Below are 72,089 nucleotides of genomic sequence, written 5' to 3' on the forward strand. Positions count from 1 at the left end.
CTGTCAGTACTTCTTCGATGGAAAAGGCAACGTTAATTGGATAGTACAGTCTATCCTGTGATCTTAAATTTAGCCCCCCTTCTATGACTACCTGAGGGTCTTCTTGATAAAGCTCCCGAAAATAAGTCACCCAGGTCTCTTCAGTGATGGCTATTTCGATAGAATCTGATTCGTTATTAGTAAAGAAAGGAGCATTCACCGCTTTCCAAAAAGCAGTGTTATTTTTAGATTGGCAGGCTTCCCGAAGGGTATGCCAAGCATCCTGTTTAATTTGTTTCTTCCTTTTTTTGACTGCCTGTTGATAGGCGAATCTAGCCGATCTTACTTCCACCATTACTCTGGGATCTCGCTTTAATTGGGTCATTAAATGGGCGTGGGTCCTGCTACACTCTCTATCAAACCACCTCTGGTTTTTATTAGCCCCAGGATGCAGGGATTTTGTAAGTAAATTTCCAATTTCCTCAGTAATACTAAGGAAAGCATCGATAACTTTTGGGGAATCAACGCTCTCAGTTAGACAGGTATTAAATTCCACTTCCCTGTAGCGAATTAAAGTGCCAAGGAAGGCCGCTGGTTCTACTTTGTCCCATTTTAAGGTGTAACCATTCTTCCTGGCAAGCCGTAATCTATGGTTGTATAGGTTCTGGACCGTAGAATCAATGTTACTTTTGCCCTTCGGAACGGCGAGGGACATACTAAGGGGTAGGTGATCACTCATTGCTACCTCGCATAATTCGAACGTGCAAATATAGTGGGAGTAACGTTTGGATATAAGCAGGAAGTCAATGACTGATTTGCAGCCTCTACCTATAAAAGTGGGGCTAAATGGGACTAGTGGGGAGCAGAGTTCATTTGCAAAGCCCATATCCAGAGAGAAGAGTATGTCATTTAAGTATTTTCCCAGAAGAGTATGAGAAAAATGTGCAGAAGGGGCGCCCTCCCTCTCCCCTAGATCACATATATTTTGGTCGCTAAATGGACATAAGGTGTGATTGAAATCGCCAAGCCAAATGACACAAGTATCAGAGGAATCCTTATCGTCCATATATTTTAAGGATTCAATTAGTTCTTTGAGTGTCTGGGCCCATAAGTCTTTTGGGATAGTATTATAAAAGTTAATCAGATCTATATGTAACTTGCTCCCAAGCGTTAAATGCAAAATTTGATAAAAAGCAGAAACCGGTGAAAAGGAGATTTTTATGTCTTTTAGACAGTTGGAAACATAGATGCATAAACCCCCTTTGTTTCTCCCTCTAGTGGAGTATATTGCAGGCGTATGATAGGTACGGTAGCCCATCATGTGAATGGGATCAACTGTCCAACATTCCTGGAGACAGATTAACGAAAACTTTTTTAAAAAAGGGATACAATTCGTGTCTCCTAGTCTAGAGGACAGGCCTGCAATGTTCCAAGACAAGAAGGTAAGGGCAGAACATGTGTCAGCCTCTAGCAGAGAAGAAGGAATAGTAATTTCACGGGAAACAACGTTGTCAAGCGTACCGCTGTTTAGACTTATGGGATGGTTTGATGTCTCTACCATCGTGATGTTAATGATGGTAGTTTCAGGATTATCCCTGGGGGAGGCTATCAGTTGTGCTGGCTGTTGGTCGGACAATAATATTGACACATCCTCATTTACAACCTTCCCTGCAGATTCAGAAGCGGGGGAATTTTTTGGGGGTAGTCAGTCAACCGAGTCTAGGCAACTATACCTATTTGCACTTGAGAAGGACTCCAGCCAACCCTGATCAGTTGTAGCCATCCCACCTCTTACGGAGTTACTATTAGTTTTACCTCGCCCTACCTGAACCCACATATTATTGTTAACTTGGGAAGGGTAAAAATAAGCAAGTGGTAATGGGGTAATGCTAGTGAAATGTAGAGAGGGTCGTGTCTGTTGGACGTATTTTACCGCCTGTGTGTTGCTAAAATTAACCACAATACAGTCCCCTGATATATCTTTGTTTCTTCTACCTACCCAACTGACTCTCCGCACAAACAAGATCTTGGCGTGTGTACCAGGAGGGAGTGGTCGGTTGTTGTTGAGCCAGTGCATTGTTTTGTTCTTTAGCTCATAATATGACTCAGTGATATTTACTCCAATACAAGGTACACCCGTCAATACAATAGCATATGGTGCGGATTCTGGTGGAAGATCTAGTGTGGGTAAGTTATGTGCATTTTCATTGGGCAAGGCCCTTCTATTCACTTTCGCATTTGTATTCTGTACCGTGTCATTTATTACTGTTATATTGACATCTGGAGATTTCTGCTGAGGCATTTCTCCTGTAAGTTGGTCTTTGATGGCACTAATGCTAATAGAGTTTTCAATGCAAGCAGTGTCCTCCCCATTACTCCGGCATGTACCCAATGGCCGGGCCAAGTGAGGGATAGACAAGAGAGGGGAGGTTTTCTCTTTAGAATTACTTGCAGTATTAGCAGGTACAAGAAGTTTACAGTGTTCTCTGTGTAAATCTATCTTCATCAGTTGTTTAAATTCAAGATTTGTTAGAGCAGTTTGTTCTAATTTTTTAAGACGCTCTTCTATCTTGATAAGCCTATCCAGAATCGGTCAGGTTGAATGTTCAAAAACTTCACTTATTTTTAAGAAGAAACCCTCGTCTATTTGCGTGGATTTATTTGGAGTTGCTTCAAGCAAAGGTTGATCGTCAGTCCCCAGAATTTGATTGGATGGGAGTTTATCAGTTTTAGATTTGTTCGATGTTGATTTATTCCCCTTTTTACCACGCGGGGCAGCCTTCTGTTTTGGTTTAGCCCCTGGAGTTAAGGCAGGATAGGGGGAAATAACATCGGAAATGACATGTGATTGAGCTCTGGTGGATACACCATCAGATTGGGTGGTCACAGCATCGGACAGGATGATGTCAGACCTGTTAGTATTTCTAACGATGTTGACCCTTTTCCTTTCCAGACTTGAGGCCATAGTTAAATCAGTACTTTCCCCCTCACTGATCGTACCATTATTTGTGATAGAGTTAATATTATTAGGCGCAGGTGAAACAGCTGAGGCAATAGTCCCTAAGGAAGAACGTTTAGCAGTAAGCGGGTCCAACGAGAGACGACGCTCTGTTAAGTCAATTTCACGTTCTAAAAGGTTGGCAGCTCTTACGATAAAATTGTCCAGAGTTCCAGCCAGGGTGGTACTAGCAGCGGTACCCTTGGCCCTGGGCATTCTTCCTGCAATTTCAAAGATGGTTATCTCTCTCAGTGATGAGGTCGAATTGCAAGGGGGGGTGGCCCAGCCCAGTGTCTCCAGTCTCAAACGGCCTCAAACGGCCTGCTCTTTGCCCGGTCTTAGCCCCGTGCTGAGACCCGCGCGCGTCCCGCTAGCACGTGCAGGCAAAGAAATGTTTATAAGGTGAAGGGAAGCGGTGTTGGGGGAGGAGTCGGGAAGAGGACCAGGTGCGGCTGTTCAGCTTCACGCGCAGCCCCCTGGTCCTCGCAGTCCCGAGTACGCCGGGCGCTCACAGCAATACGAGCATCCAGCAACGTCCCCTCACCAGACTGAGGCACAACGCAGCGGAGCTGACAGCGTGGAGTCAGGGCACCAACAATGCTCCAGGCAGCAAGCAACAGAGTCCCGGTCCCTCGAGCGGCTCCCGCGAAGCGGGGGCCGCGAGGCGTGATGGAAGTTCAAGGAACTGAGGTAAGGATCCAGGCAGTCCCGGCAATGACAAACAGCAGAAACCAGTTTCTCGAACGGAGCCCGTGATGCGGGGGCTGCACCGCCTGATGAAGGTATTGGGGGAGGAGTCGGGAAGAGGACCAGGTGCGGCTGTTCAGCTTCACGCGCATCACCCTGGTCCTCGCAGTCCCGAGTATGCCGGGCGCTCACAGCAATACGAGCATCCAGCAACGTCCCCTCACCAGACTGAGGCACAACGCAGCGGAGCTGACAGCGTGGAGTCAGGGCACCAACAATGCTCAAGGCAGCAAGCAACAGAGTCCCGGTCCCTCGAGCGGCTCCCGCGAAGCGGGGGCCGCGAGGCACGATGGAAGTTCAAGGAACTGAGGTAAGGATCCAGGCAGTCCCGGCAATGACAAACAGCAGAAACCAGTTTCTCGAACGGAGGCTATACTTAAGTATGATGCACTCCTACATTATCTCAGATATTATTGAGACTCCACTTCTTCACAGAATTGTCCTACACCTGCTTAGCAGGCTTCTGTACAGTGTCCCCCTACATATTTATATGGCATGAGTGCTAGTGTACTGGACTATGTTCTTACACATAAATTAGGGCTGGAAGTCGTCATTTTCATTTGTCTCTGACTGCCATATCGAGGTCGCATGTGAAAGGCAGAGTAGTGTCTGTTAACATGAGCAGCCTCGCCCTGTACAGCCATGTTGTTTTGAGGAGCCTATGAATACTAAAGCTGAGGGTGCATGCCTGCAGCTTCTGCATGTATGAAGTGTGGGCCATTAATGACAGCTCCACGCTTGTGCTGTCAGCCTAGCCCTCATATGCACGCAGGTTTGTTTGAAAATCGTTAACTGCATGCAGGAATAAAGCACTTGCAAGAAACAGTGCGCTACGCACAAATATGGAGCAGCACCTCTGTGAATGGGTATTTGCTAAATTTCTCAATACTGGCCTTGAATTCAAGATCTGTGACTGGAGAGGACACTCAGTAGCATCCACCATATACGTGTTCGGAAATAAACTCCCTGACTAGTCAGTGTAACCATCTTGTTTATGTGTTAGTTGGCACGCCAAAGTGGGTGCTGCATTCGGTGTAGAAGAGGCCTTTCTCTCTAGTCCTGGGGTGAACATATATATATCGTCTCCATATATTTTGCCAAGTGCAATAAAGCATCCTAGTTAAAAAAGATGCATGCAATAAAATAATTTGCTTTTCCACCTTCTCTATGTATTCTGATGGAGATATTTGTGCTCTGAAAATGGTATGTCCTATGTGTCTGTTAAATCATTGCATTCTCCATTATAGCACAGCTTGCTCTGAAATTTGAACCTTGGCAATAACACTCATAGATTACCCAGTAAAGGCCATTTAACTAGACATATTGAATTGTAAACTCATTCCCTGCTCCCCTCTCCACCACCTGTTATATTGGTCCTCTGAAGCAGGACCTAAACTTTTCCATGAACAGCATTTCAACAACGTGTCAGTTTGAGGATTTTATCAGGAGGAACATCACCAACAGTTTACTCCTAACTACATCTCCCTCTTAGTGGAAGGTAGTGCTAATCCTTTGTTTTGTCCATGCCAGTGAGGAGGTTGTAGCATCTGAGATAAACTAGTTTCCTTCTGCAACCTCATATCTGCAAGAGACGTCTTATTTGGGGTGCATGGTATCACATTAAGAATGCACTGTTTTATTGTGATGAAAGCAGGGCTTGATGCATGTCCCAATGTCCGTGCAGGCACTATGGGGGGGCGGGTGTCCAAGTTATTGCAATCATATTTAATTTTAAAAGCTGCTGCAGGTAGCGCATACCTTCGTTAGGTCTAGTGTGTCTGTAAATCTGACTTTTAATGGGTTTTATCGCAGCCTGAGTCTTCCAGCGCATGACCCCCCCACCTAGATTTCAGAGATGTTTTTGTGAAGCCCCACACAAAGTGAGTTGAAATAATCTAATCTAGGTAAAAGGAGGTACTACTAACTCCACCTGCTAACTAGACCATAGCCAAATTATCGTCTAATAGCAATCCCGCATGCCTCACTTAAATGCCTATCTCATTAACCCTATCCAGAATTGTAAGTCAGTTGAGTGATGCCATATGTCCAAGACCATGAATTGGTCTTGGAGAAACGACAAGTAAGGTTTTTCCTCTGTTTCATTGGGTGTCATCTGCTTTTGAAGTGTCATACGTCAGAATTTAATATCTCCTTTTCAAACCCCTACTTCTCTGACTCCAAAAGGAGCTTTGTCACCCAAGTGTGTTTGGTAATTCACATCAAACCCACATGCAGCATCACCTAGCCATTTCCTAAAACCATTAAAGAAGAGTCAAGATAAGAAAGTGTTCTGACGCAAACTGGAGGTGACTTGTGAGAAGAAGGCAGAACATCTGTTTTGAATGTGCAGTTCCATCCAGTCTCTGCCAGAGACCAAAGTGTTCCTGGATACATCCTAGCAGAATAAACTTATCAAGGCAGCAATCACTTCCAACAGGAGGCCAGTACTTAAACTTAGCTCAGGTTTAACCCTCAATACTAGAGCAATTGGGTTAACATCGTTTACAATTATGTTGATACATTGCATGCTATTACAACACGGTCATTACAACGACGCGTTGTTACATCACACACCAAGTCGTTACACCGATTTTAAATCCAACACCTTCCCTACTGTTGCACAGACTAGAGTTGGTATAATAAATTATACTATTTCAAAATCCTGCAACCCCCTACAGCAAGTTGTTGTAATGACTTGCGTTGTAGTGGTATGCGGCATAACAACGCAGTTGTTGGAATGGCATGCGTTGTAAATGCATGCATTGTAACATGACCTATTCAAGCAATTGATAGAAATAGATGAGGTTGAAGACCTAACTAGGTACTTATAACTGCAATAACCTGGTGGTAATTTCAATCTGAACATGGTTAACGCCCTGGTGAGGCACCTATCTAATTAGAAGTTTTGTTGTATTGTGTTAACTCAGAATCGGCATTACTATTGTTGTGTATTTGCACTCTTTTTAAAATATAATGCTGCAAAATACACATCAAGTGGCAAACGATGGTATAGGATCTGAATGACGAGCATGGAGAGTTTCAAGTAGTATCGATCCTGAGATGTCATTTGGAGAAGTTATTAAACCGTGTACATTAAGGTTTGTTGTTTTTGAGGTCAGCACAGACCAGAGGTCCTGATGCAAATTGACAATTGGAGTTTATTCGAGGCTGAGAAATCATTGTAAGTCATACAGTACATCATTAATAACATTGTTGATCAGTCACCTTATAGTATACCAATATTTGACTTTCTCTGCCAATAGTTACATTGCAGTGTTTCTTTGACACAAAGTGCTAGAGTCAGTCGGAGCTGCGCTGTTGACTAGTGATGTGTAAGCTGAGCTGTTGCCATTTTTACACAATCTGGCACATGCATCAACAATGCCAATTGCGATTCTTTATTAGCGAAAAATAAGGATTCGCTAATAAGGAATAGCAAAAGGCTATGCATGTAGAAATCGCTTAAAAAATAGCGATTTCTAAACATTTCTTAATTGCGACTCGCAAATTGCGAGTCGCAATTAAGGAATACCTCCCCATTCATTCCTATGGGCCTAGAGGCCCATAGGAATGAATGGGAAGACATTCTCAATTTGCGATTCTCAATTAGAGAATCGCCAACTGAGAATGCAATTTCAAGGGTGCCAGGGTGTCAAAAGGACACCCTGTTGCACCCCTGAAGTCTGCATATGAGTACATCTTGCACACACACATGCCCAAGGGCATGTGTGTGTGTGTAAAATGGAACTTTGAAAAATGCACTTTAGTGCATTTTTCAAAGTTTTTGCAAATTACCATGAAGTTCAAATTCATGGTAATTTGCTCCCCCTATTAGCGAAATCGCTAATTTTTTTACTTAAATGCATTGCATTTAAGGAATCTCAATTTGAGATTCCTTAAATTAAATCGCAATTTAAGTAATCGCAATTCAGAGATTACTTAAATTGCGATTTTTGCATTTGGGATGATGCATCCCAAATGCAAAAATAATGGTCGCAAAGGGGCAGATTCTGAGAATCTGCCCGTTTGCGACCGGTTTTTGCTTTAATGCACGTGGGCCTAAATGCAGATTTGAGCATTTTTCCTGGAGACACCCTTGTAATTTTATAAATATTGTCATTCAGAAAGCATCCTTGCACCTAATGATAGGGAAAGGAGACAAGAATTAGAAGCAGATGAAGGAATATGCAGCATCTTTTAGAAGCATCCCTTGAGGCCTGCACAACATTCCACGATGGCCGAGTTCCCCTTCACAAGAGTTTGCAAGAGAGTAATCTATTGTATCTAGGATACTGGCCAATCTGAGTGATTGAAGGGGAATTATTAGGGAGACTGCGTCAAAGGTGAACTTTCTAAGTGCATTTCTTCGGATTGAAAAGTGCCCCAGAGAGAAAAGAAGAGCAGAAGAGGAGACGACAATTATGTCTGCATTTACGGGGGTTGCTGAGACAACAGATTATGGTCATATGGAGCGGCTCGAAGGAAATTCAGGTTACAAAGCTCTTTAGCTGTTCAGTTTTCTGATAAGCTAGTTATTAAAAGGCACACATATCCGCAGTCCATAGCGAGTACCAAGCACTTGTCAATTGCAGCCAAATTTCTTAATTATCGGGACACATTGTGCTGGAGGCTAGCCTGGAGAAATGCATTTTTTATCATGACTTCAGGTGCCAGTGCTGATGGTGAGAAAGATGTCAAGGAAGCATTTAGAGCTGTACACATCAGGTGTGCAAAATGTGTTCTCACCCGTTTATACTCCCCTCTATTTTTAATTTGGACTACATGGTAATAATAATACTTGGATTTCTATAGCGCAGCTAATCACCCGGGAGGGTTTCTAGGTGCTCTCCATAGGCACAGGGAGATTATGAGCCTTATTACGAGTATGGTGGTTCACAGGACTGATGTACTCACAGTTGGGGTCCGACCACTGCCACCATTTCGGGCCCATCTGCAGTATTCAGAGTGTGGCGGTCGGACAACCACAGTACCGCCGCCTCCCCTGGGAGCCAGAATCCTGTGACAGTGGCGCAGCAGTCAGGAGCAGTATTATGCTGGAGGTGCTGCTACAGCACTACCGAGCATATTATGAGTTGCCTGTCGACCGCCCATTTCATGGTGGTGAGCCCGCCATGAAAAGGGTGACAGACAGACAACTAAGGCCCCCTGCTGCTCCTGGGCCTGGGCGGGGTGCATGCAGGGGGACACATGTTGTGCCTCCCTGGAATTACACCCTTGTTCTTGCACCGTGTGGCATGCATGATATGGTGCATGCCACACCGTGCAGGAACGTGAAGTTGGAGCTCTCACGGTGGCGGTCTGCATGTTAGACTCTCCCATGAGCCTAACAGACCCCACCGTCAGACCATCGCAGCACCGCCCGCCACCATGAATTACATTCGTAATCAGCGGGTGGACTAAGGGCTTGCCAGTCCTCCTGTTGGCGCGGCAGTGGTGAGCCAACAGGTGGATTGCCAAACTCATAATAAGGACCTAAGTAATTAGCCCAAAGTCACAGGATGTTGAGCTGAGACTCGAGCCTGGACCTCCAGCTCCGAAGACAGCAGCTCTGGCTGTTACACCACACTATCTCTTCCTCCTAAAGCTGCTGAGTTTCATTAAATGAGTCTCACTCACTTGCTGTGAGCGTCTGTAAAGTAAATATGAATTCTACCCATAGGGTCCACATTTTAAAGGAAAAACTGCTGCACATAGCATGCATGTGCAGGGTGAGGGGTGGAGCTACTGCCTACCTCAGCCCGGTATCTGCGCTTATGTAGCCTGTTGCAGAGGGAAAACCTTTAATACAATAATTGTGGCCTGTCCAGGCCTGATAATTTAATCAGGTGTCAAAGAAAAATATTATCATGTCTTTTTTACTATATAATGTGCATCTCTAGGGCTTTACTCTAAGTTTGTAGTGCTTTACTATAATCATGCTGCAAATGGAAGCTGAGCCTAAACATTAATCTTTTTTCTCTGTTGAGCCAATGAGAAGTTAATGTCTCCATTTTATTAAAAAGCTCTGGAGTGCAAACAAAATACCTTGCCATTTCTTCAGTCCTTCAAATACTTTGGATGTTGCAGAATTTTCTTGAGTCAGCTGGTAATGAGATTTGGGCTTCGAAACTCCCACGTGCCTGCGGAAGGAAGAGGATGAGGGAGAAATAGGCACTGGCTAATTAATTTGCACTTAATGAAAGCTTAGGCACGACTTTTCTAACAGAAAAAAGGAGGATAGCCAAGGCTCTAGCACCACTCACAGGAAGAGTCCATTACAAATGCTGGAGGGAACGCCACTGTTTGGTGTGTGATTTAGGGTAGGAGCTACAGCCTCTTAGAGTGCTTTGACTGGCCAAAGCAAATTCACAATCTTGAGAAATACGAGGATACTGGGCAGTGGGATGGATCGTGGGGTGGATGGATAATGTGACACCTTTAGATTGGGGAGAATGTACACCTTCTAGAATCTGCACCGCTGAATTTAGGCCCTGGGACAAGGTAGAGACTTGGAGAAACACTGGGAACTACAAATGAAAGACTGATGGACCAGTTAACAGATGAATTCCAACTGGAGAAGACTCCAGGCTTGCACTTCTAAGGATGTAGGGCCTCATGTAAAAGGCCCCTGCGCTGCAGGAACGTGACTTTTATCACATTGCAGGGCATTATCTACAAGGCCACGTAAAGCCACCCTGCTTGTCTTTTAACGGCCTTGCTGATATTGACTGAGGCAACTCAGGGCAAGTCTCTACGTTATAGGGAGGCATGGCATTGGCATTACGAGTGGGTGTTTCCACGTAACACCTATGGCCTTTGACACATTCCGAGATTTATTATACCTGGGAATTTGTCAAAAGCAGTGGCGGCTGGTGACATTTGAAAGTGGTGAGGCGTAAAAGTTCATGATGAGTGCCCTGTGGCAAGCAAGCGTAGTGAGTGAGCCAGACTGTCATAACAAGGGTTCCGGGGATTCTCCCCCGGGAAAATTTAGTAAAAGGTGTTGGCAAATGGTGCATTTTCAAGCTAATTTTAGAAAGCAGGAAGGGCCATAAAGCAATTGTGAAACTGTAGTTATGACATCAATACAAATATTTCATATGATAATGTCGCTGGTAACTGCTTATTCTGTATAATCAGCGAACTGCTAAGCTAACTCACAGGCCTGTTCACGGGAACACAGTGCATGCTTTCTTTTTCAAATTGCCACTAGTGAGGCACAGGGTTGGAAAGCACTGGAGAGGGAAGGTTAGCCCTCTGGAGGCCAAGGTCCATTTTACCATCGAGTTTCGAGCCTCACTAAACATAAACAGCACAAAACAACAACACAATCCTGCCTAGGTCAGTACTTGGTACAGTGCACACATTAATAAACTGAAAACCGAACATTCACACAAAAAGATAGACAAAAGCATAATTGACTTGCTTGCTGCTCAACCGTGTTGTCATAATCATGTGCACATTTTCTTTTCCTGACCTGAGGTTTGCTCCAAATAAATTAAATGAGCGATTGTCATTAAATTAGAACTCCGAAATGGTGAGCATACCCAGGAGGTAGAACTGGCCAGTACCTGCCTTCAGGGTGCCCGATTCTGCCCGAGTACCTGCCTTTATACGTGACCCATCCCGCCCTGTCTACGGAGACGCAGGCTTCCGGCAGAAGTTCCCTTTGCTGACGGCGGTCACACTATTTGCAGCTGAGTTGATGATCTATTACAGCCTATAAATCAGGAAGGGGCATATTAACAAGCCAGGCAGAAAATTGCAGCTAAAACGGCGATAATGGGCTTGATATTATGCTCTATGGAATTCCAATTGAAACCCATGTTAGATGTGAAGGACATCTAACATGGGCTTCAATTGGAATTCCATAGAGCATATTATCAAGCCCATTATCGCCGTTTTAGCGGCAGTTTTCTGCCGCTAAGGCTACGATAATTGTATCGCCTGGCTTGTTAATATGCCCCTAAGTATCAGCAATAAATAGATGGGGTTTTACTTTGGGGGCTGGGGGCTATAGATAAGCAATGATTAGTTAAGGCCACAGGGTGCTGGGGATATGAGTCTGCCCAGGACGGTGACACCGCCTACCGTGAGCCATTGTGTGATGCACAAAATCAATAAATAAACCAAATAGCCCTCCTTTGAAGTAGGAAACGTGTTTACGGGCAGCATTTCATTTTGAAATAAAGAGGTGTGGTTATGCCAGTCTCCCCCTGTGCGGATGATTGCCTTGGATCGCATTGCTTTGCTTTCCTCTTCGAAAAACATCTTGTGCCCCACATACTCTTCCGGCTTCTGGGCGGCGCGAACCCATTCAGACTACCTCTCATGGGGCAGCACTAGGCCTGCTGTGCAAAACACTGAACCAAGTGCCGCTGGTAAATACCGCAAGACGCTGCTGCTGTCTCAAGCCATGAACCGCTACTGTCCAACAAACTGAGCAAAGCGCTGTCGTCCACCACGAACCAAAGACTTCTGTCCAACACCATTTGCTATACACTGGTGTCCGACTCCAAAACCATAAACCAGGCGCTGCTCTCCAACATCATGAACGAATTCTGTCCAACACCATGAGCTATGCACTGGGTTCCAAAAAACCACAAACCGCTAACACCATGAATAAGGTGACCATAATTTGAGAACCAAAAACAGTGAAGTAGACATAGAAGTAGGGTTAACTGTTAGTGAGATTCTACACATACCAGAAGCCCGCTCAGAGGTTTTGCTGCAGAGATCAGAGGAGAAAGCAGTAAAGTACACCGGATCAAATCGCTACACACACATGTAATACATACTGTCTTACAGTAAATGTTGCAGAGAGTATTTATACTTTAAAATGTCAGTCAGACTGAACTTTCTTTGTGTAGGTTATATATTGTTCTAACGCAAATTACCTACCGAATCTGGTGCTTTATGGGACATCATATTATTCATGATGTTTGTGCACAGGAGAACACAACAGAGAAGGTGTCAGGGCAGACATTGGTATCAGTTCGTGTTATATAATTACTCAGTTCCACAGTGACGGTTCCAGCCCAGAAGAAAAAACGCTGCTCTTTGAGGCACGATCAGTGCGACGCTGCTGGGTGGGGTTAGTGATTCCACACCACACGTTATCGGAGAGGGTGGTTGTGTGACTTCCCTGATTGACATGCAGCCTTGGAACTTCAGGGATGAAGCCTGAAATGCCCAGGGCTGACTTTAGGAGCGGCGTCATTTGGGGAGGCCCTTCACCACTGAAACTCAGGGCTTTGATGAGCTGATGTCCTCACAGGCCCCAGGGCTGGGGGATCATCAGACCAGCAAAGTGTAGCTGAAGAGGCTGGCGCAAGCGCACTGGTAATTCGAATTTGCCTGGCTGACACTGAGCTGTGACTGCTGCCTGACCCACACTCCGTGTGAGGATCCTTTTAATAGATACCCAGCAGGCAATCTAGTATCGGCATCTGTTTTATAGGTACTAGTACCTACAATCAAAATAGCAGAGGCAGAAAACACAGAGGGCGCAGTCCCTACGCCCTAAAGAAAGAACCGCCACTGGTCAAAAGCCTACGTCTCCCAGGAGTGGCATAGGGGAAGTACAACAAAGAGAAATAACATTATTTCTCCTCATGTTTTCCTCTTTCTATTTGTGCAATATTCTGCAGCTCACAGAAAGAAGAAATCAGCTCCATTGATTGTTTTTGTGCAAGGTCCTGCAGAAAAACAATCACCTCTAAAACACAAACACCCTTGCACCATGGCCTAAGGGTGTCTGCTCTGGCGCATGGCAGCCATTTTTGCGTCAGCGCAGGAGAAAAGCACAGGAATGCGCCGCCATATCTGATAGATACGGTCCATTCCTGCCCTTTTCATTTCACATAGGGCAACACAGCAAGAAGGCGTGTGGCACTACCCTATATCAAAAGATTGTAAATGAGGCCCTTAGTTATGGTCTTGTCTTCAGGGCCAGTGGCACTGGGCTCACCACTTCATTTGAGAGGGAGTAGAGGTTGGAATTACAGGGAACCCTAAAAGACAGATTCCCCGGAACTTCTGTGGAGGGTACTCCTGGATAGGGCCCGAAGACTCCTGCTGGACACACTTGTGCCCTGCAAGTACTGAGGACTCCATGGAGACTGGAGCTTGCAGACAAGATTTGTATCCTGCTTTGAGTGTCTAGGAATGCTGCTGAAAGAAGACCCGGGGCAAAGAAGATCACTGGGAGTGCAGCATAGAGAGCAGGCATCATCTGCTTTAAGGAGGCATCTGGTGCTGGAGCTGTTATATATAAAAAATAAATAAATATATATATATTCACTGAAAAAACCATAGGTTTCAGGCCTGATATAGTAAGGAATTAGCATTTAAAAAACCTTAGAAATTCACTGAAAAAACAATAGGTTTTAGGGGTGTTATAGTTAGCTGGACATTTCACTCGAACAAAACCATTGAAATTCCTCCGATATAGTTAGTTGTACTAACTACATCTCGCGCGCCCGCAATCCACTGCTGATGATGTCACATATTACATCATTCATGACATGGTCAGTGACATCACTGATGACATCTCAAATGACATCACTGATGATATCACTGATGACATCATCCAGTGAATGTGGTTTGGTTCGGTATTTAAATATGTATTATATATATATAGCAATTTGCATTGAAGAATGAGTGGATATATAAATATAAATATCTGGATGGAGGATTTGGTAGCAGTGTGATTTGACTGTTTACTTGACTAATTTATAGTGTCTCACTAAATATATTGGATAGTGACTAAACTGTGTGAATATCTGTATCACTTTGTAAGTTGTTGTATAAACTGCTGCACCAGTTGGTTACTAGCTACGTGAAAGTCTATATTATTGATTGATTAGTTAACTGAGTATTTGTATGGGAGAGTGAATGTGTGTGCGGTTCGGTAGGGTGTGTGTGACTGCCCAAAGATGTGTGAATAGTTGATTCAGTAGGTATATGAAGTTAAAACTACATGTTATAACAGTTGTTTGGGTGAGTGAATATCTTTATGGGTGTGGGGATGATCCAATACATGTCTCAATGGTACATGTCCAACAAACTAGGAAAATAAAAGCCAGTGTATGTGTCAGTTGTTGTATATAAATAAGTATATATATGACTTAGTGATTGTATGAGTGACTATATGGATAACTGTATACTTGTAATAGTGTTTTTATAACACACTAAGTATGATTTATTATCTATATGAATAGATGAAGTGGTGTTTTTATAAGTGTATAGGTAAGTAAAAGTAAGTATGATCCCTTGTTTGCATAAGTGAGTAGGATGACTTCATAAGTGATTAGGATGTGTGCTGGTGTGTAATGTCGATATAGGTGTATAAGTGATAGTGTTCTATCGATCATTGACAGCATGTATGAGTGAATCTATAGGTAAGTGATTAGATGTGTGTATAGATCTAGGAATCACTGAGTGGGTGTTTAGAAACTTGTAATGGTGTGTCAATGGTTTTAAATCTGGCACTCTGTGATGAAAGGTTATACTAGTGTATGATGAGGTGTATCTGATTGTCACGTGGATGATGCCATCAGTGATGTCATCAGTGATGTCATTTGAGATGTCATCAGTGATGTCACTGACCATGTCATGAATGATGTAATATGTGACATCATCAGCAGTGGATTGCGGGCACGCGAGATGTAGTTAGTACAACTAACTATATTGGAGGAATTTCAATGGTTTTGTTCGAGTGAAATGTCCAGCTAACTATAACACCCCTAAAACCTATTGTTTTTTCAGTGAATTTCTAAGGGTTTTTAAATGCTAATTCCTAACTATATCAGGCCTGAAACCTATGTTTTTTTCAGTGAATTTCAAAGGTTTTTTAAATGCTAATACCTAACTATATCAGGCCTGAAACCTATGGTTTTTTCAGTGAATTTCAAAGGTTTTGTAAATGACATATTTTAATGTATTAATTGTTATACTGATTTTTTTGATAGTGATTTACTACATTTTTTAAACTATTTATTTTTAGATATATTTTTTTTAATTACATTATAATTACATTATACATTACAATACAAAATATACTTTCTCAGAATGAATTACTTTAGTTTAAATACTTGGCAAATAGGCAACAGACTTTTAAGTACAGTAGTAACAGTTGTTGCAATGGGCAACACAATTTCAAACACAAAGCAACATTGAGCTCAATGTGAATTTCTAGTTAAATGCAATTAGTTACTTTATGAATTACTTTTCTAACCAAAGGACTGGATCCTAGATTCAGTCCTTGGACATCTCCTGTATAAACAGCTGAGTAAAAGCGTTTTGTTTACAGTAGTAACTTTTAAGGAATATTATTGTATTTTAAAAGTTGACACTTCGAAAAAATTTCACATAGAATCACCAATGTTATCCTATGGCAGAAAAATCACTTAGCAGGTAAGTAGTGTTATCGTTACTTTTTCTTACTCAGTGGTGGATCCAGCACTGGCCAACCTCCTGTAAACAGTTGAAAGAATGGGTTTAAGTCATACAGACAATTTTTTAGGAATCTTTTTAGTTTGTGAAAATAGACAGAACATTTTCTGCTGAAAACCACACAATGGATTCCTATGGAAGGAAATACAAGTAGGGCTCCCGGTTTTATGGTATTTATTTTTTTGCCATTTCCGTCTGTATTTATCCATATTTATTTTTTGGGCATTTTTTCTGTATTTATCCACATTTATTTTTGCCACAAGTAAAAGACGACGCTACAGCTAGTATTTTTCCACATTTATTTAAATTGACAATGCACATATGCGATCACTTAAACTAGCGATTTGTTGTGGCTTTAGCAGTGCTTTAAATAGTCCGGTACTGAGTAATTTGAAAAGGAGAGTACCTGTGCTTCTAAGTTCTGCTATAAAAACACTTTAGGATAGAGTACAAACACTTATCAGGAGCAAACATGTGCCAGCGCTTCTGTATTTCCATCTAAAGCCAGCTAGAAATCTGCCTTCAAATGTCTATGGTTTTCACACAGAGTACGCAAGGTTACCTATATTGGTGGTGGTGTGTTTGTGTGTAGATAGACAAACAGATAGATAGATCCCATCTACACGCCACGCCCTTTTGATACATATTATATATGTATATGTTACAATTAAGGACGTGGCAAATAGCTTGGGAGCTCTCTTCTGCCAAAAGATGTTTTCAATACCCCGGGTGGGGAGCGTCGGCTCCTTCTCTGCTCATAGCTGCCAAGGTTTCACATTGCTATGTGTGACATTTTCATAATTTCAGTGTAATTATGAGTGACATTTCAACAACTATGAGTGACACATTTTCACAAGCAAAATCAAGCAATGAAGATTAGAGGAACATATAAATATCAGAAATTACTATATCCAGATATATAACACAATACCTAACATACATTAAACAAGACAAGACCTGTTGGTGTAACTAATGCTTGTTAGCAGTATCAGATGAATGAGTAATTAATAATGTTTTTTGTTGTGAATTAGAGTTTAAAATCATGCAATTCTGGAAATATTAGACTGTGAATTAAGTATTACTAAGGTATGTGGAAGGAAAGCAGTCTTTAGAGTGCTTGAATCTATCACGTTTTTCCATTCATAATGTCCTTTGCATTTTTTCACTCTTTATACACTTTCATTCTTTCTCTTCCAACATCTCTCTGAAATTGTCCATAAGCACGTCATGTCAGTGTTGTTAAAATCTACAACACAGTTAGTAAAAGGAAATAGTATTCGGGAATGCAATATGGAATAAAACGTGTGAAATGTGAAGAGGGTGTTTCTTTATTCTTCAGCAATTGTTTAGTACTCCTTGAGAACTTTGACTTCTTGCCAGTCTGCTCTTCTGGTTTTGCTGCAGAGGAGACTGGCCTCGGTGGACAACGATCCGCTCTCTGAATCAGACCGGCTGCCTGGGACCAACATTATGTTTGGGGGGAGAAGGGGCTCCACTAACTGCCAGATGACCCTTCGGTAATTGCAACACAGGGGGAAAAACATCCTGCCAATACCACTTAAGTTTAGAGGCAGGGACAGCCTAGAGCAGCTCAGTTTAAAATAACCAAAGGCAGTTACCGCCTGGAATCTCTGGACTCCTAGTGCATAGAAGTGACTGTCTAGGGTGCCTTGCCGGCATTTAAAACAGAAAGCGAGGCACTATCAGATCTGTGTGACGCTGCAGCCAGTGCCCCGTTCAGATACTGATCGCCGGATCATGTTGTTTTCTTTCATATGTTGAAGGGCACACGAGGAAAGCCTGTGGGGCGGTCAGCCCGACGGGGGGCTTGATTAATCACAAGTTTTGATCTAATCTTTGGATTAGATTGATTTTCCACTTTCATTCACGGCAGTTTCTGAACCACGCTTTGTCGTGCACTCATGTTCAATGTTAGATTAGGTAAGCCGCAGACCCCCTTCTCGCTCTCTCTCTACACTTCTAATGCATGTTACGTTATTAAGACTTTTTTCACATTTATTGTTACTCCACTTACAGAACACTTGTTAACTGCTCTCGGCCTCGCGGAACCTTGATGCATTCAGTGGCATTTACCTTTCCCGTTCATTCACATCTTGTATTACCGCGACTAGAAGATTGGTGAGCCTTATATTGTATTATTTATTGGATTTAATCACCCTACCACCCACTCGTATTCCCATTCACCGTTTCAGTTATACTCACGTATCACTTGTCACTAGAAAGTTCATTTGGTGAAACACTCCGTGAACACATCATTTTTAGTTTTACACTTGTATGTAACCACCTCGAATGGGCGCATCCTCTTCCAAAGCCGTACTGTTTAGTTTTTACACTATGGGTTAACCCACTCTCCTTTAGAGGCTTGTTCACGTCGCGCACTATTTCACTGGTGTTAGTATTTTTCTTGTTCTTTTCCCACCATCCTTATAATTGGTGACACATGCAAATCCTACCCTTGATTCACACACCCCAGCCTCGGTTCTGGGATGAAATCTCCCAATCAAGGCCTCAGGGCATGCCGATTGTCACAGTGGAAAATATTCCTTTTTCTCCTGCTGCAGCACTGTGAATTGAAGTGCTTAAAACGTGCACTGTATGGGGCCTGGGACAGGAGGAGTCAGGGGCGTTGAGGGAGGCTACGGCTTGAGGTGAAAACAATAAAGCCTTGTTAACAAGTAAATGGTCTTTCAAAAGACCTGTGAAGTACTCGGGTGCGGCTGTGTGCATGCCCGGGAAGGAATTTCAAGCAGCAGGAAGGGGGCGTGGCTGGATTTGAGCACGGCAGCGTGGCAACATTTTCTAGTATTTTTCTGTTTCTAAATATAAATACAGACAAAGGAAATATAGATTTCCGTCTGTATTTATATGTAAAAATCCGTAAAAACGGAAAACCGGGAGCCCTAAATACAAGTTACTGGTAAGTACGCTTAGGATTACTTTTCAGGGTCAGCGCTGGGCTAAAAGATGCAGCACTGGGTTCTCTCCTGATTACAGGTGAGTAAATCGGAATTCGTAGTTCGGCTGATCTTAGAGGAATATTTGTACGTTTCAAAATTGGACACTTAGAAACTTTTCTGGTCAAAACCACACAATGGATTCCTATGGAAGGAAATACAAGTTACTGGTAAGTACGCTTAGAATTACTTTTCAGAGTCAGTGGTGGGCTAAAAGATGCAGCCCTGGGTTCTCTCCTGATAACAGGTGAGTAAATCGGAATTCGTAGTTCGGCTGATTTTAGAGTTATATCTGTACGTTTCAAAAATGGACACTTCGAAAATGTTCTGCTGAAAACCACACAATGGATTCCTATGGAAGGAAATACAAGTTACTGGTAAGTACGCTTAGAATTACTTTTCAGGGTTAGTGCTGGGCTAAAAGATGCAGCACTGGGTTCTCTCCTGATTACAGGTGAGTAAATCGGAATTCGGAGTTCGGCTGATTTTAGAGGAATATTTGTACGTTTCAAAATTGGACACTTAGAAACTTTTCTGGTGAAAACCACACAATGGATTTCTATGGAAGGGAATACAAGTTACTGGTAAGTACGCTTAGAATTACTTTTCAGAGTCATTGCTCGGCTAAAAGATGCAGCCCTGGGTTCTCTCCTGATAACAGGTGAGTAAATCGGAATTCGTAGTTCGGCTGATTTTAGAGGAATAATTGTACAATGGTGAAGGAAGGGGCGGGGCCTGAGGTGACATGTGCAAACGCGCCCCCTGGCACGTTTTAAGTTGGGAGATTAAGTCCCCTTGAATCCTGAGGTCCCCTGGCAGCCAACTAGCCCACCAGTTACCTCCAGTAAGCGCCACAGAGCTGCAACGCAGACCCCTGGTGCATACTGGAGGTTCCTGGTGGGCTAGTTGGCCCCCAGGGACCCCGAGTATTCAAGGGGAATTAGATCCCCCTCTGCAAACGTGCCAGAGGGGTGTAAGGAGGGGGCGTGGCTAACATACTGCCTCCCATGTGGAAAAGCAATCTGCTTTGCTTCATTGAAGCGAGAGCAGGTTTCCCTGCTCTTGCTTCAATGAAGCAAAGCAGTTTGCAATGGCAGGGTGGGAGCCGAGAGGCTCCCGCCCTGCCATTGCAAACAGCAGTGTCCCGGGTGTGGGCGCCTGGGACACTGCAGGAGCTGGTCATGGGGGGTGGCGGTCCCCAGGGCCAAAACTGGCTCCAGGGGGGGGCGCGCGGACCCCTCCCACATAATTTAAAGTCCCGGGGGGCTTGGGGGTCCTTAACGGACCCCCTATTTTAAATAATTAGTGCCCCGGGGAGGTGGCGGTCCCCTATCTATAACTCGCGCGACCGCAATCCACTGCTGATGACGTCACATATTGCATCACTGTATTCACTAAGATACTGTTAATAAGTCAGTTATACAATTAATTTTACCCAAAAAAACATCCATTTAGACACTTATTTACCCATTTATTCTTCCATTAACCTTTAGATATACATATATAAAAAATATTTATTTTTCAGAAAGACACATATTCACTGGATGATGTCATCAGTGATGTCATTTGAGATGTCATCAGTGATGTCATGAGTGATGTCACTGACCATGTCATGAGTGATGTAATATGTGACGTCATCAGCAGTGGATTTTGGTTGCGTGAGTTATAGTTAGCTGAACTAACTATAACGGGGGAATTTCAATGGTTTTTTACGAGTGAAATGTCCAGCTAACTATAACATGTGTGAAACCTATGTTTTTTCAGTGAATTTGCAAGGTTTTTTAAATGCTAATTCCTAACTATAACGTGTGTGAAACCTATGGTTTTTTAAGTGAATTTGCAAGGTTTTTTAAATGCTAATTTATGTATGTATTATTATATTTTTTATATAGTTATTTTACAATAAGCTACCTATGTATATAATTATAGATTGACTGTATCCTGTAATATGGAATGGCTCAGCTCTTTTTTTTCTAATTTGGATAAAGTTGAACAGCATAGTTAATATCTTCTATAAACTTATAAACAGTTTAAAAAAAAAAAATTCCGTTTCTTTAAGGGGTTTTCACCGTGCGCGCACCGCAATTTTTTGAAAAAAATAAAATGTTTTTTTCACCCTTCGGGGTCCTTCAGGGACCCCCTGACAAAGGCTAGGGGGTCAGGAACTCTCTACCCTGCCCCCTTTTCACGTTCTCCACCTTACTTTTTCACTGCCACACACAAAATGGCGTCCAACACTTCCTGATTTCGACTGCTTCGAATGTTGACTGACATCTAACCACCAATCAGAATTACACTCGCGGACATTTGGTGCGTGGTGTGCGCACGGTGCATATAGATATTTATGTACTTTTAACTGCAATTTTCTCAGGAACTACTGAACAGATTGACATCATATATGCAAAAGGCACATGCCTGACCTGAGGACTACTTCTTTACCAAATTTCTAGTAATTCTGTTCAGCCGTTCGGGCTGTACCTTCGACTAAAGGTCCTATGGGAAAATGCATGGGGAAAACGCATTTTGCGACCGCCAGTAGATAATATATATATATATACATATACATATATTCAAATCAAGCGAAAGAGCTAAAGATGCAAGAGAGTAGGTCCTGAACCTTCCTTTATGGAGGGAAAGCAGTTCTATAAAAAGCTTCCCAAAAGGCTAGCAAATTTAGTGGCCTAAACGCCCCAAATCAGCACTCCTGTTGTCTGGAGCACTCCAGCAGGAGCAAAGCATTTAAACCGGGGCCAACATCATCCCAACAAGATATATGATGTCAGCCTTTGTTTCCAATGCTTAAAGGCGCCTTGCAGGTCTACTTGTCCTCATGGCCAGGCAATCCTTCCGCATCTCTTCACGATTTCACTAATAAGCTCAACTTGGAGAGACCAACCTACAAGAGTTCACATGTGGCACTTCCCTCTTGAATCTGTGATTCACACCTGACATGCAGAATTGGTCAGCAGATCATAAAGTATTTACTCTGATGGAACAGCAGCTCCCAGTTGGGATCAGTCAGCTCATGGCCTGGCATGTGGCCTGTGAGATGGGGTATTCTCTGGGCCAGGTCTGCAGAAGTTATCTCCCTTGCACAGTCAGATCTGAGAGAAATGTAACCGTGAGGGAAATTCACTAGTTGCTTTTACAAAATTAAGCAAAATGTTAGGAAAAATTATGTAAAATTATCACGTGAAATACAAATCGGCATTTGGTGCTGTATTTTACCCTGAAATGTGTCCTTTAATTTATTCCGGACACAAGGATGAATTTGGTGGTTTAAAAAAGTGCAAAAACACAAGCACCGCACAAAGCAATTGCCTCTGTTCTGGTCGTTCGCGCTGATCCCCTGAGCTAAGGTTTTGCAGTGAATGGCGTACAATTAGGCATTGTGGGGGTAATAGTGTACATTGAGGAATCAACCCGAAATTTCAAGCGAATACAGCAGCGTAACAGAAATATCACCCACACCTACAGAAAAGCACACTAAACTAGAAGGTACAGCAGCCACTTGAATGTGCATATTTTCTCAAGGGGCATCAAAAAAGCAGGAGTACTGATCAGTGAATGAGTTTGCTTTAGGGTGGCCATGTAGGAGCAGCAGTGGGACCCCCAAAACTATAAGGAGCCCCAAATTATAAGTTATTTTGCCAATGTAAATCTCAAGGTGAATGAAAAGAGAGACCCCAGGAATGTTATTGTCTGTTTTGAAGCACTTTTGAAGCTTAGACGTTTGTGTAACGGCTATAGGGTGTATGGATCTCTATTGCTTTGGTCCTGTGGGCGTATTACAGCTAAATTAAAGTCAGAAGAAAACCTCTCCAACTGCTTTATGTGCACCATTGTAAAATTCATTGCCATGTACATTGTTGACTGCAAATCATACCATGTATGATTTTATGTTATTGAAAGGTAGTATCACCCCTCAATGTTTCAGCATTGATTTCCATTGTCTTTGAGTCTATACCATGCTTTTGATGATTATTATGGGGCTCCCAGATAAAGTCAGTAGGCCCAACTTGTAATTGGCATACCTCTCACGCTGCAATAAGCTCTGCTAGAAGAGGGGTTTTAGTAGCACTTTTAAGGCTTTGTGCTTTCTGTTGTGCAGACCATTCAAGGATCCTGTGAACCAGACCGGGTACATTGATCTTTATTCCTATGTTTCTTGTATGTATTTATTAGTTTGTGTGCAGTATTTTGTAGTGTGTGTAATAAAATATTTTATCCTTTTTGTAAGAAAAAGTATTGACTGCATTTATTGAGTGTAGTTTGTTTTAGTTCTGTGTCTCTAGCCCATGGCACCTCTCCTGAGGAAGCCTTGGACTGCTTTGTCCCAATACCTTGTGAGTCAAATGTTAAAAAAAAGTGCTTGGTTTTCAGTTGGGGATTCTGGAGAACTGAGGCTCAGGGGCACCAGTGACAAAAGACCGGAGTTGATCACTTTGAGGCCCATTATTTACTTTCTTCCCTGGCACCCTGAGATCCAGATTCCTTACCTAAAGCTTCACATTCTAGGTGAAAGATCATGGTGGATGATGAACCTCATTTCATTACTTATCTTAAGGGTCCAATTGAATTTGTAAGTCGCACGTTTCTCCTTCTAGTACCTGTCGAGGTGCTCCTTCTTGACTGAACAGCCATTGTATATTGTAATTGCATTTATATAGCACTTACTACCTCTGACGAGGCGTCAAAGCGCTTCATGCCGAGCAGCACGCTGCTCCGGAACCCAAGGTTAATGGTTAGTTCAGTGTTATTGGTTACTGTTAGTTATTAGGATTAGTCCTGTGCGCTCAAATCAAACCATTCCATGCAGTCATTTCAGCTTTTTTATGCTGGATTAAAGTAATAGTGGTTGGCTGCAATTATTAGTGGGGTGGAGGAGAGCTCAAGCACATGGTTGGCATTATTACAGGAGTTAGAGGAGATTAGGTATTGTCAGGTTGCATAGGTACAACTTTCAGCAGAAGGAAGAGAGATTGTGATCTAGTAAATGAGTTGTGGGAAATTTTCTGAAATAGAGAATAGTCAAACATGCATATGTCAGAGTAGGTTGTGCTTAGAGAGGAGGCATGCAGAGGATGGAAGGGAAGAAAAGGGACATTTGAAGAGAGAAGAAAAAGAAGAAGAGGCAACAAACAGTTTATTGATTTTTCAAAGAAGTGAAAAAGAAATGAAGGCAAACAGTACAGCATTGTAGGCAGCATCATAACATGTGGATTTCAGCACACAGTACAGGTACAGCAAAGTACAGTATAATTACTCTCCCCCAAGGGGCATAGCAATCTAGACCCACAGACCTAGGGGTGACGCTCAGTCTAGCATACCCAGCCATTTGCCCAGATTCTTCGGTGTCTGACAGGGCAACCTCTGGCTTTGTACAGCAAGAGTTCCTGTGTGGCGCACCAGTCCACTCCCCGGCGCCATTTACCTATAGTGGGCGGGTTGGGATTCTTCCACGCAGCAGCGATGTCGCGCTTGGCTACCACTAGAGCAGCTCCCCAGAATGTCTTGTCTGCCCTGGACCCATGCAATCCGTCAGGGATGCCCAGTAATATGTTCAGGGGGTTGTGTGGAACTTCCCATCCTAATATCTCAGTGAGCTCCAATTCTAAGGCTACCCAGTAGGGGGCAATGTGCAGGCATGTCCATACTATGTTAAAGAAAGCCGCAGGCTCTGAACCGCACCTCAGACATGTCAGGTTTGGAATAAGGCCTGTCCATGTAGGCGACTGGGGAAGAGGTAGGAGGTGTGCAGGTAGTAGAGCTGGCCGAATCAGTGATAGTTCTAGGCGCCGTCAGTGCATCCCTCCAGTCCTCGTTCTCTAATGGACCCAACCACGCCTCCCACCTAAGTTTCAGCTGGTCAAGAGATGTGGGACTGTTGTTTGTTAGTGAACGATATATGTGGGAGCCTCCGCCTCTTCCGAGGTTGCCCATCATGACCTGAGCCTCAAGGGGACTGTGTTCTGGCAGTGAAGTGACAGGTTTTATATGCGTGTTTGACAGCTGCAAACTTTAAAACAGGAAAGTAAACTTAATTTGCAACTGAAGTGATTTATTTTGGGGTGGGATAAAATAAATAAATAGTTTCCAGGGGAAGATCAAACCATATACTAAAACAGTGGAATGCGAAATACAACCGAAGTCGAGACCGGACCCAAAAGACTAAGAAGAGCTGGGGACCCAAGGAACCACCCAAGGTAAGTACCCAGGAACCCCACGGAGGCTGTGTGCAGATTAGAAACACGGCCATGTACCGAATACAAGTCAATGGGGAAGTCGCGGTTGCAGTTTTCAAGAAGAAGAACTCTTACCAGAGGACCCTGAAGAAACCCAATGGAAGATGGAAGGTTGGAGAGTCACTCCACACGTGGATACCCCAGGAACCAGGATACCTACACCATGGAAGCCGGGCGCATAGGTGTGACGTGACATCGGAAACCGCCGAAGACTCCAATGGAGCACTTCAATGAAGAGGCCGCTGGCATAGAAGGTAAAAGAGTCGGATTGAATCCAAGGGTGGATTCTTGAAGAAGAGTACCTACAAGCAGAGGTGACAGAGTCTATGCCACTTGGGAGTGACCAGGAGGCACGGAAGACAATGATCACTGACAACGGAAGATGCAGGAGAATTGATGGTGACATTATTGCTGCAGCTGTGATGACCAGGCGATGCTATGGAAGACCAGGAGCCGGTCAGAATCTGTGCCACGTCGGGAGTTGAGAACCAGGGGATCGGTGTCTGGCGGGAGCACCAACAAGCCTTGACAGTAGCAACAGACAAGGAAAACAAAGAAGGTGCAGTGTCGGGACCAGCAAGGTTCAAGGGACTCACCAAGTGCAGGAGAGTCAAAGCAGGCCCCAAGCAAGCAGGGGTGCCCACTGCAACCAAAGAAAACCCTCAAGAGGACCCACAGGCCAAAGCCACAAGAGTCGCAAGAGGACCTCAAGCAGCTCACCAAGGATGCAGGCCCGTGTTGCAGAAGATGTGGTGACGACAAAGATCTTGGTAGCAAGAGTTGCTGGAGGCTGGAGCTTCTTGGAGCCCAAATATCTCTGGAGAGGAGACTCAACAAGCCTTGTCAATGGCAAGTCGACGCGGTACACAGGGGTACTGCTCAAGCGGTTTCATGAAGGGATACCGGCTTCAACCTTGCTAGAGACAGTACAGGCCTAGAGAAAGTTGCAGAACCTGAAGAAACTATGGTACATAGGGAACAACAGAATTCCCCAGTGCCATAAGGGCCGAGAGGAAACCCTTTAATGGGAGTACATCCTCCCGTGTTTTAACTCCAAACCACAAATAGTACCCCACGAGTGTGTGAACAGGGTCCACGAGTGTCTAACATTAACCCTGGTAAGTTAGATATGGGAAGATCCTATGTGAAGTTATGCATCGGTACCCACTTGGGAGTGGGGAAGGAAACAGTTCCTTTTGTTTATATTATCCTCACACACCCTAGTGGTGGCATGCTTCATCATCGGGTCACCTTGACCCCTAAAAGTCAGGATGGGCTCGACCGTGTTCCCAAGAGTCAGGCATTAAATGTCAACACATGACATTTTTACCAAACACCTGCAGCATATTCAGAGTCACCTCTTATCTAATCTGCACGTCTTAACAGTCATACGTGCTTCTAAAGCGCTGGTGGCGTCTCTATTAGCCTGATGAATGCCGGAGGGAGAACAGCCGTACATTCTCAATTGTACTTAGAATAACAACAATAGTACGGGTGGGCACCAGAAACATCATCAAACCGCCGGGACCTGCAAAATATTTCGCAACTCTGGTGCAGAGAAAGTGTGGGACCGCCTTACCTCAATCTCAATTGCTTGCCTCTTTCGTGTAAAGGCCGAAGGGGGAAAAGTGATCACAGCCCCTCGGTTATGAATGTTCCATGACACTGGGAATCGCGTAGCTACCCGGAAGTAGTCAATTTCATATCTGCTTCCAGTGTTCATGGGAAATGTAGTCCAGACTCTGGAATACACTCGAGGGAACACTATAAAGCCACCATATGTATTCGAATGTTGGATATACAAAAACGAAGTATTATGCAGGATAGTTCTAATATTGGCTTTTTCTATTGGTTTAAATTAAGGAGGCTGATCTAATCTGCCAACAGATTCTACAGGATAAGCTCATTCAATCGGTTAGCATTAAGGAGGCTGATCTGATATAGGTATTAGTAACAATGGACAGGAAAAGCACAATTGTATAGTATAATCTTAATTTACACTTGAACTCGGAAAATAAGTGTATTACCCCGTAGTAACAGGGGTCAGGCAAGACGCAATAGTGTAGTAAAGTGTTAATTACACTAGAACTTGGAAATTAAGTGTGTTGCCCCTTTGTGGATTCCATAGCCATGATCCGCATGGTAATAGAATCTAAGCGTGGTAATACAGTGTCCATAATCATGGCTACTAATTCAGATGTTATAATACTTATGTTAGAACGAGCACCATGGAATGTCTTCATTGAGTCCTGTAATGTGACTCTTGGTCCGAAACACCCATCGCTGTTCCCGTCAAAGGAGGACTCTTTTTAAAGGTCCCATGTTTACATCATATTTGGGTTTATGTATTGGACTTCTTACATCTAAATGCACTTCGATGTTCGACAATTCTATGTTTTACTTTCCGTGTGGTCATCCCAATATACTTAAATGAACATGGACATATAATCATGTAGATCAGCCCACTAGTGTTGCAATTGGTATGGTTGTTAAGTCACCACGGTGTTTCAAGGGACATATCAATCTGTGTAATGTGTCGAGTAAATGGACACACAGAGCAGGAACTGCAAGGGAAATGCTCTATCACTGGGGATGCTCCCCATAATGTTGGTTGTCTAAGTTGTGTCTGTCTTACTCTCGGTCTAGTATGTACCAACAAATCATGAAGACTGTTGCTGCACTTTAGAGCAAATAATGGCCTCTTCATGGTGAGTGTACCTGTATTTAGAATATGCCAGTTTTTATTGATGGCCTTCTTGATGTTGTCCGTCAGATTACTAAAGGTCGTGACACACACCATTCTGTCACTTTTTGTTTTCTCATGTGACTCAAGCACCGCCTCCCTGTTATTATTTCGCGCTCTCTCAGCTACTCCATGTACAAGACGGTCTGGGAATTGTCTGGCCACTAGTTCGTCACACAGATATTTTGCATGTTTTTTATACTTGGCTAGCTCAGTACAATTCCTAAGCAACCTCAGGAATTGCCCCACCGGGAGATTGGTAAGTAAAGCTGTAGGTTTTTGGAATAATTCTGTATAAATCCTGCCATCTTTAGGATACAGTAGGAGATCTAGAAACGAAACAGCACTAGTACTTGCTTCCGCAGTGAATTTCAAATTCATGTCACATGAATTGAGCAAATTGGAAAAGATGTTGAGGGACATCTGGTCGACTAGATGACCAAGATGTCGTCTATATATCGTCTCCAAAGCTTCAATTTGTGTTGAAAGGGGTTGGTGACGGAATATATATATTTCATTTCAAACCCGTGCATACACAAATTTGCCATGCTCTGGGCACAGGTGCTGCCCATTGAAGTTCCTGTGGTTTGCCAATACAGATTCCCTTCAAACCTGAAAATGTTTTCTTTTAATGCCATCCTGGCACAACGCATAACAAAGGAATTAGGCATTTGATCTTCACGAAGGCAACGATCCAGGAGTTGCTGTATGCGATCCAATGTGTTGTCTTGAGGGATTTTCGCATATAACGATTCAACATCGTATGTCACCATCATGTTGAGCTGAGGATCAAACGGAACAGTTTCTAGGAGAGAGAGGACATGTTTTGTGTCCTGCAGATACGAGGGCATATCTGCCACTATAGGTCGAAGAAAATGGTCCACGAATTGAGAGAGTGGTTCTAAAATCGACCCAATACTTGACACGATTGGCCTGCCAGGCGGGGGTCTCTGATCTTTGTGGATTTTAGGTGGGATGTAAAAAGCTGGCACTCTGGTATGTTTTTGCACCAGAAACTCGGCTTCACCTTTGGTAATCCAATCAGATTCACTACCCACCTCAACAAAGGATTTTATTTGGCGTTGCAATCGCATCATCGGATCCTTTGAGATCCGTGTATAGAATTTGTCATTGTTCAATTGCCTCAAGTATTCATTGCGATAGACCTCAGTGTCCAATATAAAGATTGCTCCCCCTTTATCCGCTGGTTTGATAGTGATATTAACATCATTGCCCTGTTGTTCGATGCATTGTTTTTTCTTCATTGGAAATGTTACAAAACACTCTCTTGGCTTGGTCCTTCAGTGACTCATATTCTTTGAGCACAGCCTCCTCAAAAGTCAAAACCTCTGAAGGTAATTGTTGTGTAGTAGGCAGAAACGTTAATTTATTCCTCAAGCCAGTGTTGGGGATAGAGAGAGAAGCATCTTTTTGCAAATTTGCAAAGGAAAAGTGCAAGCGCACTTTCCGAAAAAGTCCGCCAATTCTTTATGTACCATATAATCATCACCAAGTTTTGTGGGGACAAAACCCAAGCCTTTAGTTCTTCTAATTCAGTGAGGATTTTGGTACTAAGATTAACAATCAATTGTCAGGTCGCTTGTGGATGCCGTCATGCTCCTCGTTACTCTCTTTTCCAACGCCGGATCCCAACTCCCTTGTTGTTGATTCCCTGGTGTTCGGTGTCTGTTGCCTCTCCTTCATCCCAAAAAAAGGCTGATAGGATGGGCCTCCAAAGGGAGGGCAGGGGTTGAAAGAATGAGTTGGAAAAGACCAGGGTTGTGGTGGCCACCATGTTGCCTGTTGATGGAAGGGTTGTGGTGTTCCTTGTCCTCTACCTTTCCTGAAGGTATTCTTTGACATGTGATCTGTGTCTGAATCCTTGGAATCACTCCACTCATCCGAGTTTGATGTCCACTCGTCAGTGTCTCTATGGCACCCACTGGTGCCTCTCTTGTTAATCTTCTTATTCGATGACGTCTAATATTGGTCAGCAGTATACAGGTAAACATTTTCCAAGGAAAATCTATCTAGGTCCTATCAGATCAGCCTCCTTAATACTAACCAATTGAATGAGCTTATCCTGTATAATCTGTTGGCAGATTAGATCCACCTCCTTCATTTAAACCAATTGAAAAATCCAATATTACAACTCTCCTGCATAATACTTCGTTTTTGTATATACAATATTCGAATGCATATGGTGGCTTTATAATGTTCCATCAAGTGTATTCCAGAGTCTGCACTACATTTGCCATGAACACTGGGAACCTGATATGAAATTGACTGTTTCCGAGTAACTACGCGATTCCCAGCGCCATGGAACATTCATTATTGGGGGGCTGTGATCACTTCTCCACCTTCGGCCTTTACACGAAAGAGGCAGGCAAACGAGATTGAGGTAAGGCATACCGCACTTTCTCTGCTCCAGAGTTGCGATATATTTTGCAAGTTCCGGCAGTTGGCGATGTTTCTGGTGCCCGCCCATACTATTGTTGTTATTTTAAGTACGATTGAGAATGCACGGCTGTTCACCCTCCGGCATTCATCAGGCTGGTGGAGACACCATCAACGATTTAGAAGCACCTCTGACCCTTAAAACGTGCAGATTAGATAAGAAGTTACTCTAAATATGCAGCAGGAGTTTGGTAAAAATGTCACAAGTTGACATTTAATGCCTCACTCCAATGGATACAAACAATCCATTGGAGTGGTGATGGCTATTGATCAGCCAAGTTTTGGGATAAAGGTGTACACAATTATGAGCAGATCTATATGAAGTAGATGGCTACTTAAAATTTGTATTAGTGTGCCTTATATATGGTGTCTATATACAGACGGCATGTATCATTGCCTATATAAGAAAAGTAAGACATGATACAGATAAATACTATGTACCATTGCAAAAATATGCTTTATACGTTGTATGCCCCATGCAGTAACTATTACTTATTATATAAGAGAAGCAACAGGGACAACACATAACACAATTATGGATTTTAATAGGGCTCTGTACGTTTTAATTGCACTATTGCATCTCTTATACCTTCAGACTCCTGAGACCTGTCAGTAAAGGGCCTCTTGAAGGTGGAGGTACATTAATAGTACCGATTTGGTGAGACTACCAACTATTCTAGCATGCAAAATATTTCTGTCATGTGTGCTGTGTGGTGGATTTCACGCTGGTCCATCCAGGAGTTTGTTTTAATTCACTTTTTGTATTTTTCACCTCACGCTCCTCTACAGAGGGAGAATTGTAGCCCACACTGTGAACCTTGCGATCACAATGTGTAAGAGGGAACCCAATGATGAAGCATGTCACCTTTAGGTGAGTGAGGGTTCTCGTCTTAACATGACTAATTGCCCGTTCCCTTACACTTATACCTTAGTATGTTAGTCTAGCAGTTAAACCATCCGGTTATCTTTTTGTGAGTACAGAGGTAGGTCTTTGTCATAACTGATGAAGGCTGATACAGGTCATTGCCAAATTACTACCACCAATGGAAGAGTGTACCACATTTTGTGAAAGATGCTAAATTAATTGCGGGTTTAGGACATTTTATGAGAATCTTTACATACTGGTGAGTCCTATGTGCGATGTTAGGTGGACAGAGCTTATAATGGTGGACCTGCCCCTGATGAGCAAGAACCTGTCAATACTCTTATCATCGCACCAGAGATGTTGGCAACAATCACAAGGTTAAAAAGCAGAAGGGTCCCAAAATGTGATGTCTTTTCAGCTGAGTTTTATACTGCGGCACTTGCTCAGAAAATTAGTGGGGTCCTTAATGATAAATGATGGTCTAAAATCCTTCTACCTTAAATGTGGGAAGCGTTGATCAGAGTTCTCTTAAAACCAGGTAAACATTCAGAGTTGGGTGTGTCTTACAGGCCTCTGCCCTTTATACATTTTTAAGTATTGATGGGGAACTCCCGGCTGCCTTTAATTTCTACTAGGCTATCCTTACTCAAGAGGTGGATGACCCACCCAGATGTGGTAGATTTTATACCTGAATGCTTGTATCAAGGGAAAATCCATTGGTTGTACAAAATCAATCAATCAATCAATCATAGCATTTGTAAAGCGCACTACTTACCCGTGAGGGTCTCAAGGTGCTGGGAGGGGAATGCTGCTCCTGCTCAAAAAGGTCAGCAGGTCTTGGGTCTGCCGTAGGTGGATGGGGAGGGTGTTCCAGGTCTTGGCGTCGAGGTGGGAGAACGATCTGCCACCGGAGGTCACTCTTCGGATGCGGGGGACTGTGGCAAGGGCGCTGTCGGCGGAGCGGAGCTGGCGGTGTAGAAGCTGAGTCTACTGTTGAGGTACGCTGGTCCAGTGTTGTGGAGAGCCTTGTGTGCGTGGGTGAGGAGCTTGAAGATTATCCTCTTGTTGACGGGGAGCCAGTGCAGGTCTCTCAGGTGGGGTGTGATGTGGCTGCAGCGAGGGATGTCGAGGATCAGGCGTGCAGAGGCGTTCTGGATGTGTTGAAGTCGTTTCAGGAGTTTGGCCGAGGCTCCTGCGTAGAGAGCGTTTCCGCAGTACAACCTGCTGCTGACGAGGGCCTGGGTGACCGTTCTTTTCGTTTCAGTGGGGATCCACTTGTAAATCTTGTGGAGCATGCAGAGGGTGTTGAAGCAGGAGGAAGAGACGGCGTTAACCTGCTTAGTCATGGAGAGGGTGGAGTCTAGGATGGCCCCTAGGTTGCGTGGGTGGTCGGTGGATGATGGGGCTGTTCCCAGATGAGGACCTCCGTCTTGTCCGAGTTCAGCTTCAGTCGGCTGTTCGTCATCCATTCGGCGACAGCCTTCATTCCTTCGTGGATGTTGGTTTTGGTGGTGTGGGGGTCCTTGGTAAGGGAGAGAATCAGTTGGGTGTCATCGGCGTAGGAGATGATGTTGAGGTCGTGTAGTCGGGCGACGTGGGCGAGCGGTGCCATGTAGATGATCACCACCCCCTTTTGTACAGCTATGTAGATGTTGACAGCATTGGGCTGAGGGATGAGCCCTGGGGTACGCCGCAGATGATCTCGGTGCCTTCGTAGCGGAAGGGTGGGAGGCGACACTCTGTGTTCTGCCAGAGAGGAAGGAGGTGGTCCAGTCCAGGGCCTTCTTTTGGATCCCGGCCTTGTGGAAATCATTTTGAGGGTAATACAGGATGGATTTTCTGCTCCTTCAAGAAAATCTCAATTTACAATGTTCAATATGAAATTAAAACACAGTCTGTTACTACCATCCCAGACTCAAGTATCAACACCCTTCTCAACAATATCAGTGCTTTACTTTAAAACCCTGGAAATATCTGTGCTCCAATTACCACAAGAAAGGACAAACTAAAACCGTTGCACCCTGTCATAACAAAGATATCTTCAACAATGAGTGAATAATTCACAAACCAGAAAGGAAATAGAAGAGCAGATCTCCTGATAACCTCATAATACTTCAATATGTCCACACTACATGCAGACAACACATCATGGCATCCAAAGCTTAACCCTGTACAGTCACTGTCAATGGAGCATCCAACTGAAGCAGAGCACTTAAAGATGATTGAGCACTGACTCAATTTCCTTCCAAGATCTGCAGTTTACACATTCTAAGAACATTTGAAAAACCATCACCTTCTTCAGTGAAAACGTACTGAAATTGTAAGGCACATCAACAGCACCAAACTTATATCCCTCGATCTACCTATCATATTATGCAGCCTCTCACAATGGTCATCTTTCAACCTCTTCTAGCTCACGGACCTCAAAAAACATCCTCAAACCCCTCAAAACCTCACAAAATCTTCTCCGATACCGAGTATGTCCTAAGATGCTCCTTCATCTAAGTCCTCACTGGAGAAGCTTTCTTTGCTTTGTTGGGTGTCATTATTGACCTCCTTACCGAAGTGCTCATCCATGAAGCCATCAAGGTTGGCCATTGCCTCCCACTTCTTAAGAAACCCACCATGGAGGCTGATGACTTTTCCAACTACACACATATTTGCAAGGTCATACAAAAAGGAGTGCGTCCTCATCTCCAAGAGCACATTAACACCAAGCATCTTCTCAGCTTCAGGTTATGCCTCAGCACTGAAACTGCAACCATACAGGTAGTCTACAATATGCTTCCTACCAGTGATGGCATGATTGCTGTCTCCTCATACCTCTGAATCTCTCTGCTGCCCTTGAAGCACTCAACAGCCTACCCTCATTATCACCCTGACATCAAGAATGGCATTTGCTAGCAATGGTCTCCATTGTTTCACCTCCTACCTATCAATTCGCAACAGATCATCCACATAGTCAGCCATAGGATCCCAAATGTTTCCAATTACATATAGAGTACCCTAGGATTCCAATATGTCCACCATTGTCTTTAGTCTCTACATTGAACCTGCGAGAACCCTACACACTGACAGCAACATCAACAAAGGAAGCACATATTACTAACTTACTGACCATTCAACACTAATCTTGGGTTTTGGTGTAGTGTGTAACTCAATGCGCTTCAATGCCTTGCTACTTGCCAACATCCCTAAGGCCTGATTGCCTAATTGCAAGATCACCTGCCACTCAACCTCGGAAAAAGTGCATTGCTTTGTGAGTAATCTTGTCTAAAAAACTTTTCTCCAGGTGCCACTCTCCTTGATTCCATAAAAATCTGTATCAATTTCCTACTGCCCTCAGCTTTGTTCTAAAAAAAGCAACCATTGCTGACCACAAGCCTGTATTAGGCAGAAGATAGTATTTTTTCAATAGGTGCGTAATGTGCTGTTACCCAAGAAAGAAAAGCTTGCTGCGATCCCTGCATCTTGCTTGAAGATCTTGCCAAGTAATACATCTCCCCACCGCCAAAAAATGGCCCAATTCTTTAAAATCATTTGCCTTCCAAAAGTTTAAATGGCTGTTCTGTAGTTCGAGTCCCAAAACTTTAAATTTTTAAGCTGCAAATATTCGTACCCTACACAATGAGCATTTACAGAGTAGAAAGTCTGAAGTCTAGTGCAATACTCCTGTAATGTTTTGAATCTGTGCTTTCAGAAATGTGGCTATCTTTATGAAGGCTGGAAGCTGAGATCTGGCTTCCTGCACCATCTTTAAAAAAAAACAAAAGATCCAAGGATCCCTTAGCATCAATTAAATGAAGTATTATATCTATAAGAGAGGCATGGTAATATGTGCGTATCTGAGGCAGTGCCAACCCCCCCTGAATTATATCCAGTTGAATCACTGGAAGTTTAACCCAAGAGATCTTCTTGTTCCAAATAAAACATCGAAAAAGTGCTTCTAATTCTTTAAAATAGGTCATGTTACTTTTTATTGGGACATTTGTAAAAAGAAAAATCAACAAGGGTAAAATAGACATTTTTATCAAGGCTACTCAGCCAATTAGTGCAAGAGGAAGAAGTGTCCATCTGTCTAATAAGTCTTGAATCTTTTTCAACATTATCCCATAATCCAATTTGTAGAGCTCCACATAACAATTAGTTACATATATTCCCAACTATTGAATTAGATTGGAATAGGAAACTAGCTGCTGAAGATTAAAAGGAAGAATACTAAAAGAGGTGTTGAATACGAGCAATTCCATTTTATTTTGGCAAATCTTATATCCTCCCAATCGATTGGAGCTTCTCAAACTCTGCCAATGTCATTTTAATATGTGGTTCTTCAGGCCTGAGATATAAAATTAAGTCATTTGCGAACAATTTTATCTTACACATCCCTGCTCTTGGTGCATCTATACCCAAGTTTGCCCTAATCCTCACAGCCATCGGTTCAATAAAAAATTGAATAATACGGGTGCCAAGGGACAACCCTGCTGAGTTACCGATTTATATCGAGTGCCCCTGCTAAGTTAGAATAAAGAGCTGAGCCTGAGCCCCTTGATATACATCACAGAGCATGATAATGATTTGAGAAGGAAAGCCAAACTTCTTAAGGCCATAAAAAGAGCATCCCAATTTATCAGGTCAAATGCTTTCTCTGCATCAACCATCATTATCAATACGGGTATCTGATTCATGTTAAAAAAATAAAGTGTGAGGACTAGAAATTCAACATTAGATGATATCAGCCTGCCAGCCACAAAGTCGCTCTGATCCTTATGAATGACCTTTTAAAAAGCCGGAGTAATACAATTAGCCCAAATATTAATTACAATTTTATAGTTCGTATTTAATAAACTAATCGTCCTAGATGAGTTAATATCTCTGGGAATCTTTCCCTTCTTAACAAAACTGACGATGACAGATTCCTTAAAAATAGGAACCTCTCCTCTCTTTTTTACAAAATAAAAAGAAAAATAATTTAATAAAGTATTAACTCTTCCGAGAATGCTTTACAAAACTCTGTTGGAAGCCTTCCCACAAGGCATTGAGCCCAAAGCCTGCTGGATTTCTAATGCAGTAATATCAGCTACTAATCCTTCTACCTGCGTGCTTGCCAGCGGTGGTAATTTAGTAGCGTGAAAATACTTATGTATTGCTGCATTTGAGGCTGAATATTTGGTAGCATACAAATTATTATAGTGTTCTAAAATGATTGTAGACACCTTATGCTTTTCAGACACCAAGGTCCATGACCCTGGTTCCTGCAGCTCAGTAATTAATGCGGCCTCCTGCTTAGCTCTGGTTGACCAAGCCAGGAATTTCCCAACTATCTGGCTTTCCTTATAAACACGCTGATAAAACAGCCGCAAGCTATTAATGTTCTCTATAATGAAAAAGTCCCTCAGCTCTTGCTTGGCTTCAACCAGCTGCAAATCCGCTACAGCTTGTTCCCCCAAAGAACTGATCTTCTGCAAAGTGATATCGACTGCAGATTGGAGTTCAGCTATACGTGCCCGCCGAATTTTAGATTGAAAAGCCATAAATGCCACCATCTGGCCACGCATTGTTGCCTTAAATGTTCCCCAGAGTGACAAAAGTGTTGCACTGCCTTATTCATCTGAAAAAAACTCCTTAATAAATGTTTTCATGTTTATGAACCGTTCATGGTTGGAGAGGAGACAATCCACCTGCCACCTGGACCTTTCCCCTTTCATGCTTCTATTCTAGTTCAACATCAACCAACGAGTGATCTGAAAATGAATTGGCCCAAATATCTGAATCCAGGGCAATTATGAGAACGGCACATAAGAAAGTTATCTATACGAGAGACAGACCGAAATTGACGAGAGTAGCAAGTGTATTGTGAAATTCCCCTGGTCAATCAGTTGATATGACAACAGGTACTTCATTTGTAGAAGATTGATTTTTTCTAGATGGCTCTAGTAAGTATCTGTTCTTTTATTGTGAAAATCTGCAAAGCTTACCAAAATTGTTGGTTGTAGTTTTAAATTGGGATGTGGCTGAGCTGGGACCCTGTGTGCTCATGTGATTGTAAGGTCTTCTGAACAATCAGGTAGTACATTTTTTTTGATGAATGTCTCAACCCACTGAAGAATTTTGGCCCTTTCGCATCATTCCGGAACCCCAACCAGGCCTAGGTTGGAGCGATGTGAGTGGTTTTCCAACTCATCGATCTTGTTTTCTAATGAAGATTTCTCCTTCCTTGCTAGGTTGACTGGTTGCTGCATGACATTCATCTGATCCTCCAGCTGAGAGATCCTGAACTCAGCATCCTGCATTATTTCGGGAAAGCTGCCCACTGCTTCTTCATTTTTAGATAAACGTTGGTGCAGAGGTGCTATCTCGCTTGCTTGTGTTGCTTCAATTCTCTTATCTCATCCAAGATAGGGTTTAGCATGGTCTTCATATCCCATTGCACAATAGCCTCCTCTTCTTGCAAATGCTATGAAAACAAACTGCTTCTCCGAAAACCCATCCGGTTCCACATGCGCCTGGTCTCACTTGCACATATCTGCTATTTCTATTGCTATGGAAGGCTGAAGCTGCGGTGCCATCAAAGTTTTACTCTGTAACACAGGAGACTGCTGAGTACCGTTGTATTTGGACTGGACCATCTTCTTTGGGCACAGAGCGGAAGATTGCACATTTAGAGGAAGCCCAGATTCAACATCAGGAGAAGACTAGGAGGCGCCGTTAATGTTGTTTTCACTTTTGTTATGAGTGGGTACTCTTTTGACATCCCTTGGGTCAAGCTCATGCAGCCTTTATTGATATCCACAGACAGAGGGCTTTTTTCTTCTTCAACGACCTATTCGTTTGGCCCCTTCTCATTATCATCTAATGCCCAGCTATTCTCTTTGGAGATATTTGATGTCTCTTCCTCAGCCCTTCCTTTCCCTGCTGACAAACCTTGCGGGATGCCCTCCATAGTTGACCCTGCAATTCAAGCTCAGTTCCTTGATCCAATATATTTTCCTCCAAGCTTAGCAGTCTTGAGACTATTGCTGGCCCTTGGTGCAACTTTAAACTGCACTCTACTCTTGCTGGAGCTGATGCTATGTTCATTTGGGCTATTCATGTTTTGGCTTTGATGTCACAGAAGTGTTCACATTGACCATTATGTTTGACATTTTCAAATGCTTCCCTATTGTGTTAAGCTTCTGACTTCACCTATTTCAGCCCCAGGGTAAAATTGGGGAGCGAGAAACCGAGCCAGCGACCCACAACCAGGACACCCTTCAAATGTGGACTCCCTTGTGCATCTACCCCTGGCATGAAACCTTGTGGTTCCCCCCTGCACAGCCCCTAATATTGCATTCACGCTAAAAGGCAGACAAAGACACAAGATTGCCAGTCAAAGAGCAGCACCACCATATATTTCCAGCAGTTGACTTTTCAAATACAGACCAGCTCTTCTCCTCATTAGGCCGCAATATTCTATCTGGAAGACAGCTCGTGTCTTGTACATCAGAAGCCACGCTGCAACTGTATGATGGAGCCAAGACATCTTCAAAACTGCCCACAGTTCATCGCATGCAACACCAGTATTCTCCTGTGGCTCCTTGCTGTGCCTCACTGTGCTGTGCAGTGCGGCCACGTCCCAGCCGTGTTTCTCGGTGGTACCCAGCTGTGCCCCTGTTATACTGTGGGGCCTAATCGCGACGGCCCCTGCAGTTTCCCACTGTGTAATGCAAGCTAGTTTCAGGCGTTCCCTGCGCCCTACTGTGTCCCTCTGATCTGTGCGGTGGCATCATGCAGTCTTGGGTGTCCACACCCCGGAAGCGGAAACTGATGCCACAGAGTTGTGGAGCAAGAGGGAGGGACAATCACCTAACAGCAGTGCAGGTGGGTTTGCTTGCTGCAGTGATGGATGGTACAATTCCTCAGGGCCTTAGTGTTTTTCTCTTTCATAGGAAAGAGATAAGATGTTTGTAAACATGAAGAATCTGTAGTGCAAAATGAAACACACCAAAAATGTGTTGCAATAGCACATTAGAATCATTGTAATATAATTTATATTTTTAAAATGATCTATAACCATGCATGGATATTCTCTCTCTCTTTCCTACAGTTACCTTAAGCGTGCACCAATAAGCATGTAGTCATAAATGTCTTCTTCCTCCTCATCACGATTAATTTATAAAAATAGAGCAGAAGAAGTTATAAACAGGTTTCGACTTCGATGTTTAATCCAGGGTTGGATTGGCCTATAGAACAATCAGGCTGTGCTCGATGGGCAGATCTGATAGGTCAGTGAGTGGCCTTATGTTCTGGCCTTTTGTGACTTGCTTTGTGGTCTGCTGTGCCGTTCTTTTACTGGTAATTTAATTTGCTGAAGTTAAAAATAATTGATTGCAGCCAGCTCAATTCTGTGCAATATAACATACCTTGCAAACACACCTGTACAGCATGTCTTTATAAATTGAAAACTGCCCTAGTTTGGAAACATGGCAAGCATGGGCCACTTTTTTAGCTATCTAATTCACTAATGGGGGGTACTTTTGTTTTGTGTCTCAGTCTGGTCCGGGTTCAATCTACAGCTTTAATTATGCTCAGTGTCCTGTGTTTCATCTTGGCTGCTGGCTCTGGCAGCAGGCATTGTGTGGAACAGATACTGAATGCATTCAGTACAGGTGACTAGAGACTTCTCAAGTCGCCTGTAAAGAGGAAATTAGAAACGGGCTTTTACACAGGAATTTCAGGCTCCCATGTATTGTAACTGGATCCTAATTAAGACATAGCCACCCTGATGATGTATTACTCTCAGCATACACGGTATCACTTTGCACACAGATAGTACCTTAATTTTAGTCTTTGCTTTGGACAGGATTTCTCTTAATTAGAATGATGGTATTGAATAATTGATATATTTTTCACTACATCTGATTAAACCTTTACCTCCAGCGTTGCTAGATTTTTTCTTGGCTACCAGTGTCGGTTATGGTTTAACTCAGTATATTACTGATCCAAATATAACAATTAATATTTGAATTGTTTTTGAAAGAGTATTGTCTAAATAAATAACGTTTACTACTAAAACATAACACTTGTTATCTATTGCTTGAACAGTGTTAATATTGTATTCAATCTTCTCTATAACAGATTTGCCAATATGTTTATCTTTTGCTTATCTTATACTAATTTATCATCACAGTGCAATCCGAGGACATAAAACGGTAAAGAGAAACAACATTGTTTGCATATTCATTTATTTATTTAAGAGTTCTTATAGAGTGCATAGCTACCCAGAAACGGGAAAAATTCCATGTCCTGTGTGATGAACTCCGTGATGTAGTTATCTTGTTATGGAATGTGGCATTTGGGGGGGTGATGTACAGTGGCGGTGCATCCATTCGGGCGCTGGGGCGTTGACCCACAAGTAATTTCTGGCCCCTAAAGAAGGTAATAATAGCCTATTATCACCTCCCGGGCCTCGCCCGACTCCTGAGGCAGTCATTTAGCAGATAGGCTGTCAGCTCCCTCAGTGGCTCTGTCTGAAGGGGGTGGGGCAGGGCAGTCAGCTGGTTGACTCTGGCGTTATGCTGACTGAGGGTCTAAGGGTGGTCGTAGTTCGCGAAGTAGCACTTCGCGAAGCTACGCAAAGTGAAGTTCGCACTACGCGAGCTACGCGTAGCACTTTGCGAACTGCGTAGTAACATGTTCGCACTGTGCAAGATGTTGTTTTCAATGATTGCACAGTGCGGACAAGCAACCGGCACTGTGCAATCATTGAAAATGGCATCTTGCACAGTGCGAGCTGTAGTTTTCTGCTGCTCGAGTAGATTTTTACTCGAGCGGCAGCTTTCTCAACGCGAACTGGTAGTTTCTCATCGCGAGCGGTCGCGAGCATACGCGACCCCTCGCAATGAGAAACCTCGCGTTGGGAATCTCGCCGGGAGGTTTATTTTCCATGCTCGCGATCGCCAACTTGATGTTGCTGATCGCGAACAAGGAAAAAGTCTCTCCGGGATGTCATTTTGCTTGCTCGCGGTCGCCAACTTGACGTTGAGGACCGCGAGCAAGCAAAAAATGACCGCAGCACTACGCAAAACTACGCTACGCGTGTTCGCACTGTGCTACGTGCAGTTCGCGTAGTGCGAAGTAGCGTGAACTTCGCAAACTACGCGAGCGTAGCGTAGTGCTTCGCCCAGGCCTAGACATGTCATTGTCAGACTCAGCAGGCCAGGGGGTGGTTGAGTGGAGCACACAGCAGCACAAATGCGCACGTTGGGTTTGGATCGGAGAATTTTTCCACCAGCCCAGTCATGTGCACTAGTGTTTGCTCTGACTGGCGGCTGCGCATTAGGAGAGCGAGGGTTTATCAACGCCGCAGCCCTCGGTCTCCTAATGGGCGGCGAGTATCCCTGCCAAGCCAATCCTGGCGCTGCTGGAGCAGCGTCTGTATTGGCTGAGAGGGGTTGCCACACTGCGTCAGCGGCCTCTCGCAGTCCGGAGCGCCCATGAGGTGGGGGGACATAAGAGTCTTTAACGGAGTATGGCCAATCACTGTCATGACTTATTTCGAAGGCATGCAGTGATTGGCCATTTTCACCGTTGCTGCCTGGGCTCTTCAGCCAGCCCTGCTCTTTGTCCCTCCCCTCAGGGCCTCGTGCACATGCAGCAGTACAGTGGTCGACTCGTCGTCAGGAAGAACTAGTTGACACCACAGTGTCGTTTTTTGTACTGTACTGGCTCGGATCATATTTATCTGACACGACCGCCGCGAGCCCCACAGCCAGTTTCTCTTGTGTCTGACTGCCTGGGAGAGTTGATGTCTGCAATCAGTGTCGAGTGTCTGGAGTCGATCCAGACAGTCCTGTGTAAAAAAAACTAAGTAAGTAGGTAGGTGTGATTTCCAACGGTAAACTGTCCTTCCTGCTAATTGATTCTCTGCTGATTGATTAACTGAAATGGCAGTGTGGGAAAGGTTCCACTGTCTGACCTGGAAGTGGGAAGGAATGTGCTCCGCTTATAAATATCCCAGAAATGCACCTAGGTGTGTTATTTACATTAGCTCGCTCTAGTCGCATGATTTCCCTGGCGCTTCACCCGTTGGACAGCGGGCACGTTGTGCACCACATGTGTTTTCTTCAGCATGACGCATTGCCTCAAACAATCCAGTGAGTGACCAGGCACCTTCAGCCCCTTATCCAGGGCCAGTCATGTGTGCCTCTCAAGAGCCTGTCTTTGCCAGGCACTTTTTCTAATAGTAGGCCCTTTTTTTGTAGTTTTATATAGCGCAAACTCGAGAGAAGGTATTTGCGCGCTTCACACAACCACCAGTTGCGTTCCACAAGAGCACCTTCATGTTTGTTAGGCACGGGGAGATTAAGCGATGTGCCTAGAATCACAGGATATTCCAAAGTCGGCAGATCTCGTTAAGCCACAACCGCTCACCTGAGAGCTGAATTCAGTATTTTTATTATACACAGTGACAGAGGCTTTGTGGCCGTGCATCCTTTACTATATATGTATACACACACGCACACACCCACACACACCACTCACTCCTCAGTTTAAATGATTTATGAATTGGATGGTCGACTTAAAACTAATTTTCAAAATGCAAATACAAAGAACTGTTTTATCGCTGCACTATAAATTAAGTTAATTATCTGATATCTGTTTTACCACAACATTCTCTCTGCGTGATGCCTGTTTTGTTTGTACGTTTCACTGCACAGTCAATGAATGTATTTATTGTATAGTTAAAACCATTACAAGTGTATCAGTGTGTTCAAAAGTTAACATGGGCAAATGAAAACATCCACATATGCAAAGATTGTCCTCTATAGCTCATAAATATTGGCAATTTCCTAAATGATAAATAATTCAATCGTATTGCTTTATTAACCTTCCCACTTCCTCAAATTTGCCTGGAAATGCACCACTTATCCACTCTTTTTTCAAACTTTTCTCCGGGGGAGAACCTCCCCGAACTCCCAGTAGGTTGTTAGGGCTCGCTCGCTACGCAAGCTCGCCGCAGTGCAGTACGGCAATAATTTTACGCCTCACCACTTTCAAATGTCACCAGGCACCACTGGTGATGGATGAGGAAGTGGGAGAGATAGATGTACTTTTTTTTAAATAGTTTGTGCGATGTCATAACCACTGACTAGCTCAGTGGGTCATTTTATTTTATTGGTACTTTTTTCTTTATTTTATCAATTCGATATCCTAAGCTTATTTTATGTCAAGAGGTCATGCACTCTGAGATCTTATGGATCTGTGTGGAAAAGATCTTGCTAGAGGATCTCCTCTGTCACCGTGGCACTTGGTATATTATTACAAGAAAGGTGGTGGATAAAATTTATCAGCTGGAGGGAGCGCTTTGGAGGATTTCGTCTTTAGACAGCTGTGCCTAATACTTCCTCTGTTTAAATGATGCAATAATTATGTCTTTGGAATCAATGGGAGCCTTTTTATCCATGAATTTATAGTCCACGGGCAAAAGCATACTTAAGGCACACCCATTGTTCTGCATGCTTTAACACTTTTATTATTTGTTTAGTTCCATAAGTGTTTTCACAACATTTTTTGATGTCTGTATATTTATAATTTCTCCAAATCCCCTGCAATGGCAAGTATCACTGATGTTGGGACTGAATGGCAAAATAGGCATGAGCCTAGTCTAATAGATTTAGCCAATGTTTGCTTGCTGGATTATAGCTGTTTCACTTCAGACAGTTATGGAAACTTTTTATTGTGGACACGACTGTACTGAGAACTTAAACCTGCCATGGCAAACAGCTAGTCCGGGCCCGGGTGGGGTGCTAGTTGGAATAACATTCCCATTTGGGATGTTAGGAAAAGCACTCCAGCTAGATAGTATGAGTGGTGGGAAACGTGCTAGATCAGTACTTCGTATTTTGCACTCTTATTTTAACTGAACTGTGTTTTATGTATTAAAATGGACTGTGAAAGTGTTTTTAGAATTTTTTGGGATGCTTGAAGCTAATTTCAGTCAGTGCTTCCTGTGAGTCTTTTTCTCGCGCTTGACCCGGTGGTGCCTGTCTGTAAGATCGGACCCGCCATATTTCCTTCGGTCAGCGTTCTAGTCTTTTTCACCAACCAGCTATTTTAGCAGCATGCTGGCATGGACACGCAGCGGATGTTAAGAAAAGCACTCCAGCTATATAGTACGAGTGGTGGGAAATGTGCTAGATCAGTACTGTGTATTTTGCACTCTTATTTTACCTGAACTGTGTTTTATGTATGAAAATTGACTGTGAAAGTGTTTTTAGAATTTTTAGGGATACTCGAAACTAATTCCAATCAGTGGTTCCTGTGAGCCTTTTTCTCGCGCTTGACCCGGTGTTGCCTGTGTGTAAAAGCGGACCCGCCATTTTTCCTTCGGTCAGCGGTCTAGTCTTTTCGCCAACCAGCTATTTTAGCAGCACACTGGTGTGGACGCACAGCCGATGTTAAGAAAAGCACTCCAGCTAGATAGTACGAGTGGTGGGAAACGTGCTAGATCAGTACTGCTTATTTTGCACTCTTATTTTAACTGAACTGTGTTTTATGTATGAAAATTGACTGTGAAAGTGTTTTTAGAATTTTTGGGGATACTCAAAGCTATTGTCAATCAGTGGTTCCTGTGAGCCTTTTACTCCTGCTTGACCCGGTGGTGCCCGTCTGTAAGAGCGGACCCGCCATTTTTTCTTCGGTCAGCGCTCTAGTCTTTTTCGCCAACCAGCTATTTTAGCAGCACGCTGGCGTGGACGCACTGCGGATGTTAAGAAAAGCACTCCAGCTAGATAGTACGAGTGGTGGGACACGTGCTAGATAAGTACTGCGTATTTTGCACTCTTATTTTAACTGAACTGTGTTTTATGTATTAAAATGGACTGTGAAAGTGTTTTTAGAATTTTTTGGGATGCTTGAAGCTAATTTCAATCAGTGGTTCCTGTGAGCATTTTTCTCACGATTTACCCATTGGTGCCCGTCTGTAAGAGCAGACCCGTCCTTTTTCCTTCGGTCAGCGCTCTAGTCTTTTTCGCCAACCAGCTATTTTAGCAGCACCCTGGTGTGGACGCGCAGCGGACGTGCGCAGCTGGCCCGCTGGTGGCGCGCCAAAGTCAAGCCCGTCTGCGCCCGGACCGCACACAGTGCCAGCCATGCTGCCCGAGACACAAGGAAACTGTGCTACTCAAGTAAAGCACTGTGGGAGATAGGCAAGGTGAGTGGCGGCGAGGTAGGCTCGCCTAAATTCGAGGAAACCGCTAGGCCAATATGTGATTTCATCAGGAGGGAGGCTTTGGTCTGTGGACTTCTAAATATCAGATCTCTCTCTAAACACTCTATAGAGACTCAACTAATTGTTGAAGCACATCATCTAGATGTTCTGTTTATGACCGAAATTTGGATATTTCCTGATTCTGCTCTCGAACCAGGATTGGCGTGTCCCCCTGGATATAAGATATTTCACAAACCAAGAGCTATAGGCAGAGGTGGGGGGGTTGGCGTTCTGTTTAAAGAAAGGTGGGATTTTGTCCCTATGGATATTGATGTAGTGGAGGGGTTTGAGCTCTTGGGGTTCTCCTTAAAGGACCCCAGAGGACATCTATTGGATCATATGTTTGTTGTAGGATCTTTATAGACCCCCTGGTGCAGTTAGTTCACTTCAATTGCAGGCGTTGACTGATGTTTTTAACAATATGGGTCTTACTCATGCTAGATTGCTCATTGTAGGGGATTTATGGCCAAATGGGACTCTAGTTACAGGATATAACAATCTCCTTTAATCCTTTGAAAATGTAGGCCTATTCCAAAGGGTGGCAGGGCCCACACACATAGGGAGGCACACACTTGACCTAATCTTTAGTGAAGAAAGGGTTACCGGATATGTGAAGGTGCTCCCAGTGGACTGGACAGATCACCATCTGGATAAATTCTCAACATTTATCCCTAGTAAGGGAGCTCCAGCTACTAGGGAAGCTAGGAGTTTCATAAGCAGGGATTGGAAGGGAATCTTGGGAAAGGTACAGTGTTCACTAACGTTTGCCATCAAAGGGGACTTTGAGATATCCAGGTCAGTAGAGGAGAACTATACGGAGTTCTAAAATCAAATCACGACAATAGTTAATGTAATCGCCCCTCTGAAAGACCGAAAGAAAAGCGGTAGACCCTCTGCCAGGTGGTTTAACGATAAATTGAAAACCCTGAAAATGAGATGCAAACAGGCCGAAAGAAAATGGAGAAAGTTTTATACAGACGAGGACAAGACTGCATGGAAAATGGCTTTATCCCTATACAAAAAAGAAATCTTCTCCACTAAAGCGGAGTATTTCGCAGAGACTATTACGAATTCATCAATTAAATCCAAAAGTGTCTTTAAAATAGTTGATGACATCACTAATCCGAAATGTTCACAAAACACAATTCATCCAACTCAAGATCTTTGTGCTAGTTTAGCGACCTATTTTGTAGATAAAATTAGTACTATCATCAAATCTACCTGCAGGGGAAGAAGCTATGACTAGTGGAACAGTAGCCTTAACCAATGGTGTAGTAAAGATATCCTCTGCAGGTGTAGGGACTACTAATGTGAGTTTCTTGGACCACTTTGAGCTCCCTTTGAAGGAGGAATTCTGCAGGATTGCTTAGGGTGTCTCTTCTGGCTCCCCACTGGATCCCCTTCCACATAAAATATGGAACTTTTTCCCAGACTTTGGAAAATTTGCCATCAATCATTATCCAGTAGAGTTGTACCATCCGGCTGGAAACAGGCCGTGGTTACGCCACTTTTGAAGAAGGTCACTCTCTACCCAACCTGTCCAGAAAGTTATCAGCCCATCTCCCTCCTACCCTACCCAGTGAATATCCTCGAACGATTGGTCAGCAAATCTGTCACAGTTCCTTGAATGTATCAACAAGTTGGCAGATGCACAATTTGGCTTCCACCCGGAACATGGGACAGAGACTTCTCTGGTTACCGTGAATGACGATCTTCGTCTACTGGCAGACAGGGGACAATCAGCTATACTTATTCTGCTCGACCTGTCTGCCGCTTTTGACCCAGTTAACCAAGGCATCTTGCTAACTCATCCAGAGGAGGTTGGTATAGTGGGTATGGCCTTGGATTGGTTCCGATCAAATCTTTCCGGCAGGGGTCAATCAGTGGCTCTCCCTCCGTTTCAATCTTCCTCTTCCAATATCTGGCATGGTGTTCCTCAAAGGTCTGGCATCAGCCCAAATTTGTTTAATATATATCTGAGCCCATTGATTAATTTAATTCGGGCTCATAATGTGAAATTGGTCAACTATGCTGATGACACCCAGATTATTTTATTCTTAGATGGAATGCAGTCTAATGCCTTGGAGGATTTTCACGCATGCGCAGTGGTTACGGAATAACTTTTTCAACAATTTAATTTGGATGAGACCAAAATCCTTCACTGCACAGGTGGGAAGGTCCCTTCGCTCCTCCCTCATAACTTTTGGCCCCTTGCAACTTCTACTCCTCCGGTTCCAACTAAAACGGTGCGAAATCTGGGAGTTACTTTTAGCGCCGACCTGTCTTTGGAGACGCAAGTGAATAAAACGGTGGGCTGCGTTTTTGGGCTGATCAAAGCTCTGAGAAAGATTCTTCCGTTGGTTCCAAATTTGTCCAGAGCTCTAATAGTACGAGGTATTTTTTTAAGCAGACTCGATTACTGCAACTCCCTACTGTTGGAGTCACCAAATTGTCTGGTCCAGCGATTGCAACACGTTCAAAATGCGGCGGCAAAATTGGTGCTGTCTAGACCACGAGATTCTTCTGCCTCGCTGTGTTTAGCCGAGTTACATTGGCTCCTAGTGCTGCAAAGAATACATTTTAAGTCCTTATGTATAGTATTCAGGGCTCTGCGTGGATCAGGAACCATGCCTCTAAGGAAGAAATTAGTTTTGTACACTCCCACTCGTAGACTCTGCTCCTCTTCTGCTTGTTTAGCAAAGGTTTCTAGATTTAACAAGGTCAGAATGGGAGGGAGGGCTTTCAGCACTGCTGCTGCAGGACTATGGAATGAGCTACCACTCGAAAGTAGACAATGCAACACCCTATCTCTGTTTAGGAAAAGGATCAAAACGTGGCTGTTTCCCAGGAAATTATCTCCTGTCTTTAAGTGCGGTCCACTCGGTTTCCACCCTCTTCACTCTATGATGGTTTGCGTCTGGTATCACAGCGCCAGGGTACCCGTAGGGTGTTTGTTGTGCTTTATAAATGCTATATACAATACAATACAATACATTTCACCACAGCAGCTTTTGTTACAGGGGGCTGATTTTGCAGTACCGGCCCCTGGTAACAAAAACAGCTGCCCAGTGCCCGCTGTGGCCAGTCCTGCCCTGATTGTGGACTCAAAAGCAATGTGAGTCACAGAATATATTCTGTTTTCAAAATGATTCTATTATGGTTGGGTGCACTCATAGGAGGCTTGTCTGATGGAGTTAGCAGAACACATGCCACTCACGAACTCTTGGCTACTGTGTTGGAACGAGCTTGTTGTTTACTCCATCCTAAATGTTCCCTTCCCCCACTGTGCTAGGCTTCTGGAGGCAGGAGAGTCTAAGACCTGTGTTCACTTCGGACTTCTGTTGATTTACCTGTCCCCTCTCCAGCAGGGCAATCATAACTGTGCTCCTGGTTGAGGGTGTTCGGGAGGGGAGTAGTCTGTACTGGAGAGAAGGGCTCCAGGTCAACTCATGGTAAATGGTTAGGGAATGAAATGAAAAGAAAGTAAATGGCAGGATGTGGGAAGAAGTTCATCTTCTAGGGATGTACTTAGAAGTGTGTCTTTAGCTATCCTGTTGATGGTGCTTTATCATCAATTATAACAACAGTTGTCATCCAAACTGAATCATTTAGCTAAGTGATATTTTGGCTTTTCTTTCCAAAATGTTACTTTTGCAAACTGATTTTTTTTAAATACACTATCTATTTAGAACTATAGCAAGCAGGCAGAACCCTTTTCTAAAATAATCAGTGGTTGAATCTCACATGGTTGTGTTTCAACTAGCTAGGAACACTTATTAGCCAACTACGCAATAGAAAAAATATATTTTTAGCTTCTGAACTAAGGAAAGGTTTCTGGAGAAGTGCTGAATATGCGCTGTTATGAGTGTAATACAGAAATTCAAAATTACATGCGATTGTTTAGCAATGAAAACTAGCAGATTGTCTAGTGATGTTGTTGGAACAAATTTTGTAGTAGGTATTCTGTCATCAATGTTACATCACAGAAGTCATAGGGACTGTGAAACATTCAAGCTTCACATTTAGGGGCCGATTACGATCTCGTTAGGAAACTGTCCCGAACGAATCGGTTCCGGACTACTTTCCAAACAAATCGGGTACTGTGAGTCCAGAAGACTGATTGCGATGCTTCCCATCATCGTTTGGTCAGACACGCATTGACTTCAATGGGAGCTTGTGTTCCGAACACAAACACAGGATCCCATTGAAAAAAGGGGTGTTTGAGGAAAACTCTGCACCCTGTGGTGGGCACCCCATGTTTGGGAAGAGGGGTCCCTTGGGTAACCCCGCTGGCTACATTCGTAACCCTCCAGATGAAGGGGTGGGGCCTGCAACAGGCCCCCAAAGATCGATTCCGACAGCCTTTTTGACTCAGGCAATCGGAACGGCTGTCGGAATCGGTCATCGTAATCGCTCGTCTGGAAACCGTGTTCTTAGAGCTATACAATTCGGCTCCGAAAGACTCGGGATGTCCCAATGCCTTTTGGAACCGATTTAGACTGCCCGTACGGTTTTCTGGCATCGTAATCGGTTTTTGAGAAATCTGTCTGATTTGGTCGGAAACAAGGGTTCGGAATCGGATTCTGAAATACTGAATCCCATCGGAAACCTTTCCTAGTGACATTGTAATCTGCCCCAAAGAAGAAATGTAGAAATGTATTCAGCAGAAGAGGGGTAGGGGTGTAGTATGTAGATGGTGGTGCTTTATCACAAATACATTACTACAGCATGGTTTTGTAATGCAGTGTTACTTACTGACAACACATTTTCCATTGAAATTGGCATTAAACGTGCTCAGACAAACATTTTTACTGATTGTATAGACATCTTTATTGGTTATTTACCGTCTGAACTCCTGCATGGGTATTTTGAGTGTGCAGCAGCAGAATCCTCCCCTCCCAATCACCTCTCACTCACTGTCTGTCAACATCACCCTACAAAATACCTGTGCAAACCTTTGCTTAACATTGTACACAGTACAGGATTATACTACCGACTGCACCATTGACCTTTGTGCTCAAGAAGCCCCTTTCCAGCACACAACCCCCTCCCCCTTTGGATGCTTTAAACCTGCTTAGTGAACATGTTGGAAATGGCCCTTTTTTGCACAGTTATTCCCAAACTTTTGGTTCTTCTTCCTATTTGATCCTGACTATATGACTTTGGGCACTTTACCGCTGCTGATCAGTGCTAAAGTGCATATGCTCTCTGTGTAAATTGTTATTGTGATTGGTTCTTCCTGATTGGCATATTTGTTTTACCAGAAGGTCCCTAGTAAAGTGCACTGAGTGTGCCAGGGCTGGTAAATCAAATGCTACTAGTGGGCTAGCAGCACTGATTGTGCCAGCCACATGAGTAGCCCTGAAAAGATGTCTCAGGCCTGCCACCGCGGTGCCTGTGTGCAGTTTGTTAACCGCCATGTCGACTTGGCAAGTGCACCCACTTGCCAGGCCCTACCCTTTCCTTTTCTTACACATTGGACACCCCTATGGTAGGCCCAATGGACCTCCCTGGGCTGGGTGCAGTGCATGTGAAAGGTAGGGCATGTACTGGTGTGTGTAACATGTCCTGATAGTGAAATACTAAGAATTTAGTTTTTCACAATTGAAATGCTATCTTGCCCCTTAGGACAGTGTTGTCAATGCTTTGTGACATTTACAAGCATATCTTCCCGTAGGGATAAGATGGAAAAATTGAGTTTGGTATCAGGATTTAATAACAAATATTTGAGCAAATATGGTTTTTACATTGTGTGTTTGAAAATACCACTTTCAGAAAGTGGCTATTTTCATGTTCAGCCATCCTGTGCCCCTCTGCCTGTTTGTGGAATGGCTGTCTGTGATGGGGCTGGGGAGGTGCATTGGCTCCAGGAGTCTGGATGAGTCAGCACTAGGCTGAATAGGCCTGACCTGCATTTGAAGTGATGGGAGGAGTAGCACCTGTACCTAATTAGGGCTGTGCCTGCCTTCCACAATGCTGGTTCTGCCCCCCTGTGGTGTGTCTGGAGCCAAAGCTCACACTGACAAAGGATGTTGTTATGCACTTGCAGGGTGCCCCCCAGAACTGGTTTGAACTAGGTTCAGAGCCCATTGCACAAAGAGAACAAATACATTTTAGGGTATAAATATCAGACCCAAAACCCCAGACTTTTAGATCATTCCTGGAATTCAAGAGGAACCTTTGCCAAGGAGAAGAGCTGGAGAGACTGAGGAGAAGTACAGCCCTTGCTGCGTGTCTGGGGTTGGCCTGCAGTTGCTGTTTCTGCCAAGGAAAGGAGAAGTACTTTGCTGTTGCTGTGTCCCCTGCTTGAAGGAGATCTCCAAGGGCCTGAAGTGTGCTGGCCTCCTGTTCTGAAGTCTCAGGGACACAAAGACTTCACCCCCAGCTCCCCTGAACTCTGCTGCTGTGATTTCTGACCTGCCAATAGGTGCCTGTGCCAGTTTTGGGCCCCTGAAGGTTGTCGCTGCTGTTTGGGAGCTGGAAGCAAGACGAAACTCAAAGAATTACAGAAATCTATGCATCACTCTTCTTGTGGCTGTTTTCCCGACGCATCTCCACGGCGCAAGAAGAATATCCACGCTTCGCTGCGCCAACCGCCGCAGCGCCTGTCGCCGCTGCAAGAATCGACATATCGAGGGATCATGGCTGAAGAGGTCCAACACAGCACCGCTCGATCGCCAATGCATCCTGGATTTCCACGTATCGTACCCGTGCAGCAAGTCCTTCAGATGCATCACCCGCCGACCGGCACTATCACGAAGAATCAATGCATCACTCCCCGTACAGGCCGGATTCAATGCAACCCTTCCTCTGCGTGCAGCGGGACTGTCGCATAGCCTCTCCAAGGTCTCAGGAGTGTTGCGTCTGTTTGTTTTCTGGCGCTGTGGCTGTTTGGCTTGTGAACTTTGACGCATCTACATGTACTTTGGTGAAAAGTCACACATCCATAGTTTTCTATGGTACAAGTTCTTGAAACCTTTTGAAAGTCACATTTTTAACTGTGTACTTTGGATTTTTGTCGTTTTGATCTTGTTTAGTTTAGATGAAGGCATTTTATTTTTTTTAACTGGTGTGGTGTCCATTTGTGGTGTCTTCACTGTGGTACAACCTCCTTTCTTTGAGTATGGCCCAATGGTGGCGAGACTCAAGTAAGGATACTATTAACCGGGTAACAGCACCACCTGAGGTCTCGGAAGTCTCTCCTTGTGGTAGGCGTATTAAATGGGCCAAACTGGTTTTATCAGAGGGGAAGCTTGGAGAAATACAATTTCACCTAAACCATACGGTATTAAACCTCGGATTATCTTCGGAGGGCGTGGGTAGAGTGAGTGCGCTCTTTGTCTCCCTGATTGAAGCCTTAACTAATGTCTTTACTCTACACTATAACAAATTGGGTAATAAACATTCTAAAAAACCTATTGATGGCTGGTATACCCAATCATGCAGGGTTTTTAAGACTAAGCTAGTTGAGGCGATCAAAGCTAAGTCCCGCCCTGTGATACAGGAAGCAAGGAAGGCCTACAATAACTCCCTTAAATTAGCCAGGAGGGAGTGGGAAGACAAATATTGGGATGACCTGCTCCAGGCCAGTAAATCCAGGGACTCAAGGGCATTCTGGCATCTTATAAGTACACGGAAAAATCCCGATGCACTTGTGAGACCCTGTAACATCCCGCCACAAAGCTGGGTAAAGCATTTTGGGTCCTTATACCTCCCTCCAGATGGGGATTGTAATGTGGGGGTGGATCTCACTCGAATAACTGAACCTCATGCCTATGATCTTTTTACTCCGTTAGAGCTTGAGGGGGTTATAGGGTGGGTAGCCCCACGCAAGGCTGCGGGTCCCGATGGCCTCCCGGGGGACCTTATGAGGGCATATCCAGCGGAATGGGCACGGGTCATATCAGCACTACTTAATGACATCATGATGGGAGGGGCAGTACCAGAATCTTGGAAAGGGGCGGTGGTGGTACCGATTTACAAAAAAGGGTGCAGGGAAACACCGGGGAACTACCGACCCATAAGTCTGATCGACTCCACCCAAAAGATAGCTGGTAAAGCCATCCTTGGAAGGATTCTCCATTGGGTGGAGGAGAACAAAATTCTTTCAGACTTTCAGGCAGGTTTTCGGGTTGGAATGGGGACAATTGAGCAGGTGTTTAGGTTGGTATTATTGGGGTGGAAGGTGGTGGAACTGGGCAAGGGCAGTCTTTATCTGGCCTTTATAGACCTGAAGACTGCCTTTGACCTAGTCCCCCGGGAAGATCTTTGGAGGGTACTTCATGAGCTGGGCTTACCCCCTTACATCCTGTCACTTCTCATCAGCCTTCATGCCCATACCTTTGCCCAGGTCCGTTGGGGCAAAAACGGTGAACTCACTGAGAAGATTCCAGTCTCTAGGGGCGTAAGACAGGGCTGTGTCTTGGCACCCACCCTATTTTCACTTTATGTGAACGGGGTGGTAAAACATCTTCAACAAGAACCAGCCGACGCCCCCTGTCTCGGAGGAGTCCGTATCCCCACCCTGCTTTTTGCGGACGACACGCTCCTGATTTCGAAGACCCCTCAAGGTCTCCAGAAATTATTAACACGATTTCAGGAGTTCTGTGGTGCAAGAGGATTAACAATAAATGTGGATAAAACAAAATATCTAGTCCTAAATCCTCCTAAGAAACTGGGCCGCCCACCGACTCTAAACTCGATCCCCCTAGAGAAAGTAGCCGAATTCGATTACCTCGGTATTCGGATCACGGATAGGATGTCTTGGGCAAGACATATTGACAAAATGGTCCTCAGCCACAGGAGAGTGGGAGGTGCCCTTATGAGGGAGTTCAGGGCCTCTCCAAGGAGATCACTCACCCCAGTAGTTGATATTTACAAGGCTAAAGTAGTGTCATCAGCCTTGTATGGGGCAGAATTGTGGGGTCATTGTTGTTTGAAAGACCTAGAGACAGCGGAGAGCAAGTTATTGAAATCCCTTATCTCCGTGCCCCTGAGCACTCCATCCGTACCTGTCCGGTTGGATATGGGCTGTAAAAATATTAAAGACCAGGCCCAGCTTCGCCCGCTTTTGTTATGGACAAGAATCTGGAGGGGTGAAGAATTAAAATCTTATGCTGATGCCCTGGGGGAAATAATGAGTTTGGGGGGTTGGGCTAAGATAAAGTGGCTAAGAGATACTAAAAAGCTTCTGGAGAGTGTCGGTCTAGGAGGCTGTTGGTCATCACGTTCAGCCCCTCCAAAAGAAGTTGTCAAGGCGCTTTATTGGAACTGGTGTACGGAGCGGACAATTACAAACTCTAATCACTGCAAGTCGACTGTCGCCTTTTTGCAAATTAAAGACACTGTGGTTTTTGAACCCTACCTGGACTTGATAACTCTCCCTTTTGATCGAGCCCTTTATTTTAGATTCAGAGTCGGATGCCTCCCCCTGGGTGCACTGGTATCGTGTTGGTCACCTGTGCCCCGTATTTCTTCCAACTGTGCGTGTTGCCCAAGTAAGGCCGAGACCATTGTACACGTCTTATTTGTTTGCCCGGACTATGCAAGGCCTAGGAGTGTCTGGTTGAAACCCCTTTGTCGCAATATGGGCACACGTAGTTACCTTGAAGCCCTGCGTATCTTAACTACGGACACTTCCCCCCTTTTAGTGTGTGGAATTGCAAAATTTTTAAAGTGGTCCTGGCTTATTCGTTGTAAGAGACTGTCAGTAGCTGTTTAATTCTCTTTTTAGATAATTTATTGCGGTCAATTTATGTCCTTTTATCTTCTTATGCATTTTCTACTGGCTTCTTGTTGCTGTGTTTTTTATGTGTCTATTGTAATAATTGTATTTTTTATGTGCTTACAAGATATCTTGCATATCGAATAAAAGCTTATGACTGACTGACTGACTGTTGGTACAAATGCTTTACACATTGCCTTTGGGATAAGCCTGTCTGCTCATGCCAAGCTACCAAGGGGGTGAGCAGGGGTTATCTAGAGTGTGTATCCCCCTTACCCTGACTAGAAGCAAGGGTCCCTATTTCGCCAAAGGTACCTAGCTCTGCCAACTAGAGACCCCCATTTCTAGCAGAACGCCCATGGCTATGTGAGTTATTCAATTAATTACACAAAAATTTTGCAGCTGAAAAAGCGCTAGAATAACACAACTCTTGACAAGCACTTGTCATCTTATTAACTTGGAAGCATCACCTAATGAGGCCTGGGCAAGGTAATCATTTAAAATCATTAATGCATATTTTGTGATTATTATGCAATTCACATTTTTCAAACAATGTCTGTTACCCAAACTCACAGTGCAAATCCACATGCATTTTTGTTTACATTGTAATTAGGGATGCTGGATAAAATCCATGGTGGCTGAAGAAGCCGAGCATTTCATAAGATCAGTGGGTTGCTGTGATGTTACATGTTGGATTGTGGATTAGTTTTGTTTCCAATACTGTAATTGCTTGATCCACACGTGAAAGCAAATATTAGCCCTGTGCAACTATTTTAAGGAAGTGCACTTTTCATTCACATCTTACTTGTAACATACATTGACTAGGCAATATATTATTATTGTTGAATAGCGCGTAGAGAATATGTTTTTATTATTTATAATTCTAAATGGAAAGGCAGGTATAGCAGAAGCATCAGGACAAGCTTCTCCAACACAATTAAAAACAGATTGATTAATGGAAGTGTGAGTGGCAGTGTGTCTGTGTGTGAGTGTGACAGAGTACAAATGTACCACAGAGTGCAAAAGATATAGTGGGAATGTGCTTGTGAGAGAATGTGTGTGTGTGAGTGTACATGTGTTATGCGTGCAAGTGTCCTGCTGGTCTGGCACTCTGGAGGTTATTCTTGCCTTATGAACAAGGGCAGTAATAGCATATGGATGGGATGTATTACCTATTGCAAACTGCAGGCCATGACATGCTTCCATTAAAACACCATCATTGGCTGTGGGAACTTGAACTGTCTAGCTGAGAAAAACGGTAGGCCAGTCACACCAAGCAGCAGGGACACAGAAGACATGACATGACGTAAATAATTCTTAGCATATGGGGGGGATCCATAGCAAAATGTTAGAGCTCTTATTTGAGGTAACTCTTTTTATATGGGGTGTCAATTGCAAAATGCTGAACCGTGTATCCTGGAGGGAATTTCTAGAGGTACCCATGACATGAAATTTCTGGCACTATCATATTGAATGTACTCATTGGCATAAGGGGCTCACCCATAAAAAATGATGACCTTGGTATAGTGGATTTTTTATCTGACTTAAGACATTTGAAATACCGGAATATTTCATGAATGGCCTATAAGGGTCTGTGTCGTTTTACCAAATTTGATCCCAAAAGTTAAAACAAATTCTCAGAGGACAAGTCTACTCTTCCTTAAATCATCTGCAAAAAATCTGCTAACCTTTTGTGCTTGCTGGGATTTCGAGGAAGTGTCATACCCCACCACACAGATGTTTTTCCTCATATTATGACTATGAGATTAGCTCTGACCCCATTTCTGGAAATGCTTGTCCAGCCCCGTTGCTGGGAGCAGGACTGACTTTAGGGCGGTGCGCTAGTGTAGCAGCACTTGACATTGACTTTGGTGGGGTCGCTGTGTTTTTTGTCTAGAGACAGTTCGGACTTATCGTAAAGCGGCACGGAGAGTTAATGTGCCTGCTGCAAATAACGTGTACCATGCAGATCGCAGAACTGAGTCTAAGTGAACTGTGAGTATAACTATAATAAAAATGAAATGTATGTCAGAGAAAGGCCATGGAGAGATGAGGTGCACTGTTGAAGGGTGGTAGTAAAGGAATTCATGGAGATGAAGGATATGGGGGAGAAGAGCACCAAAAAAAGACTGTTGTAACTGCCCCCACCAGTACTCAAGTCCGCATTAGTTGCATCCCTGTACACATTCATGCATGCGAGAAGTGTGGTGCTGGCTATATCAACACTGGATGAGTGCTCTTCTTAAAGGTAACTTTGAATACAGTGTGAGGGCTCCGAATAAAAGCTGTGCACGCCATTTTATTGCATTTTTATAAAGCATATCACATTTGTCTAGTGTGAAAGAATGGGACAGACTGCGAATGAGGAGTGAGTGACTTAGGAGTTTTGATGTGTGGGTCCTGTCGCTGCTTGGTATGGGATGCCTTGCCACTTTCCTCCTCCGAGGGGGGCCAGGAATGGAACTGAGAGGGCTTGTATACTGGGCTGCCTCTAGACACTTCATGGAGCGGTGGCTGTCTGTGTTGTGGTCTCAGGAGAGAGTGGTTGTGTGTTTGCACTGATTTGTGTACTTAAGTACCCACAAGATGGATACATTCTTTAATGTGTAGCCCATTTGCTGTTTCTTAAACACCCGTATCCCGCACTATTTTCATGCATAAACCTATTTACTCTTTCTTTCACACCCAGTGTGTAGTAATTGTATAGCCCTTCATTCCCTGGCAGCACAGCATCTAGGATAATGTGCTGCATGGCTAAACCCTTACAAGATTTAAAAGGCGAGACCTATTGGCTATGTCAATGCTTGTTTTCTTTGTTAATGCTGGCTGGAACATGGTGGAGAACCACGCCATACATAAGTTTTACGGCTGCATGAATTTCTTACAGACGTTTATTGATTTTCTTTGAAACTTGGATTCATCCTTTGTGACGTAGGATGTCTTGCATTGTTTGTGTCCGCTAAATGAGTTTCTGTCAGATATGTGCTGTACAGCAGAGGTCACACATTTGGGCTTTATAACATTCTCACAGCTATTTACACACTTTGCATATGCGGAAAGCTGACATTTTGCGAAAGTATTAAGGAGTTATCATACAGCATTTGCATTGTGCCTGCCATGTTTTATATTCAGGGCTTTTATGAATGTCAGGGCATGCCTATTGCAACAGAGCATTATCTAATTTTTTGTGATCCATCCTGGGCATTTTAATTTCTCTATGTCCGTATCGCCTGCTTGCTAAAGAAGGTAAAATAAAAAGGAATCGTATGACAACGTTGTTTCTTTTTAATAGTAAGAAATCAATTCGAAATGTACAGAGGATGGAAAGAAAGATAAACACCTGTACAGCAACACTGGAGTAATGATGATTTTTAATGTACTTTGAATAAGCACCTCATACTCACATAATGGTTTGATCTTCATATTCCGTGGAAAAGAGGAGGTACGGCAAACAAGTATTTTAGTTAAAGTGCAATATGAGTCCAAATGAAAGCATTATTTAAAAAGTCATTGTTTGCTTACTGCACCTCTAACCTCTTTTTACAAAGCCATCCTCTCTGGAATCCATGTTAGGGCAATGGCAAATACATTTTCTATCCTCCCTGCTAGCTGTGGCAGGTGTCCATCGGGGCTTAAAGCATAGATCGATACCTTCATCCTTTAACTTAATGTAGCAAGCTCACATCAATGTAAGAAGTAGCCAATGTCTTTGATTTTTAATTGAAACTCCAGCATGGTGAGAAGAAGATGCTTAGTCCTGTGGTGGCAACACAATGTAATCATCTGATTCTCTACATCACATCTTTTCTTTTGATTGTGGGAGCTTATTTGACCTTTGTGTCATTTTTAATGGGTTGGCTGAGATGTTGACCAAATATAAACAAACAAGAAAACAAGAACCTCGGTCAAATTTGTCAGTAGATGTCTGATGACTCAGAGGAAAAGTGCATGTATTTTTGGCATTTGTGTTTAAACTCATGGTCAGACTTTCATCCTCCTATGGTCGATACCGTGATTACCATAGAGTTAGGTAAACATGAACATCTGTTATTCACTTCTAAGGACTCCATTGGGGGAACACAAACTTTACAAGTACACCTTATTTAAAAAGGAGGTATCATTGGAGTTACCTGAACTCATCTTAAACTAGGCAGTAAACATAAAGTCTAAGGAAATAGGAAATTGAAAATGCCTGAATGTGACAGGATCATATGCTTGCAGAGTCAACCCATACATTTTCCTTTCAAGGAAGATGATAGGAAAAGAAATTGGCAAATAAAAATAATGCTTTAACTTGTTTAAGTACAGCGCACCATAGATTTTGGGTTGTTCATTATTGGCAGGCCAATGTGCAAGCCATTAGACACTAGCATCCCAATCACACCCCAATAATGTTTAAATACGGAAGTGACTGGCAATTATTATATTTTTACATCGGATATAAATTACATCAGGCTATGGACTAATTACATTTGATGGGGGTATCGATTTGTGACACAATTTTTTGACTGCAAATTACGGACATTTTTGTTAACTTTTCAAAACTATTTTGAAATACTTTAGAAATTTGGACATGGTATGTTAACTAAAACGAAATGCTCCTGGCATAACAATGAAAAGGTAATTGAAAATACCTGGAACTAAATGATATAATGTTCTGAACTTGTTTTAAAATCTTTAAAAAAATTGTGACAGTTTTTTACTAGTGGCAAAACTATTTTAAATATATACTTAATAAATAGCTCAGTTAAAAATTAAAAAATAGTTCACAGTTAAATATGCCAGCATAAAAACTGCAATCATTTATTCACAGCTGGTACTCCTAAAACGCTTGTCGGAGTATACCGTTTTCTCCTAAGTGTAACAGCAGCCACTAGGTAACTCGCAATATTAAATATCTCCCATGGGTCATTTAGCATCTGAAGATCAAGTAAGGCAGGTCTAACCTGAGTAAAACCTTTCCCTCTCAAAATTGGGAGTAAAAACCTCCTACGGATATCACTAATATGGTCACAAAACATTATAGAGTGCATAGTGTCCTGAGATGAAAAATTGTCACATGTGCAGGGGCCTAAGTCACATGCCCTACTCCAACCTTGTGTATCGCCTAAAAGAAAATGAATCAAGTTAAAACGAAACCTAGTTACAAGCAGGTGATGGAAGGGCTTGGTGACAATAGTCATGTAGGGTTCAATTGTGGGAGAAGTTTTTTGCAAGAAACAGGCTTTTACTGAGGGTTTTGTTAGCTCATTCGCCTCTCTCTCCACGACATTAAATTAAGAAAATGTTATTTTTAGCCCACACCAGATCCTCTTTTCTTATTTTATCCGGGGAGTCAAATAGATCTGGGCGCCCTAGTTTATATAACGATTGCTTAACATAGTGTAGCCAAGAGATACAACTAGCTGCCTCCATAGAGACGCAATCCAGAATGATCTCGTGATTCAAAGTCAATTCTGGGTTGATCCGAGTCTTAAGCCAACAAACCACCGGCGCCAACCTTAACCAATCAGAAAGATAACTAACCACTTGCTCTTGGTGTATTACAAAAGTGGAGGTAGATTGGTGGACCAACAGAAAAGTACATAAAAACTTATTTTCAACTGTCTGTAACCCCTCCACTGCCTCAGATGGCAGCTCCATATGTTGCAATGGCTATGCATTTGGACCTATAAATGTTAAGCATGGCTGCGATTGCCCTGGCTCCCAATCGCTGTGCAAAACCATTGTCTCTAGAGCCCAGTCAAAGCCTAGAGACTCCAAGAGCCAGCTGACTGGCCTCCTGTTAGTAGCCCAGGAACAAAACAGCTGAAGATGCAGCTGGGACAAGTTGGTAGCCTAAAATCTTCAACCAACCGCTGCCGTGCAGCACCAGAGACCAGGGACCATTGCACAAGATACTGGGCAACTGGTAATCCAATGGCTACTGGGCGTCAGCCAACACTGAGAGAACGTCGTGGAACGGGGCGTCAATCCTGTGACCAGGATCACCACACCCCTTTCTGGATTATGGAGTAGTTGTGACAAGACCCACATCGATCGCATCACATCAACAGCAAAGTTGATCTTAGTCAGCATCCTTCATCACTTGCATCAGGACCAATTCTATTGGAAAGCCCTACAAAGGATAGAAGTGACTGGAACTGACTGAAGACATTTTCACCTGTAGAGGCGACTGTTCTTGAGGACCTTTTTGGTCCCCCTGATGGGCTCCCTACTAAAATTGGTCACCTAAAGTGACTCCAAGTGACCACATTGTAACTAGTCCAAACGTTTTAGTGAAAAAGTTTTGAAGAGTCAGATTTGTTGAATTTATCAAATGTTTGTTTGTGGTTGAGTGATTTGCTTTGATTTACTATAACTTGTAGATTCTATATCCCTAGGACCCTCTGGTGAATCTTTTCATTGTGGTGTTTAAAAATGCATGAAAATATAGTCAAAGTCAAAAGCAGCTTTATTTGACTGCTGTATCATACAATCATAAAAGCACATAAAGACAATCAATTTGTTACACAAGATAGCGATGAGAGAGCGTATGCTATATAGATCATTATAAAATTCAGAGTTAATAGCAATATGCCCTTATGTCTTTATAGCCTCAATACTTAGATTACAATGCTTCTCCTGTGGCTAAATACTTTCTTTGGAAACATTCCTGTCCTTCACACTCTATGTACATTATCAGGAAGCTGTAATACAATGAGGGCCGGATGACATTGTCTAATCCCCAGTGATTTTAAAATTGGAACAATCCATGCTTTTCTAAAATCACTATATAATCTATAAAATAAGACTACATGTATAGGGAATTGATCTGAGTGATTATCACAAGGTCACAGTTGCAAGTCTCGAGCCCAGTCATTCATTTTTGGGAAGCTTACTAGTCTGTGGAAGATCCCAAACCTAAATCTAGTCAATAAGAACGTATCATGGACACCAAGTACAAATGTTAAATATGGTTGAATATTAAAAGTAGTTAAAATCAATTGGTTATACTGGACACTAGGCTTTATAATCTCAGCCGACGTTCTTAACATGTCCAGTAACAGAAGACCCTCATTTTTTAGTTCCTTTCTCGTTATGGTCTGCATCGTAATTGGGTCAGTAAAATATTCTATGTGACCTAAGTCGCGCATAAAATTTGGGACATACCTTACCCAGGGGATCTTTAGAACCTCTTCCAATTTCAAGCATTCCATTAAAATATCCCTATTTAACTGTGTCTCTGTTTTTGTCCATATCCTGTGCCATAATAAAATAGGCTCCATTTTGATAAGATCAGAACTGTATGGTAAGCCCAACTCGGCATGACACACATACGAGGATGTACTACTCGGAACAGACAGAATATATTTCAGGAAGGTATTTTCCACTATTTGTAACTGATACATGTCAACAAAACCCCATACCCTACCGCATACATAGCTGTGGAGACACTTTTCGCTTTGTAAATCTGAATAAGCTCTACTTGCGGTCTCCTGCCCAACTTTCTCAAAACGTTAACAAGTGTGGCAGTAGTCCTTAAAAACGCTAGTTTTTTACCAGTACAGCTTGGACCCATGAGTCATTTTAATCAAAGAGTACTCCAAGATATGAAAATCTCTTTGTGGGCTCTATCTTCTGTCCTTCCACAAACATATCCCTATACCTCCGACTTCCCCGGCCACACCTCATTATGAAGGTCTTTGAGGTGTTCACCCTGAGACCAAGGTTACTCATAAAATTAGAAAAACTATCTAGCACCCTCTGTAGACCTACTTGCGTTCGTGACATTAAAACCGCGTTGTCAACGTAAAGAAGGTCTGGTACTGGGCGTCCGGCAATTTGGGGAAAGTCTTGATTATCTTTAATCAGCGCCACCCTCAATCCATTAATGTAAAGATTAAGAAGAAAGGGGGCTAGGACACATCCCTGCCTACCCCCCCTTATTCAGTCTATTTACATAAATTGGTGTCAGATTTCTTTAGTGTCCTGTCAATTTCATCTTCAATTGTTTTGGTGCTGTTTAAATGATTTACACTTGTCCGTTTGTGCAAGCCTTGTTGCTAAGAGCCCCAGCTGCCCAGGGTTGAGCTGAAGGTTTGAACGAAACCTTAAGGTCCTAAATGGTTTGGTGTGTATATTACATGGCAAGGACACGCAAATACACCATATAATACACCCATTTCCTCAGAGCGTGCTTAGTTCAAATGGCCGGAGCAGGTTTTTAAAGGATTATGTAAACATTCTTAAATATTCACTTACATTTTTTAACATTTTAATTCTATAGTTTAACTAATTTTAATGTTTTTATGATTATTTAAAATTTTTGAATTGATGCGTGTAGTGATAAAGTTTATTCAACAGTTTTAAATTGTCCCTAAAGTAGAAAATAATCCCATCATCTTTAAAACATGATTAAAAATTTTAAAAATGTTTGCAGTAGTTTTAAGAAAATCGAATTTATAATTATTTACGTTTTAATCCAAACATTCTGGCAAACATGAGGGGCCAGATCACAAAATATTTTTGACAGGTGCTTTTTCATATCCTTAGTGGTAACTAGCGCATTACTTGCCGCACACACTATTTACCACTACATTAGAAAATCAGATTTCTGCATGTGGTAATGTGCGACAAGAATGTTTGTGTATATTTTTGTGTTTTAATTGTGTTTTATTGCTTTCTGTATATCACTGTGTTAGGCTATCTTGTTTACTTTAGTAGTATGAACAAATGCCGCTTCAGTTTCAGCCAATGGCGGATCTTTAGTGTAAAGCTCCTACAAGAAGCAACCATTTACCATTGCCTGAGGTGGAAACATACCACTTCTCCAATTGTTGAACTATTTAAGTCACCAGTCAGGCCAAAACTGTGACAGAGACCCATCTTAAATTACCTCTTCCAGAGTTCACTTTGTGAAATGGTACCAGATCCCCTGCTTCTCAGGAGGAATCACTGACATAATATCGACAGCCACATTATCGACCTACATTTTTATCGACACAAAAATATCGATAACAATAATATCGATGTTATATACTTAATTAAAATAATACACAATTATCGACACCACAATCTCGTCATGTAACACTATCGAAAACACAAATATCGGAGACAAATATATCGCTATTCAAATTATCGAAGCTTCTCTATAAACATAGAACATGTCCAAAATATCGACTACAAAAATATAGACATCAATATTATTGCTTTTTGGAAAATATCGACAACTCAATGATACAGAAAAACATCAAATATAAACACCATAAATAATGTTAAATGCTTTAACATACATAGCAAATAAAATTAAACCAAAAACATAACTTTTAGAATTATTACAACATAAATAAATAATAACATAATAAACACACTGATACGAACAATTTAAAATATATACTTGGAGCATATTAAAACATTTTTGTAAATCTCATATATACTATAATAAAAACAAAATTAGTTCAACGTCTGCTTCCAAAAATAACAAAATAACTGACTCTTAATTAGCGTTTTCCATATAAGGTAAACAATTACCAAACCAAGAAACACAATTAAAAGTAACCAATACAAATACAGAAGATTGAAAGAAACCAATGAGATTAAACTAACAATTAAAAATAAACTATATAAGCAAAGAAAACTTATTCTTATTTTACACCTCAAACCAAAAGTATTAAGGAAGCCGAAACTCTGCCGGATTTCAACCGGAAGCAAGGAGTTCATCAAATCCAAGCCCATTTCACTCTTCAAAAAGTAAGTAAATTACCATTTCTAAAACAACAGTTAAATTAAAATGTAAAACGTTATGCATTTCTAACTAAAATGACTAAATTATATATTTTTCTATTTATATTTCCCCTACAGATATTTTTCCAAACAACGAGCAAAAACAATTAACATTCCAAAATCATCTAACTAACAAAGTAAATATTCTTTAGAAAGCTTTTCTAAAATCGAAAAAAAAGCAACTGAACCCCAAATTCATCCTAAACACCAATCCCACCCCATGTACAAATGTAAATATGCTTTAATTTTCCTCCACAGGAACGAATGACTAGACAACATTTAAAATTGAAAAAAAGCTCTATTTAAAAACATCTGAAAGCACACTTTGTAAGTAAATATATAAAAATGTATCTTTTTTTGCATTGTAAACATGTATATTATTCTTTTTCATTATTGTCATATACATTTTTTATAGAATTTCCCACATCACAATGACTGAAGGAGCCCAATTTAGAACATCCCAAAAAGGGAAGTTTTTGTTGTGTTACATGGGGTATGTCTACACCCAAGAGAAGCAAACTTGCCTTAAAGTCAATTGGAAATGTTCAAAATATTATTCGAATAAATGTTATGGTCGTGCTACTACCAGGGAAACAACAGTTTTATATACTAGAGAACATAACCATCCTCCTAATGTCTCGGAAATTGAAGTTAGAGCAACCCTTGATAACATAAAATAATTAAGTACTAGCTCACAAACAACTACAAGTGTTATACTTAAAGAAATTCTGCCTAAAGTACCCAAAGAAGCAACCGATCAATTACCATCCATTGCTTCAATGAAAAGAACCATACTAAAAAAGCGACAACAACGAGCACACCTACTCGTAAGAGTATTGCAGAGGTAATAATTCCCCAGAGCTAGCTATAACACACAATAAGGAACCCTTTCTTTTCTACGATAATAAAAAAAATGAAAAAATAATTATTATGTTTGCTACAGCAAACAATTTGACTAAACTTCAACAATCCGAAACATAGATGATGGATGGGACCTTTAAAGTATGTCCCAAACCATTCTACCAACTATACAGTATCCATGGCCTACAACAAAACAGTAACATCCCCTTTATTTATGCCTTGCTACTAAATAAACAGAATGCAACATATACAGAAATGCTATCTAAAATTAAGCAAGAGAAAAACTATTATTTTCCTCAAAAAATAATAATAGACTTTGAGCAGGCTATGATAAATTATATCCTAAAATTCTATCCTCACGCATCAATGCAAGGATGTTACTACCATTTTAATCATTGTCTATGGAGACATCTACAAAAATCTACACTTAGGGCCCGATTCTGATGTCGCTCAGAAGGGCTCCGAACGGGATCCGGACGGAAAAAGCACGAGCCGTACACGCGTTTTCCGACTGACTCGTACAGTTGTACGAGCGAGCAAATACGATGCGAGAGACGCGAAATCGCTGACTGACCTGTTTCTGGGTCCGAACCGCTCCATACGTCTCGTCCGTAAGCAAACTGACATCAGCTCTCTATCCAAAAGACACCCCACCCTTGCAAGGCTGAACCAATCCCTTGCAACTTTCTACCACTGCAAGCTAATGGACATATATGCAAGCCTTGGCACACAGAGGCAGAACGCACAATTATACGCGGGACAAACCACCCTCAGATTTTGGACTTCTATCATCAGCGGATACAACACCCGGCTCATGTGCAACATCCCCTGGGGATCTCCATCAGGCCCCTTCCCACACAACATCTCAACTACATCATTCCCCATCCTTGTAGCCCCCGTCCAGCACGTCATGTATGTATCTTTGGAGTTAGCCACATTCCATGGTAGATAGAGGCATGCAGTGACCCAGGCCCTTCTTAGACAATGGACGGAAGGAACGCTGGCTCTCAAGGAACCTTAACGTGCTTCCCTAGCCAGCAAATGTCATCAGGAAGACAGTCAACGAGCAACTGACAAACTTCCTCCACGCAAAGAGCTCCAGGCAACCTGCACAAGACCGTCTTCCACAGTAATCACCCCACTGCAACTGTCATCATTGCCAACAACACCGACAACTTTGCCCTGCTCAACAATGGTGAGGACACCCCCCTTGACCTCTCCACAGCATCATGCATGATGTGCTCACACACTGTCAGCTCACACATCTCCAACAATGGTATCCAGGGGATGGACCAGGATGAAATCACCAAGTGGCTAACCAGCAAGGCCATGGGAGTGGGACTCACACCTTCAGCATGTAGTACAGTGGCGTCATCTGGCACATGGCCCAGGGCTCATCTCTCAGCGTGTCAATCTTCAATGTGTCCATGACCCCCCTCTCCACCATCACATGCGCACACAACCTCATCATCATCTCGTATGCCATTGACAGCCAGCTGCTCCTCACCCTCACCAAAGACACAGCCATTGCCAGTTCCAACCTTCAAGAAGGCATGAGGTCCGTTGATGAATGTCTGAAAATCAGCCACCTGAGGCTGGACTTGTACAGGACTGAGGTAATCATCTGAGGATTGTCCCCTTACAGCTGGGTCAACTCCTTGTGTCCCACCCGCCAGGGCACTGCACCAGCACCCAGTGGCCATGCACACAAGATGGTGTGCATCATGGACTCGTCGCTCACAATTGCCATGCAACTCACCAGCATCTGTACCTCATGCTGCAACACCCTCCGCATGATGCACATGATCCACAGATAGATCCACTCCAAGGCACGACAGACCATCCCCCAGGTCCACGACACCAGCCGTGTCAACTACAGCCCCGCCCTCTACGGAGCAAGTACAGCCAAACTCCCAGAAAACTTGTCCACATCCGGGTTGAATCTGCACACCTCAGCTTCAACATCCCGCGCCCCAGCCACATCACCGTCCACCTGAGATAGCTGCAATGGATCACTGTCTGCTGCAGGATGACCTTCACACTCCTCACCCACACTCATGAGGCAGTCCACAACCCCAGACCCCAAACCAACCTTGGACGTCTGTCATCCAAGACCCCGTTGGGCCAACTCCGTGCATCCAACCTTGCCCTGGTCAACATTCTTCACATCCACCGAACTCCAGCATGCAGGACATAGTTCTCCCACCTGGCTACACATACCTGGGACTCCCTCCTCGGGCACCTCCACATGAGCCATGACCTCTACACCTTAATGATGCTTTTCCAAATTGGTCTGTCCGCACAGTATTGCAAGCCCCCCCTCAGCAGCTTGAGGCCATCACGGGTGAGTATTGTGCTCCATGTCTGTATTGGATGATACATTGTAACCCATGTGTGTCCTGTACCGGACTCAGATCCCAGGGTATGGATGGCTGGAGTTCGTTCAACACTCAGACATAGTTTGACATTTCCCCACACATATGTTGTGGACTCATGCAAAATGACTACAACATCTAATTCAAGAAAGTTTGTTTTATTCCGGTGGGGGGCATCTATTGTGGGTTAAAATAGGTGCTATACAGTGTGGCTAGAATCCAAAGTTCACAGGGGGAGATGGGATCCTTTGCATTTGAAGTCATCAGAGTCCAGAACACAGAGTTTGTCATCATTGGTCAGACTGTGACCAGCAAGTCCATGTGGCAGAGAATGTCAGTCGATGAGGTGCTGCTGTTGCGCATGAAGGCCAGGTGCCAGGCCAGGTGACCTGGGAGATGTGGATGGTCCGCTGCCTCTCACGGTCTTTTCCGTGGACGACCCACCCTCCTCGCGGGACCCTCAGATGCAGGCCTTGACGATGTTTGGGACGCTCCGTCGGATGAATCCTCCTCCTCCTCCCTCCTTGTGGCTGGTGTTGGTCTTCGCCTGGTGGCACAGGGAGGGTTGGCCATGTTGTCGGCGATCCGACGGAGTGAACGGCTTATGTCCGTTTGCACCGCCAGGAGTTCAGCCAGTCTTGCCTCCATCCGTCCTTGGTGTTGTTGTTGACTGGCGTGTTGCTCGGCCTGCTGGTTCTTAATTTCTGTGAGGGTCTCCACTACCTGGCTGATGGCCCTAGTGTCACGCCGGTATGCGTCCATGATGTTGCGTATGTGTTATCATACCGGTCCCTTCAGCTGGCTGGTCAGGTTCTCGCCTCCACCTGCCTCCACTCCCACCACCCCTGCCCACACGAGCCTGGCCTGCTGTTGTGGGCACATCGGGTCTACTGGACCCCTGAGGGATGGCAGTTGCGGGGTTGTCTGCCTCCTCCTGGGTGCCCGGCGAACCTTGTCCCTCCAGGTCAGACTGGCTCAGTTGTTCACTGCGGGCAGGGCTCCTGGGTGTCTCCAGGGATGTGGAAGGAATGGGGGTGGTGGTTGGCACAGATGTACCTGAGGCAGGCGCTGCAGGGGCTTGGACACCAGAGGGTCGAGGTGGGTTGGGGTCATCCGCAGAGTGTTGAGAGGCATCGCTGCCAGTGGGATCAGGTTCCTCCCGAGCCTGAGACTGTGATTCTTTCCCCCCATTGTTGGGGGGAGATCCATGAAGTTGCCCTGTGTGTGAGAGAGAGACAATGTTAATGGTGTTTTATACGACATCCATGTTTCATACATATTCAAGTTGGCACAGTTCCTCCAGGTAGTTGTATGTGCCTAGCATTACCCTCACTGTTCACTTGTGGATGGGTATGTTGCGGGGGACAGATTGATATGTTCTCCTGAGTGTTTGACATGTAGATTTTTTGCTTGGATGCTTCTTTGGCTATGGATTGATCTTGTTGTGTCACATGTCCATTGTGGGAGTGGGTAAATCCATTGCCTGCCCCGGGGGTGTGTGCTTGTGTAAGGGGTGTGTGTGTGACAGGGCCTGCTGGTGGGTGTAGTGTGATTTGGCTGTGGGTCTCCCAGGTGATGTATCTGTCCCCTCGTGGTGCATGCTGGCATGACAGTGAGTGTGAGTTCCTGTCCTAGATATCTGTGCTTGTGGTGTTGGTGTTTGAGTTTACAGTGGTCACAGGAGGGCCTTGTGCTTGCTACAGCAGGGGCAAGTGTCAGCTACCTTGTCAGTACTTTGCCAGTAGCTGTGCATTAAGCATGGTGCATGGGTATGGTTCTGGGCCATATGGGCTGAGGGCAATGGTGTCTGATTCAGAGTTGAACAATGTGTTTTGTGAGCCCCACCCTCCCAGCATCCCGGACATCCAGTCTTGGGTTTGTGCTTCGTGTAGCCTGGGACATGGCATGGCCTTGCTTTGTGGATGGGGCATACACATGTTAGTGGTATGAGCGTTGTTTTTGAGTGTGGTGGTGTCCGGTGAGGGCTTGGGGGTAGTTGCGTGCATTTTGTGTAGTTGGGGTGTGGATGCCATTACCCCCATGTTACGTAAGTTGTTAGTGTACTCACCAGGCTCTGCAACTCCTTCGACTCTGTGTACTCCCACCAGCGGAAGCAGGGATATAACCTTCTCCTCCCAGGGATGGTAATGTACCGGTCTGCGGGGCAGCCCACCTCCAGTGATGTTGCTCTGGGCGTAGTACTCGTTCATTTTGCACTTGACTGCCCTCCGCAGATCGTACCACCTGGCTTGGCATTCATTCCTGGTCCTTCTGATGGGTGCAACAGCATTCACCCTATCGACGATCCTCTGAAACAGGCGGGATTTTTCAGCTATGCTGGTCTGTCTGACCAATGTTCCAAAGAGCTGTGGCTCGACTCTGATGACTTCGTTGACAAGGATGTCCAGCTCCTCCCTTGTGAACTTTGGATTCTTGTCTGTGGGCATGGTGTGGGGTGAGGGTGTGGATGGTTGTGGGTGTGTGGGTGTGAATGTGAAGGTGTGTGTGGGAATGTGGAGAGGGGGTTTGTGTGAAGCAGTGTGTGTGAAGGTGTATATGTTAAGCTGTATGGGTGCAGTTGTTGGGGTGTGCTCTGTAGCTGCAGTGAGTCTGTTGCAAAGGCTCATGGTTTGTGTGTGTGGGCCCTTTTTATTGGTCCATTTGTGGGTGGGCCTGAGTTTGAAATTTTGGTGGGTGTGTTATAAGAGGTGGTTGTGAGTTTGGGCCTCTGTTTACCTGTTTTGATGTGCCATGTCAGTCATTTTGATGTTTTTTGTACTGTAGACGTGTTTTGTGGTGTTGTGCGAGTCGAATTGACCCTCCTTGTGCTGCTTTACAGTGTCCTGGTTCAGTACGAGTCGTTTTCGCGTATGTAAGGTGCGTCCATACGCAATGTTGTTGTACCGTGCTCGCATACGCAATGTTGTTGTAAGGTCCGTACATACGCGATGCTGGGGAACGGTTCAGGGGTACGGTGCGTACAAGTACGGTGCTGGGGTTCGGTGCGTCCAAGTACGGGGCTGGGGTACGGTGCTGGGGTACGGTGAGTCCAAGTACGGGGCTGGGGTACGGTGCTGGGGTACGGTGCGTCCGAGTACGGGGCTGGGGTACGGTGCTGGGGTACTGTGCGTACAAGTACGGGGCTGGGGTACGGTGCGTCCAAGTATAGTGCTGGGGTACGGTGCGTCCAAATACGGGGCTGGGGTACGGTGCTGGGGTACGGTGCGTACAAGTACGGGGTTGGGGTACATTGCTGGGGTACGGTGCGTACAAGTACAGGGCTGGGGTACGGTGCTGGGGTACGGTGCGTACAAGTACGGGGCTTGGGTACGGTGTGTCCAAGTACGGGGCTGGGGTACGGTGCGTCCAAGTACGGAGCTGGGGTACGGTGCTGGGGTACGGCGCATCCAAGTACAGGGCTGGGGTACGGTGCTGGGGTACGGTGCATCCAAGTACGGGGCTGGGGTACGGTGCTGGGGTACGGTGCGTACAAGTACTGGGCTGGGGTATGGTGTGTCCGAGTACGGGGCTGGGGTATGGTGCTGGGGTACGGTGCATCCAAGTACGGGGCTGGGGTACGGTGCGTACAAATACGGGACTGGGGTACAGTGCAGACATGGGGGGGTACGGTGCTGACATACGGGGGGGTAC

The sequence above is a fragment of the Triturus cristatus genome, chromosome 1_2 (assembly GCF_964204655.1).
Source record: "Triturus cristatus chromosome 1_2, aTriCri1.1, whole genome shotgun sequence".
In the NCBI taxonomy this organism is placed as follows: Eukaryota; Metazoa; Chordata; class Amphibia; order Caudata; family Salamandridae; genus Triturus; species Triturus cristatus.